Source organism: Aquila chrysaetos, unplaced genomic scaffold (assembly GCF_900496995.4).
Source record: "Aquila chrysaetos chrysaetos unplaced genomic scaffold, bAquChr1.4, whole genome shotgun sequence".
In the NCBI taxonomy this organism is placed as follows: Eukaryota; Metazoa; Chordata; class Aves; order Accipitriformes; family Accipitridae; genus Aquila; species Aquila chrysaetos.
In genome coordinates, this window is record NW_024470392.1 from 1 (window position 1) to 67,034 (window position 67,034).

The window sequence follows — 67,034 nt, forward strand, 5'->3', positions numbered from 1 at the left end:
GTTTGAAGGATGAGGTATTAAGGAGTAGTAATATATGGATAATTCTGGATTGGACTGAAGGACATTGATGATAGGTATGAAGTATCTGAGGAATTGTTGATTAGTTTTTTATGTTAGGATTCCGTCTTATTATTAGATTAGTGATGCAGTCCTTACGCACGCTTTATTGATGATATTCTTATTTATGTCGTGCTTCCTCCGCGTGCCATGCTTGTCTTCCTCTGTATTGTGCGGCGGATTCCGTTATTACGCGTTCCTTCACATGTCTTCGGCTATGTTTCCTTATGGTCTTGGTTGCTACGTCTGCGAGGAGTCTGGCTGACCGGCGCAGGTCTGAGCGGGCTGGCGCGCTGGCGCCGGGCCTCATTGCGGGATTAGGGAGGAGGAGGAAGAGGAGAAGGGATGAAGGGGGGGAGGCGGCGGAGGGAGGAAGAGGAAGGAGGGATGGAGGAAGAGGAGGCCGGCCTGCCGGCAGGTTCACGGTCCGCGGCGGGGCCGACTGCGCCTACCTGGGGGACGCGGACGTGCAGACGGCCAGCTGCGCCTCCGAGAAGCACTGGATCTGCGCCCGCCCGCCCGCCTGAACCCCCTGGGGGGGGGGGGGGGGTCGTGTGTCCCCCCCCACCCATGGGTGCTCCCCCTCCCCCCGCCCCCCCCCAATAAAGGCGCTAGAGCAGGAGGGCGTCGCGGCGGCAGAGCCAGCGCAACTCGGCCCCGCAACTTTCCAACGCCGAGCGACCCCGTCGTAGCACCCCGCAATCCCGGCCCTGGCCCCCGCGCTGCCCGGTCCTGTGGGGGTACCCCCAAAAAATTAGGGGTACGCCCCAAGTTTGGGGACGGGGGGGGGGGGAGTTACCCTAAAATGTGGGGGGGGGGGATGGCTGGAGAGTTGGGGGGGGATGGGGGAGGTTTGAGGGGGGAGAGGGGGTACCCCGATATGGATGGGGAGAGGGGTACCCCGATATGGGTGGGGAGGGGAGGAGGGGGTACCCCAATATGGGTGGGGAGAGGGGGTACCCCAATATGGGTGGGGAGAGGGAGGAGGGGGTACCCCAATATGGGTGGGGAGAGGGGTACCCCAATATGGATGGGGAGGAGGGGGTACCCCAATATGGGTGGGGAGAGGGGTACCCCAATATGGGTGGGGAGAGGGAGGAGGGGGTACCCCAATATGGGTGGGGAGAGGGGTACCCCAATATGGGTGGGGAGAGGGGTACCCCAATATGAATGGGGATGGGGAGGAGGGGGTACCCCAATATGGATGGGGAGGAGGGGGTACCCCAATATGGGTGGGGAGAGGGGTACCCCAATATGAATGGGGATGGGGAGGAGGGGGTACCCCAATATGGGTGGGGAGAGGGGTACCCCAATATGAATGGGGATGGGGAGGAGGGGGTACCCCAATATGGATGGGGAGGAGGGGGTACCCCAATATGAATGGGGAGAGGGGTACCCCAATATGAATGGGGATGGGGAGAGGGGTACCCCGATACGGATGGGGGTGGGATGGAGAGGATGGGGTACCCCAATATGGATGAGGAAGAGGGGGCACCCCGATCTAGATGGGGATGGGGAGGAAGGGGCACCCCAATAGGGATGGGGAGAGGGGTACCCCAATACAGATGGGGGTGGGATGGGGAGGAGGGGGTACCCCGATGTGGATGGGGCTGGGGAGAGGGGTACCCCAATACAGATGGGGATGGGGAGGAGGGGGTACCCCAATAGGGATGGGGAGGAGGGGGTACCCCAGTATGGATGGGGATGGGGAGAGGGACACCCCAATATAGGTGGGGATGGGGAGAGGGGCACCCCGATGCAGATGGGGGTATGGGGGAGAGGGGCACCCCAATATGGGTGGGGATGGGGGGTACCCTAAAGGGCTGGGGATGGGAAGAAGGGCACCCCGGGGTCACACCCTCCCCTGGGACACCCCCCCCCGCCCCAAGGTCCCCCCCAAATCCCAACTCACGGTGGGGGCTGCTGGGAGCCGTCGGGCCAAATCCAGGTGTGGGCACGAAAACGCAGCCCCACCCAAAGGGGGTTCGGTTCCCCCATCACCCCCTCCAGGGAGGCCTGGGGGGGCCAAAGAGGGGGGTGTCAGACTGGGGGCCCCCCCTTGCACCCCCAAACCCACCTGGTAACCAACAACCCAGGGTCCCCCCCCCAGTCACAGATATTTTGAGGGATGCTGCAGCATCAGATGCCCCAATTCCCTCCTCCCCCAAATCTCCCCCTAAATGGGTACTTTTGGGGGTGCTGCTGCCTGGGACACCCCAATCCCCCCCCAAATGGGTATTTTTTGGGGTGCCACAGCCTGGGATACCCCCAAATCTAGCCATAATGGTTTTTTTGGGGGGTGTTGGAGCCTAGGATGCCCCAATTCCTCCCCTAAAATGGATATTTTTGAGGGTTCCGCAGACTGGAATGCTCCAATCCCCCCCCCAAATGGATATTTTTTGGGGTGCTGCTACCTGGGACACCCCAATCCACCCCCAAAACCCCCAATAATGGATATTTTTTGGGGTGCTGCTACCTGGGATGCCCCAATCCCCCCCAATAATGGATATTTTTGGGGGTGCTGCTACCTGGGACACCCCAATCCACCCCCAAAACCCCCAATAATGGATATTTTTTGGGGTGCTGCTACCTGGGGTGCCCCAATCCCCCCCAATAATGGATATTTTTGGGGGTGCTGCTACCTGGGACACCCCAATCCACCCCCAAAACCCCCAATAATGGATATTTTTTGGGGTGTGCTGCTACCTGGGGTGCCCCAATCCCCCCCAATAATGGATATTTTTGGGGGTGCTGCTACCTGGGACACCCCAATCCACCCCCAAAACCCCCAATAATGGATATTTTTTGGGGTGCTGCTACCTGGGATGCCCCAATCCCCCCCAATAATGGATATTTTTTGGGGTGCTGCTACCTGGGACACCCCAATCCACCCCCAAAACCCCCAATAATGGATATTTTTGGGGGTGCTGCTACCTGGGATGCCCCATTTCCTCCCAAAGCCCCCCCCCAAACTGTTGCTTTTTCAGGGTGTCACACTACGAGATGTCCCCAAACCCAACCATAAGGAATATTTTTGGGGGTGCCGCTGCCTGCAATGCCCCAATATCCCCCCAAATCCTTCCCCAAAAGTGATATTTGGGGGGGGGGGTTTTACACAACGTGGGACACCCCAATCTTCCCCCAACACCCCCCCCCCCAGGAAGGTATCTAGGGGAACCAGCATCATTTTGGGGGTGTCTCACCGCAGCCGGGAAGTCGCGGGGGCTGAGCAGTCGGGCAGCGCGGGCGGCGCAATCGCGGGCAGCATCGTCCCAGGTACGGGCGGCTGCCGAAATTCGGTAGCAGGCAGCAGCTCGGGGGGTCCAGCCGGGGGGGGCAGAGGCCACAAGGAGCCTTCGGCCTCCCCCGGGCGCCGTCGTCTTCCTCGCACAGGTCACGGCGAAGGGCAGCCGCCAGCTCGGCCGCGCTCCCGTTACAAGCGGGTGCCGTCGGTATCGGGGTCCCCGTCGGTCGCCCACTCGCTGCACCCAAAACATCTCCTGAAGTCAACCCAAAAAAGTTGGTGGCCTTTCCCCAGCCCACCCGCTGCTCCCCCCTCCCCATTTCTTATGTCATCACCCCTTTTTTGATGCCATCAGCCCCGTTTTTTGATGTCAGCAACCCTTTTTTTATGTCATCACCCCTTTTTTGATGCCATCAGCCCCTTTTTTTTGACGTCAGCACCCCTTTTTTTATGTCAGCACCCCTTTTTTGATGCCATCAGCCCCTTTTTTTGACGTCAGCACCCCTTTTTTTATGTCAGCACCCCTTTTTTGATGCCATCAGCCCCTTTTTTTGACGTCAGCACCCCTTTTTTTATGTCATTGCCCCTTTTTTTGATGTCATGACCCCCTTTTTTGATGCCATCACTCTTTTTGATGTCATCACCTTTTTGCCATCACCCCTTTTTTTGATGTCATCACCCCTTTTTTATGTCATCACCTTTTTTGATGCCATCACCCCTTTTTCGATGTCATCACCTTTTTTGATGCCATCACCCCTTTTTCGATGTCATCACCCCCTTTTTTTGATGCCATCACCTTTTTTGATGCCATCACCCCTTTTTCGATATCATCACCCCCTTTTTTGTCATTACCCCCTTTTTTGATGCCATCGCCCCTTTTTTGATATCATCATCCCCCTTTTTTGATGCCATTACCTTTTTTGATGCCATTACCTTTTTTGATGCCATCACCCCTTTTTTTTGATGCCATCACCCCTTTTTTGATGCCATCGCCCCCTTTTTCGACAGTATCGCCCCCTTTTTCCCCCTCCTCAACCCCTCTCACGATCTTCCCCCCCCCCCTCCCTTTTTGGCACCCACCCCCCACCCCCACCTCGGGGCACCCCTGGGTGGGGGATGGGGGTTCAGCGCAGGCGTCAAACGGCTCCACGGGGGTGAGAGGAAAACCCGCGAAAACGATGATTCAGCCCCAAACGGTTGCGGTGGAGCTGGAGGGGGGGCGGGGGGGTCACCCACAAGCTCCCCCCCTATAGAAGCTGTACCCATATAGGGCCTATTGCCCTATATAGCAGCTCTCCCCTCATATATAAGCTCCCCACCCTATAGGACCCCCCCCCCATAGGACCCCCCCCCACTCACCGAGCACCCCCAGGACGCCGATGGTCACCCCCAGGATCAGGCCCCCGGCCAGGGCCAGGCTGGGGGACAGGGGACACCCCCGGGGACAGCGGCCTGGGGGGGGGGAGAGGGATGGGGACAGTGTGGGGACACCCCGGGGGTGGTCCTGAGTGCACTTCGGCCGCGGTCCTCCCCGTCCCTCCTCCTCCTCCCTCCTTCCCTCTCCCATCCCTCCTCCCATCCTTCCTCATCCTCCCTCCATCCCTTCTCCATCCCTCTTCTCTCCTTCCTCCCTCTTCATCCTCATCCTCCCTCCTCTCATCCTCCCTCCCTCTTCCACCCTTCATCCCTCTTCCATCCTTCTTCCACCTCCTCCTCCACCCGCCATTCCTCTTCCATCCCTCCTCCTCCTCCCTTCCTCATCCTCCCTCCATCCCTCTTCCTCCACTCTCTCCCTCCCTCCTCATCCTCCCTCCAGCCCTTTTCCACCCTTCATCCCTCTTCCATCCCTCCTCCTCCCTCCCTCATCCTTCCTCCTCCCTCCCTCCCTCCTCATCCTCCCTCCCTCCCACCTCGGGTGGGGGTCCCGGCTGTCCCCCCCGGGACCCTCAGGTCAGCATAGACGACCTCCTCAGCCATGTCACCAGCGCTGCCACCGCCGTGTCCCCCCCCCACCGTGTGTCACCCCCGTGTCCCCGTCCCCCCCCCCCCCGCCGTGGGGTGAATCACTGCAGGGGGGGGGGGGGGAAACCACTGCAAAAACATCCGCCCGGGGGGGGGGGGGGGCACCCCAAAACCAGCCCTTCCCCCCACCCCCCCGTGGTGGGGTGGGAGGGGGCAGGGCTTTATTAGTGAGAGCCACAGGGTGTTAATTAACAGCCTTATAGGGCTTAATTGGCAGGCTTATAGAGCTTAATTAACAGGTTTACAGAGATTGATTGGAAGGTTTAGGGCTTAATTGGAAGGTTTACAGAGCTTAATTAATAGGGTAAATAGAGCCTAATTAATAGTGCTAATAGAGCTTAGTTAGCAGGGCTAATAGAGCCTAATTAGCAGGGCTAATAGACCTTATTTTCTAGGGTTATCAAGAAAAATTAATGCATCACAAGCCAGCCCCTTTGTGGCACTGGCCCCTCATTAGTGACCAAGGGCCCTCATTAGTGATCCCAGGGCCTCATTAGCAGCCCTGCACCCCAGTTAGTGACCCACTGACCTCATTAACAATTCCAAGGTCTGGTTAGCAACCCTGGACCCTCATTAGTGACCCATGGACCTCATTAACAATCCCAGGGCCTCCTTAGCAATCCTGGACCCTCATTAGTGATGCTAGGGCCTCGTTAGCAATCCCAGGCCCTAATTAAGGCTCTCAGGCCCTAATTAGTGATCCCTGGGGACACCCTTGTGTGGTGCCTGGGGTGTCCCCAAGGCCACCTGGGCCATGTCCCTGCTGGGGTGGTCCTGGTGTCCCCCCCCCTTGTCACCTCCCCAGTCACCCCATCCCCGAGGTGGCACCGCATTGTCCCCCAACCACAGGACACCCCCAGCCCCTGTCCCCAAGACGGGGACACCTTCTCCTCCAGGTGACATCCCCGGGATTGTCCCCTCCAGAGGTGTCCGGATCTCCCTCGTCCCCCACAGCAGGGACAATGACAAAGCTCTGGATGTGCTGACTCAGCGCCAGCCTGCCCAGGAAAAGACGGAGCCACCCACAGCCATTTTGTCACCCGTTTATTGTCACCCACGTCCCCAAAGGCTGTCCCTCGTTGTCACCCACCTGTGGGAGATCCAAGAGGGGCTGAGTGACACCGAGGGGGATCCCCAAACCCCCCGGTTTTGCCCCAAAAGATGATCCGCGTGTAGGGACGAAGCCCCCGGGGACAGCCACAGCTGGCTGTCCCCACAGCAGGGCTGTCCCTTGTCCTCTGCCTCCAGTTCTTACGTGGGTGGCCACGGGTGACCGCCCACGCCTTTGTGGGAGGGACATAACCCGTGTCCCCATGTCCCCAACGCCCCCAGTGTGTCGTGTCCCCCCCCCGTCCCCCTCAGCTGAAGAGCCAGCACAACCCTATACGAGCCCCGGGAGAATCCCCATGGGATGGGTGCTGGGAACCCAGGCACCCAGGTGCCCCCCCCCCCACCCCCACAGGGGACCCAAGTGTTTTGGGTGTCCCCCTCCCCCCTCCCAGTACCTGTCCCAGCGTCGCTCTGGTCCGGGAACTTCACCCAGAACCTGGAGAGGGGAGGGAAGGAGGTGAGGGGGCCGGTCCCTATAGGGTGAGGCCTATAGGGGATCAGTGGGGTGGGAGGGAGGGTCCCTATAGGGTCTGGTCCCTATAGGGTCTGATCCCTATAGGGTGAGGTTGTCCCTACAGGGTCACATATAGAGAAGGGCTGCTCGCTGTAGGGTCAGGTCTATAGGAGATAAGGAGTGGGGTCCCTACAGGGTCTGGTCCCTATAGAATCAGGTCTATATGGGGTCAAATTGGTTTGGTTGCTATTGGGTCTAGCTATAGGGGGTCTGGGTCCATCTATAGGGTCAGGTCTGTATGGGGGGGGTGGTGGTGGGGTGCGGTCCCTATAGAATCAGGTCTATATGGGGTCAAATTGGTTTGGTCCTTATTGGGTCCATCTATGGGGGGGTCTGGGTCCATCTATAGGGTCAGGTCTGTATGGGGGGGTGGGGGGGGGGGGGTGGTCCCTATAGAATCAGGTCTATATGGGGTCAAATTGGTTTGGTTTCTATTGGGTCCAGCTATAGGGGGTCTGGGTCCATCTATAGGGTCAGGTCCATATGGGGGGGGGTGCAGTCCCTATAGAATCAGGTCTATATGGGGTCAAATTGGTTTGGTCCTTATTGGGTCCCTCTATGGGGGGTCTGGGGGGGTATGTGGTCCGTATAGAATCAGGTCTATATGGGGTCAAATTGGTTTCATCCCTATCGGGTCCAGCTATAGGGGGTCTGGGGGGGTATGTGGTCCATATAGAATCAGGTCTATATGGGGTCAAATTGGTTTGGTCTCTATTGGGTCCAGCTATAGGGGGTCTGGGTCCATCTATAGGGTCAGGTCCATATGGGGGGGTGGGGGTACAGTCCTTATAGAATCAGGTCTATATGGGGTCAAATTGGTTTGGTCCCTATTGGGTCCGTCTATAGGGGGCCTGGCCCCTATAAGGGCTGTAGGGGCTGGCGTATACCGGGGGGCACCAAGGGGTGTCCCCGGCCGTAGGTCACCCCGTTGCTCTGCCCTCGGCCCCGGGGCTGGCACACGGAGCAGTGCCGCCTGGCGGGGGCGGGGAGGGGGCCCTATACGGACTCCTATAGACATCTGCTATAGCCCCCCCACGTCCCCAACAGGCCTATACCCCCTCCACGCACCCCTACGCCCCACCAACACAACCTATACCCCTCGCACGTAGCCCCACATACCTCTACATCCCCCATACCTCCCCCCCCCCCATACTCCTCTATAGGCCCCACATCCCCCTATATCCCCCCCCAATACCCCTATATCCCCCCCCATTCTCATACCCGCCATGTACCACTATACCCCCCCCATACCCCTATATTCCTCCCCATACCCCCCACCCCCCCGTACTCCCCACATACCCTTATGTACCCCATACCACCTATACACTCCCATGCACCCCCAAATCCCCCATACGCCGTCCAGACACCCCCATACCCCTCCAGATACCTTCTATACCCCCCAGACACCTCTATATCCCCCATATGTCCCATATACCCCCATATAACCCCCCAGACGTCCTTATAACCCCCATATGCCCTATATACCCCCCCAGACAACCCCTATCCCCCCCATATGTCCCATATATCCCTCCAAACAACCCCCATACCCCCCCCCCATGCCCCTATATATGCCCCATATACCCATTCAGGCACCCCCATACCCCTATATATCCCTCTAAGCACCCCTACACCCACCCACCCGCCTATATACCCCTCTATCTCCTCCAGATACCCCTATATACCCCCTATATACCCTCCAGCTGCCCCTACAGAACCCCCGCCCGCCTCCCCCTCACCCGCCCCTGCCGGCGCCCATCATGGCCGCCGCCGCGCGGCCTTCTGGGAACGCCCCCTCCTCCCTCTCTGCGCGCAGCCGCCGCCTCCGATTGGCTGCCAGCCGCGCGCGCCCGCGGCGATTGGCGGGAAGCGGCGGTGGGTGGGAGCTGGCAGGAGAGGGAGGGGGCGGGCGCGGGGCTGGTGGGAAGGGGGCGGGGACTGGCGGCGGGGCGGGGCTGAGGGGGGAAGGGGGCGTGGTTTGATAAAGGGGCGGGGCCTGCGCGGCTCCAGAGGGGAGGGGGAGGTAATAAGCGTTAATAACGGGGGGCAGCCCCAAAATTGGGGTAATAACCCCTAATAATGAGGTAAAAATGGCTAATAATGGGGAATAATAGAGAATAATCCCAAATAAAAGAGGAAATAACGCCTAATAATGGGGTAATAATCGCTAATAATGGGGGATAGCCCTAATATTGGGGGGGCATGGGGGAGTAACCCCTAATAATGGGTTAAGAACCGCTAACAAAAGGGAATAATGAGGGAATGACCCCAAATATAGGGGGAAAATCGGGGAGAAACCCCTAATAATAAAGTTATAACTGCTAATAATGGGGAATAGCCCCTAATAAGTGGGGGATTAACCCCTAATAATGGGGTAATAATGGCTAATAATGGGGAATACCTCCAAATAAAGGGGGGAAATGGTGGAATAACTCCTAATAATGAGGTAATAAGAGCTAATAATGGGGAATAGTGGCGGAAAGTTCCAAATAGTGGGGGGAAATGGGGGAATAACCCCTAATAATGGGGTAATAATCGCTAATAATGTGGAAAAATGGGGGAATAGCCCCAAATAATGGGGGGAAAATAGGTGATATTGAAGGAATAACCCCTAATAATGGTGATTAATGGGGAACTAGTCCCCGAAATTTGGAGATAAAGGGGAAATAGATCCTAATAATGTAGAATAATAGGGAATAGTGGGGGAATAGGCACTAATAGAGAAAAATAATGGGAAAATAACCCTTAATAATGAGGAATTGCACCTAATTATGGGGAATAATGGGGAGTAACAGTCAGTGAGAAGGTAATAAGAGGGAAATAATGGGGCAACAACCCCTAATAATGGGTAATACCGGTTAATAATGAGGAATAATGGGGGACTTTCCCCTAATTAAGGGAGGCATCAGGCCTGATAATGAAAAATAACTGCTAATGGTGGGGAACAATGGTGAAAATGGGGAATTAATGGGTAATAATGGGGATGTAATCCTTAATAATGGGGAAATAATGCCTAATAATTGGGAAATATTGGCTAATAATGGGAAATGGTGGCTCATAATGGGATGTAGTGGCCAATAATGGGGAAATAATGGGTAATAATGGCAAATAGTGCCTAATAATGGGGAACTAATGGCTAATAATGGGAAAATAATGGTTAATAATGGAAAGTAGTGGCTAATAATGGGGGAAACTGCTAATAATGGGGAAATAATTGTTAATAATGGGAAATAGCTATTATAATGGGGAAATAGCTGCTAATAATGGGGAAATAACAGCTAATGATTGCAAATAATGGCTAATAATTTTGAAATAATGTCTAATAATTCAGAAATAACTGCTAATACTGGGAAATAGTGGCTAATAATGGGGAAATAACAGCTGATAATCATGAAATAATGGCTACTAATGGGGAAATAGTGGCTAATAATGGGAAAACCCACCACAAATAGTTGGGAAATAAGCTCTCCTTCTGGGAGAATGACTCTTAATGATGGAATTCGGCCCCGGACGCCTGGGTGTCCCCCCCCCTCCCCAGCTGTTCCCCCCCAAACAGCTGCTGCCCCCCCCCATCCCCAGCTGTTGGGGGGCAGCTGGCAGGACCACGTGGGGACCCAGGCGTCTGGGGAAAAGGGGGGGGCAATCCGCCCCAATATTTTTAGACCCTGAGACATGCGGTCACTGCCCAACCACGCGGGGAGGGGGGGGGGGCCAAATATGGCGAGTGGTGGCATGTCTGTCCATCCACACCCCCCCCCCCCACCTTGGGGTGCCCCCCACCCCAGGGTGGTGCCCTGGCACCTACTGCTGGGAGCATCCCCCCCCCCAGGGCACAACCTAGGAGGCCCCGAAAGGGAGTTTCGGGGGGTCCCCCAAGAAGGGGGTTTCAAGGGGGCCCCAAAAGGGAGTTTCCGGGGGGCTCCTCAAAAAAAAGGTGGTTTCAAGGGGCCCCCAAAAGGGAGTTTCGAGGGGGACCCCAAAAAGGAGTTTTCAGGGGACTCCAAAAGGGAGTTTGGGGGGGGTCCTCCAAAAAAAAGGCAGTTTCAAGGGGGCCCCAACAAGGAGTTTTGAGGGGGACCCCAAAAAGGAGTTTCCAGGGGGCCCCAAGATAGGGGGGTTTTTGAGGGGTCCAGAAAAAGGGGGTTTCGAGGGTCCTCCAAAAAGGGGTTTCAAGGGAGCTTCAAAAGGCAGTTTTGGGTGGGGACCCCACAAATGTGGTTTCGAGGGAACCCCAAAAGGGAGTTTTGGGGGGACATCAAAAGGGATTTTCCAGGCAGAGCCCCAAAGGGAGTTTCAGGGGGGGCCCTCAAAAACCCCACAGTTTCAAGGGGTCCCGAAAAGGGCAATTTTCAGGATTCCTTAAAAAAAACAGGTTTGAGGGTCCCCCCAAAAGACTGTTTCAAGCACCCCCCAAAAAAGCAGCTTTGAGGGGCCCCAAAAAGGGAGTTTCGAGCCCCCCGCCCAAAAGGCAGTTTCGAGGAGCCCCAAAAGAGGGTTTTGAGGAGTTCCCCCAAGAAAGGGGGTTTTGAGGGGTCCAGAAAAAGGGAGTTTTGAGGCCCCCCCAAAAAAGGCAGTTTCGAGGGGCCCCAAAAGGGGGTTTTGAGGGGTCCAGAAAAAGGGAGTTTTGAGGCCCCCCCAAAAAAAGGCAGTTTCGAGGGGCCCCAAAAGGGGGTTTTGAGGGGTCCAGAAAAAGGGAGTTTTGAGGCCCCACCCCCGAAAGGGGATTTTGAAGGGTCCTCCCCTCAAAAGGTGGTTTCGAGGGGCCCCAAAAGAGGGTTTCGAGGGGTCCCCAAAAAACCTTTGGGGTCCAAAAAAGACAGTTTTGAGGCTCCCCCCCCCCCAAAATGACGTGTTGTTTTGGGGGGGGAGGCCCTTCTGGGGGGCTTCCAGCCCCCCCCCGTTGTTTTGGGGGGGCATTTGGGGGGGAGCCACCCCCCCCAGGTAACAAAGGGCTTCCTACCCATAGAGGACTGAGGAGTTCAGGGTTTGCCCCCCCCCCCCCCCCCAAGGGAACCCAGGCGTCCGAGCTCCCAAGTCCCCCTGGTGCCCCCCCCCCGTGTCCCCCCCCCCAAAAAGGAGGGGGAGGAGAAGGAGGAGGAGGAGGGGGGGGAAGGGGGAGAGGACCCAGGCGTCCGGGAGGCTGCAGCGAGGAGGAGGCGAGAAGGAACCCGGTGGGCATCGGGGGGGGGGGCAAAAATGGGGGGGCTGGGGGTATTGGGGGGCATTTGGGGGCACTTAGGGGGGGATTGGGGGGATTTGGGGGCACTTGAGGGGTGTTGTGGGTGAATTGGGGGGGTTGGGGGGACTTGGGGGTGTTGGGGGGCATTTGGGGGCACCTAAGGGGGGATTTGAGGGGTGTATGGGGGGGTGGGGGGGATTTGGGGGGTGACTTGGGATATTTGGGGGCACTGGATGGGTGTTGGGTGTGAATTAGGGGGGAGTTGGGGGGCACTTGGGGGGATTGGGGGGCATTTGGGGGCACTTAGGGGGGATTTGGGGGAGTATGGGGGGATTGGGGGGATTTGGGGTATTTGGGGGCACTTGAGGGGTGTCGGGGTGGAGTTGGGGGGGATTGGGGGGCACTTGGGGGTGTTGGGGGGGCATTTGGGGGTCCTTAGGGGGGGGACTTGGGGGGGTATGGAGAAGTTGGGGGGGATTTGGGGGGTGACTTGGGGGATGTGGGGGCACTTTAGGGGTGTTGGAGTGAATTGGGGGGGAGTTGGGGGGCATTTGGGGGCACCTAGGGAGGGATCTGGGGGGGGGGTGGAGAGGATTTAGGGGGTCACTTGGGGGGATTGGGGGGCATTTGGGGGTGTTGGAGGGCATTTAGGGGCACCTGGGGGGGATTTGAGGGGTGTATGGGCGGGGTGGGGGGGATTTGGGGGCATTTGAGGGGTGTTGGGGGCATTGGGGGCATTTAGGAGGTATTTCGGGGGGCACTCGGGGGGAGTTGGGGGGCACTTGGGGGGTATTGGGGCACTTAGGGGGAGCTGGGGGGGGATTGGGGGGGGCCTGGAGCAGCACACGATGCCCACGGAGGCATCAGCCCTATAGGATCTCCCTCCAGCCTCCCCTAGAGCGGCACCTATAGGATCTATAGGTGACCCCTTTACCTGCCCTGTGGCACTAGAGGGACCTATAGGGAGGAGCCCCATATATGGCCCTATAGCCCCATATACCAACCCTCGTAGAACTCCCCGCCACCCTATAGGCTCCTGCTGTATCGCCCCATATAGCACACGATAGACCTATGGGGCACCTATAGGTCTAGGGGCACCTATAGACCTGGAGTGTTAAACCCTGGAGGCTCTCCCCATACATACAGTGTTGAACCCTATGGCCTCTATACACACGGGGCGGTATAGGCAGGGGGCACCTATACAGCACCTTAAATACCCCATAACCCTCCTGCTCTTCATGCCCCTATGGCCCCGTGGATGTACACCCCACCTATACGGTGCCGTCCCATGGGACTGTATACGTTTATGTATGGTATAGGGGAACCCTATATGTCCCTTTATCCACAGCCCTCTCTATACGTGTATATATGTGCCATACGTGGCGCTAGGTAGACTGCATCATATACAATGTATAGAGGTGTATACGTGAAGCTATATGTGCACGCATGCACGTATACAGGCATTCAAAAGGCAGGCGTATAGGAGTATAATGGGTTTCCCGGTATATATGTGCACATATGGACATGGGTATGGCGTGTAGTTCTACATAGTTAGGTGGATGTATGCGTGTATATGGATATAGATGGTAAACACATATGTGCGTGGCTGTATATGTACATATATGCATATATGCACATAAATATATAGGTGCACATATAGTTATGTGTATTATATATAATATATATGCATATATGCATGTAAATATATAGGTGCACATATAGTTATGTGTATTATATATAATATATATGCATATATGCATGTAAATATATAGGTGCACATATAGTTATGTGTATTATATATGTATGTGCACATATATAAGTGTATAGATATACAAACACACATGACTATGCATGTATATGGGCACCTACATCTAACATACATACATATATACACACCTGTGATGTGCACATCCAGTTAATCCACAAACATATACATGCTTACAGCTAATGTATAGTGGACTGCTTAATGCATGTGAGTACATATGTGTCTATATAAGCATGTATATGGGGTGCGTATCTATGTAATCCGGTGGACATATGTGTATATATATATGTATTTACATATATATTCACCTATATACACATGTATATGTGTGTGTAGATGTGTAAATGTATGTGTAGGTGAACATATATGTGTGCTTGTATGTATGTATATGTCAATATATACATATAAGTGCATACTGCATACATGTCTAAGTCCACGGATGCGTATAGGTGACTCTATATGGATGTATGTAAGCGCGCACACATGTGTAACGCTATATGGGTGTGGTGTAGGGGTATATATGCATATACACACTATATATGTTTCTATACATACACGTATGTTCAGATCAGGGTATATATAAGTGTCCACGCACATGTATACACTGCACACACATGCACACAGAGCCAGGCATCTATAGGGCCAAGATCTATAGGTGCTCCCATAGGTGCCACCCACGGGACCCCAGGGAGGAGTCAGGGCCTGAACCCGCCCCAGAGCAGCCCCCAGGTGTGTGTCAGGGCATGTTGAGGCGTGTCATTGCGTGTCCTTGCATGTTGTTGCATGTCTTGGGGTCATATGTTATTGCGTGTTGCGTGTATTGTCTGTTATTGCATTTCATTGCGTGTCATTGCATGTCACTGCATGTTGCATGTTGCATATTGCACGCAATAGCGTGTTGGGATTGTGTGTCATTGCGTTTCGTTACACGTTATTGTGTGTTCTTGTGTGGTGTTGTGTGTCACTGCATGTTGCATGTCATTGCATGTTGTGTGTTATTGCATGTTACATGCTATTGCATGTTATTTCATGTTATTGTGTGTTGTGTGTTATTCCATGTTGTTACATGTTATTGCATGTTACCACATGTTGCGGTGTTATTGTGTGTTGTTATGTGTTATCACATGTTGTTACGTGTTATCGTGTGTTGTTACATTTTATCACATGTTATCTGGTGTTGTTACATGTTATTGTGCGTTAACGTGTTATCGCACGTTATCACGTGTTGTTATGTGTTATTGCGTGTTGTTACATGCTATCGCATGTTGGTGTTATCGCGCGTTGTTACGTGTTACCGCATGCTATCACACGTTATCGCATGTTATCACGTGTTGTTACGTGTTATCGCACATTATCACATGTTGTTACGTGTTACCGTGCGTTGCGTGTCCCGGTCGCGCTCCGTGGCGTGTCCCGTGCTGGGGTGACACCGGGGGGGTCCCCGACGCCTGGGACCCCTCGGGGTTCGGGTTCGGGGGTGGGAACCAGCCCGGGGGGGTCCCAGGGGTCCAGGCCCCGCCCCCCCCAGCTGCTGTTTCCCATCAGGCTGCAGCAGCTGGGGGGGGGGGGCACATTCCAGCAATGCATTGTGGGAGCAGCTGCTGGGATGGGGCCCTCCCAGTCCTCCCAGTCCTCCCAGTCCTCCCAGTTCCCCTCCCAGTGCCCCCAGTCCCTATCCCAGTGCCCCCAGTTCCCCTCCCAGTCCTCCCAGTTCCCTCCAAGTCCCCATCCCAGTCCTCCCAGTGCCCTCAGTCCCTATCCCAGTGCTCCCAGTTCCCCTCCCGGTGCTCCCAATTCCATCCCAGTCCCCATCCCAATCCTCCCAGTGCTCCCAGTCCCTCTCCCAGTGCCTCCCAGTGACCCCAGCTGCCCTCACAGTGCCTCCCAGTGAGTCCCAGTTCCCCTCCCAGTCTTCCCAGTTTCCTCCCAGTCCCCACCCCACTCCTCCCAGTGCTCCCAGTCCCCCTCCCAGTGCCCCCACTCCCCATCCCAGTGCCCCCAGCTCCCCTCCCCACCCTCCCAGTTCCCTCCCCGTCCCCACCCCAGTCCTCCCAGTGCCTCCCAATGACTCCCAGTGTCCCCTCACTGTCCCCAGGTGCGGTGACCGGGGGGGGGCCGGGGCCACCATGGGGGTCCTCCCCCTGCCCCTCCCCCTCCTGCTGCTGGCCGCGGGGACCCAGGCGTCCGGGCTGCAGCTCGATGGGCACCTCGACCTGGGTGAGACCCTATGGGATCCATAGGGGCCACGGGAGCCTCTGGGTCCCCTATGGGGTCTATAGGGCTCCTACGGGGTGGGAGAGCTGTAGGGGGTGGGTAGGGGCCCCGTGGGGCTGTGGGTGCCCTATAGCGGCTCTATGGGGTGGGAGGGCTCTATAGGGGCTGTATAGGGGCTGCGTAGGGGGTCTGCAGGGGAGGAGGCTGGTGCATCCGCCGTGAGCCCCGTGTATCCCTCCTCCATGTCCCCCCCCATGTCCCAATGTCCCCCCGTGTCCCCAATGTCCCTCACATCCCCCCATGTCCCCCAGTGTCCCCCGCATCCCCATTTCTCCCTGTGGTCCCCCACGTCCCCCACATCACCCCATGTCCCTGTGTCCCCCAGTGTCCCCCAGTGTCTCCCAGTGTCCCCAGTGTCCCCAACGTCCCCCATGTCCCCCAGGCAGGTGCCGCTTTGCCCTGGGCATGGAGGACGGCTCCATCCCTGACAGCCGCCTCTCGGCCTCCAGCGCCTGGTCTGACTCCACCGCCGCCCGCCACGGCCGGTGAGCCCAGTACGCACCAGTATACACCAGTACACACCAGTATGGCCCAGTACTCCCCCTTCCCCCCTGCCCAGCATCCCCTCCCAGGAACCCCCAATGTCCCCACCCCAGAGCCACCGCTGTCCGCTGTGGCCAAGGAGTCCCAGTATGGCCCAGTATGGCCCAGTGTGTCCCCCAAAACTGTCCTGTGCCATCCAGCATCCCCTGGGTATCCCCATGTCCCTGGATGTCCCTCTAACCTCAGGTGTCCCCATGCCTGTGGGTGTCCCAAGTCCCTCTGTCCTCCTGGGTGTCCCCATGTCCCTGGGTGTCCCCACAATGTCCTTGTGTTCCTCCAGGTATCCCCGGGATGTCCCCATTTGCTGAGTATCCCCATGTTCCCCAGGTGTCCCCATGTCCCCTGGGTGTCCCCATGATGTCCCCATGTCCTCCAAGACTCCCCATGTCCTCTGAGTGTCCCCATGTCCCCTGGGTGTCCCTAGGATGTCCCCATGTCCCATGGGTGTCCCTATGTTCCCAGGTGTCCCCATATCCCTGAGTGTCCCCATGATGTCCCCATGTCCTTCTAGCATCCCCATGTACCCTGGGTGTCCCTGGGTGTCCCTAGGATGTCCCCACGTCCTCTGGGTGTTCCCAGGTGCCCCCACATCCCCACAACGTCCCCATGTCCCCATCCTGGGCCACAGATGGTCACAGCACCTAGTGCCCCCAGGTGTCCCCACGTCCCCGGTGTCCCCAGGATGTCCCCCTGTCCCCCAGGCTGGGACGCAGCGATGGGGATGGTGCCTGGTGTCCCGCGGGTCCCGTCTTCCCAGAGGAAGAGGAGTTCCTGGAGGTGGACCTAGGTCGGCTGCACGTGGTGACACTGGTGGGGACACAGGGACGTCACGCCGGTGGCCATGGCAGGGAGTTTGCCCGCGCCTACCGGCTGCGCTACAGCCGTGACCGGCACCGCTGGCTGCGCTGGCGCGACCGATGGGGCGCTGAGGTGACCGGGGACCTTGGGGACATCTTGGGGACATTGGGGATGTTGGGGTGCTGAGGTGACCAGGGACCTTGGGGACATCTCGGGAATATTGGGGTGCTGAGATGACCGGGGACCTTGGGGACATCTTGGGGACCTTGGAGATGTTGGGGTGCTGAGATGACCAGGGACCTTGGGGACATCTTGGAGATATTGGGGTGCTGAGATGACCAGGGACCTTGGGGACATCTTGGGGATGTTGGAGATGTTGGGGTGCCAAGGTGCCTAAGGACCTTGAGGACACCTTGGAGGTGTTGGGGTGCCAAGTTGACTGGGAACCTTGGGGACATCTTGGGGATGTTGGGGTGCTGAGGTGACTGGGGACCTTGGGGGGATCTTGGGGACCTTGGACGGTGGTAGGATCCCTGGAGATCCCTAGGGATCCTGGGGCTCATGGGGGGACAGGGATCCCATGGAGTCACGGGGGAGGTCCCCTGCGGTGGGACCTGTGTCCCCGGGGATCCCAGCAGATCCCGGTGACGCAGGTGATCGGGGGTAACGAGGACCCCGAGGGGGTGGTGCTGAAGGACCTGGCACCCCCCCCCCGTGGCGCGGGCGCTGCGGGTCTACCCCCGGGCCCCCCGTGCCATGAGTGTCTGCCTGCGCCTGGAGCTCTACGGCTGTCCATGGGAGGGTGAGTGCCACCTTGTCACCCCCTTGTCACCTCCCTGTCACCCTGTGTCACCTCCATCCCACCCCATCACCCCCGAGCGCCACCCCATTTCAAACCCCAAGGGTGTCCCCGGGGTGGTGGTCCTCCATCCCCATGTCCCCCACTCAACCCCGTGGTGGCCCCATGGTGACGTGTCCCCTGTCCCCAGCCGGGCTCCTGTCCTACACGGCGCCGCGGGGACAGGTGATGGCCCTCGACCCGGCGCCTGTTGTCCTCAACGACTCCACCTACGACGGATACAGCGTTGGCCCGTGAGTACCCAGATGTCTCCGACTGTCACCTGCCCCAACCAGTCCCAAGAGCTCCCAAATTGGCCCCAGGCTGCCCCAAACCATCCCCAAATGTACCCAAACTGTCCCCAGACTGTCCCTGGACCTCCCTAGCTGTCCCCGGTGGTCCTCAAACTGTCCCCAGGTGTCCCCAGCCAGCCTTGGCCATCTCCAAGTGTCCCCAAACCATCCCCAAGTGCCCCCAGACTGTTCCTGAACCTCCCCAGGTGTCCCCAGCTGTCCCCAAGTGTCCCCAAATGGTCCTTGGCCATCCCCCGCTGTCCCAAAGATCTCCAGACAGGCTCCGACTGTCCCCAAATTGTCCCCAATCATCCACCACTGTCCCTAGATGACCCCAAAGTGTCCCCAGATGGTCAACCACTGGCTCAGAACAGCTCCAACTGTTCCCTGCTGTCCCCAACTGTCCCCAACTAGCCCAAACTATCCCCAGATTGTCACCTGTTGGCCCCAAACAGTCACCCACTGTCCCAAAAGAGCCTCAGACTGTTCCCAGATTGTCCCATCTGGCCCCAGTTTTCCCCAATGTCCCCAAAACAGCCTCAGTTGCCCCTAAATTGTGCTCTAGGTCCCATGGGGGGGGGGGGGACCCAAGGGACACAAGCATCTGGGTGTCACCCACAGCCCCAGGCTGCCCCACGGAGGGTTCCCAGGTGGGTGGGATGGGGGGACCAAGGTGTCGGGGTGTCCCCCGTCCCACCCAGGCTGCAGTTTGGGGGGCTGGGCCAGTTGGCGGACGGGGTGCTGGGACTGGATGACTTCGTGCGGAGCCGTGAGCGACGTCTTTGGCCGGGCTACGACTACGTGGGATGGCGTCGGCCCCCCGGCCCCCGACCCCACGTGGAGCTGGAGTTCGAGTTCGAGGGGCTGCGGACCTTCCGCGCCATGCAGGTGCCCCGCGGCATGCTGGGATAGCGGGGAGGGGGTATGAGGCATGGTGGGAGGGTGGAAAAACGAGGGCATTTGTGGGGGGGGGGAGCCGGGGAGCAGGGGATGGTGGGCAATGGGGTGCCCCAGGGGATCATGGGAGTGAGGGTGATGGATGGCCCGGGGCATCATGGAGGTTTGGGCAAGGGGTCTGCCCCGGGAATTGTGGGATTGGTTGGCCGTGGCATGGACCCATGAGGGGCCACCGCGTCAACGCCACCTTAGGGTCTGGAACTTCCCACTGGGGACCCGTTGGCTTAGCCCCTCCCCAGCTGCTCCAGGGCATCATGGGATGGCGGCCAACACCCCTCACCCCCCCAGGTTCATTGCAACAACATGCACACGCGTGGGGTGAGCATCTTCGGGGAGGTGGAGTGCCGCTTCAAGAGGAGCCTGGCCACGGCCTGGGAGCCCACCTCGGCCACCCACAGCCTGGCCGGGGCCGTCAAGGACCCCAGCGCCCGTTCGGTCACGGTGTCCTTGGGCGGGCGCCAGGCCCGCTTCATCCAGTGTCACTTCTTCTTCACCGGGGAGTGGATGCTCTTCAGTGAGATCACCTTCCTCTCGGGTGAGTCTGGCCATGTCAGGCCACATCCAGACCTACCTGGGCCTTGGCATCCTCCCCCAACGGATTGGGTCTAGGGTTGGACAGTTGGGTGATGGGGTGGTTGGTTGGGTGAAGGGGTCATTGTTTGGGTGATGGGGTGGTTAGTTGGGTAATGGGGTAGTTGGTTGGGTGGTAGGGTGGTTAGATGTGTGATGGGGTGGTTGGTTGGATGATGGGGTGGTTGGTTGGATGATGGGGTGGTTGGTTGGGTGATGGGGTGTTTGGTTGGGTGATGGGGTGGTTGGTTGGATGATGGGGTGGTTGGTTGGGTGATGGGGTCATTGGTTAGATGATGGGGTGGTTGGTTGGATGATGGGGTGGTTGGTTGGGTGATGGGGTGGTTGGTTGGGTGATGGGGTCATTGGTTAGATGATGGGGTGGTTGGTTGGGTGATGGGCAGGTTGGTTGGGTAGCAGGGAGGTTGGCTAGTTGGAGGCTGGTTGACCACTCTAAGGGCTGGTTGTGAGACTGGTCAGTTAGCTGGTTGACTACTGAGCTGACTGAGTGGTGGGGTGGTTGGTTGGATGCAGGACTGGATTGTCAGTTGGTTAACCAGTCCAAGGGTGATTGGCTTGTTGCCTGTTGACTAGTTAGTTGGGGGATGGGGTGACACGTTAAATGTTTGAGTCGTCACGTGATTGGTCGGTGAGTTGGAGGACAGGTTGGCTGTCCAGTTGGTTAACTGTTTGGTTGCTTGACTAGTTGCTTGGATTAAGTCAAAGCTGGTTGAGTGATTGGTTGGTTTGGGGTCAACCACCCCATGAGCTGGTTGGTTGGCCTGTTGGCCAATGAGAAAGCAGTTTGTTTGAGCGGGTTGATCAATGGGTTGGAAGCCCTGGCCACTGCCCCGCCCTCGTTAACTAGCTCGTTAAAGCACCGTGGGCCTCTCTCCCCACAGACGCAGTGGAGGAGGCGGTGGGGGCCAGTGGGTGGCCCCCAGCTGCCCCCGCTGACCCCTCGGCAGGGGTCATGGCTGTCCCTGAGGATTCCTGGCATGGGGACATGGCTACCAACCTCACTACCTTGGGTAAGGCGGGGCTTAATGGGGCAGGGCTTAACAGGGTGGGATCTGAGGGGGCGGGGCCATAACAGCACCCTGCCAACCACCCCCCCATGGCAGCCCCCGGGGAACCCAAGCCAGGGCAGCCAGTCGCCAAAGCTGACCACAGCCACACGTCCATCCTGATTGGCTGCCTGGTGGCCATCATCTTGCTCCTATTGGGCGTCATCTTCCTCATCCTCTGGCGGCAGTACTGGAAGAAAATACTGGGGAAGGTGAGCGGGGTAGTGGGGTCAACTGGGAGGAACTGGGCACCTTGATATCTGGGTCCAGTGCCCAAGCTCTGGGAGGGTGGTGGAGTCAACTGGGAGGAACTGGGCACCCAGACATCTGGGTCTAGTGCCCAGGCTCTGGGAGGGTGGTGGGGTCAACTGGGCACCTGGATGCTTGGGTCCATCTGAGGGTCCTGCCCACAGGCCCAGCGCCGGCCCTCAGAGGACGAGCTGCGGGTGCAGCTCTCGGTGCCAGGTGACACCATCGTCATCAACAATGCAACCGGGGTGGCACGGGGACCCCCCCGCTACGAGCGCATCCCCCCGGGCCAAGGCGAGTACCAGGAGCCGACACGGCCGCGGCCATCGCTGCCTCCGGCCCCCCCTGGACCCGGTGAGTGGAGAAGGGAGGAAGGGATGGAAGGATGGAGGGAAGAAGGGATGGTGGGAGACCATAGAGGAGTGATGGATGGGTGGAGGAAGGGCTGGGTGGAGGGATGGAGAGATGGATGGATCAAGAGATGGATGGATGGATCAAGAGATGGATGGATGGATGGATGGATGGAGACCACATGTGGATGGGTGGAGGGAAGGAGGGATGGAGGGAGGGAGGGATGGAAGAAGGGATGGTGGGAGATCATAGAGGAGTGATGGATGGAGAAATGGATGGATCAAGAGATGGATTGATGGATGGATGGAGACCACATGGAGATGGGTGGATGAGTGGATGGAAGAAGGGATGGTGGGAGACTGTAGAGGAGTGATGGATGGGTGGAGGAAGGGCTGGGCAGAGGGATGGAGAGATGGATGGATCAAGAGGTGGATGGATGGATGGATGGATGGAGACCATGTGGAGGTGGATGGAGACCACGTAGAGGTAGATGGAGACAACTTGGATGGCTGGATGGACAGAGGGATGGATGGATGCAAATTACATATGCATGAGTGGATGAATGGAGAGATGTATGGATGAAGACCGTGTGGGGAGGGATGGATGGAGAGAGACCTGGATGGATGGAGACAACGTGGGGAAGTGGGGAGGGAGGGAATGGAGACCATCACGGGGTGGAGGGAGGGAGGAGCGGGTGGATGGACACCACGTGGAGGTTGATGAGGACCACGTGGATGGATGGATGGACAGATGGATGGATTCAAGGATGGACGGATGGATGGATGGACGGATGGATGAATGGAGACCACATGGCCACCGTGGATGCCAGGGTCCATCCAACCCCCCGTCCTCCTGCACTGGGAACCCCCCCCGGGCCTGGAGGCGGGAGCAGAACCTCCTGGCCCCACCCCCTCAACTAATCCCACCTCCCCCGCAGCAGCACCTCTTGCCAACCCGGCCTATCGGCTCCTGCTGGCCACCTACGCCCAGCCAATGGGAGGGCTCGCTTGGGCCCCGCCTGATGGGGCTAAGCCAATCAATACAGATGGTAAGGGCAGGGGGGTGGAGGGGGAGATGGGGAGCCCCGCCTCCAAGCCCCCTTGGCCCCACCCTCAGACATGACTGGCCCTGCCCCCTATGGGGAAGCCCCACCCCCTTTGGGTGAAGCCCCGCCTCCTGCTGGTATAAACTCCCCCTTGCTGAAGACCCACCCCTTTTCTGAAGCCCCACCTCTTCTTGCCATAGCCCCTCCTCTTTTGGCCTAGCCCTGCCGTAGCCCCACCCCCTCCTGGGTTGACTCCTCCCCTCCTGGTTTTAGCTCCTCCCCCTTGTTATAGCCCCTCCTCCTCTTGCCACAGCCCTGCCCCCTCTTGCTGTAACCCCACCCCTTCCAGTGCCCACCCCTTTTGCTATAGCCCCTCCCCTTTTGGTGAAGCCCCACCCCTTGGAGAAGCCCCACCCGGGTTTCTCTGTGCCCCTCCCACTCTAGCCCCGCCCCCACTGACGCCCCTCCCCCACAGGTGTGGCAGAGCCCGAGGGCGGAGCGGGGGCCTATGCAGAGGCTGACGTCACTGGAGGTTCCGCCTATGCTGTGGCTGGCCCCTCCCCTGGCCCCGCCCCCAGCCCCGCCCTCCCCGCCTTCCCTCGCCGGCGCCTCCGCTTCCGCGAGAAGCTGGGGGAGGGGCAGTTTGGAGAGGTAAGTCCCGCCCCCTCTGTGCAAGCCCCACCCCTTGAGTGTTGGCCCTGCCTCCTTGCAGCCAGCCCCACCCCCTGGAGTGAATGGCCACGCCCCCACTGCGCACTGCCACGCCTCCCTCACGCCCTGCCCTGTGCGTACAAGCTCCACCCATTTGCCTCTGCCCCGCCCCCTCAAGACAGGCCCCACCCTCACATTCCTAACCCCGCCCCTTTTCCTACTGCCCCCACCCCCGGCTACAAGCCCCGCCCCCTCATATAAGCCCCACCCCCAACCCCGTTACCCCCACCCGGGAAGGTGAAGCCACGCCCCCCCACTCACGAAGCCCCGCCCCAGAGCCAAGCCCTGCCCAGGGAAACCCAAGCCCGCCCCCGGCGATCTTAGCCCCGCCCATCGCCGAGGCCCCGCCCCCGTCCCCTCCCCTAGGTGCTGCTGTGTGAGGTGGAGGACCCCCAGGCCCTGCCCCCCCTCTCGCGCCCCCCCGACCTGCCCCGAGGGCGCCCCCTACTGGTCGCCGTCAAGGTCTTGCGCCCCGACGCTACCAAGAACGCCAGGTACGGGGGGGGGGGGGGGGAGCGGAATGTCCCATGGGAGGTGGACGGGTGGGGGGGGCAGGTAGGGTGTGTGCCCCCCCCCCCGCAGCCCCAGGGAGGGGCACAGGCGGCTGACAGGGCGGGGCGGGGGCGTAGGCGGGACTTCCTGCAGGAGGCGCGGACCCTGGGGCGCCTGCGGGACCCCAACATCGTGCGGTTGCTGGGGGTGTGTGCGGGGGCCGGCCCCCTCTGCATCATCACCGAGTACATGGAGCACGGCGACCTCCATCAGTTCCTGGGGGGGCCTCGCGGCCCCGCCCTCAGGTAGGCCACGCCCCCCTTGGGCCACGCCCCTTCGAGCCACACCTCTTCAACCCACACCCCTTCCAGCCCCCCCTTTACCCTCCTTGGGGCCCTGCCCCTTTAAGCCCACCCTGCCGCCCTTTGGCCCCGCCCATTGCCCCAGAAGCTCCTCCCCACCCGCCGGCTCCGCCCTGCCCGCAAATCACGCCCCCTCCTGCTTTGCCCAGCCCCTCACCTATGAGTCCCACCCCTTTCTTGCAAGCCACACCTCTCCCCTTCAGCCACACCCCTTCTCTCAGCAGCTCCGCCCCATGTGTCTAAGCCCCGCCCCTTCTCCTGTAGCACCACCCCTTGGCTGTAAGCCACACCCCTTGGCATTAGTCCCGCCCCTTGCCCCTTCTTTACCCCCTCCCTTTAGCCCCGCCCCTTCACTTTAGCCCTGCCACTTCCTTCTTGAGCCACGCCCCTTCCTCCTCACCCCCACCCTTTCCTCTTTTGCCCCGCCCCTTCACTTTGATGACTCCCATTCACTTTAGCTCCACCCCTTCCCATTTAACACCGCCCCTTCCCTTTAGCCACGCCCCTTCTTCATCCCCACCACTTCCCCTTGAGCCCCGCCCTGTCCTCTTCAGCCCCGCCCCTTCCTCTTCCACCCAAGGCCACCAGTGCTCCTCTCCTTCCCCAGCCCCTCCCCAACCACACCCTCCCACACCCCACCCCCTGAAGCTCCGCCCCTTCAGCCCCTCTTTGACCCCACCCCTTGCTCTGAAGCCCCTCCCCTCCCCCTTTGACCCCACCCCTCCACTTTAGCCCCGCCCCTTCCTCTCCCACCCCAGGCCACCAGACCTCCTCTCTTTCCTCAGCCCCCTCCCCAACCGCGCCCTCCCACGCCCCACCCCCTGAAGCCCCACCCCCCTTCTGACGCCCCGCCCCCCCTCCCTCCCAGCCTGGCCACCCTACTGCACGTGGGGGCTCAGATCGCCTCGGGGATGCGGTTCCTGGCCGGTTTGAATTTCGTTCACCGCGACCTGGCCACCCGTAACTGCCTGGTGGGCGAGGGCTTCACCGTCAAGGTGGCCGATTTCGGCATGAGCCGGCACCTCTACGCCGCCGATTATTACCGCGTACGGGGGCGGGCCCTGCTGCCCATCCGGTGGATGGCCTGGGAGTGCATCCTTATGGTGAGCCGGGGAGGGGAGGGGCTAAAAAAGGGGGTGGGGCTAAAGGGGAGGGCGGGGCGGAAGGGCAGGGTAGCGAGGGGCAGAGTTAAGGGGATTTGGGGTGGGGAAGGGGATTGGGGTAGAATGGGGCGGAGGTAAGGGGGAGTTGGGGGGGATTTGGGCAGAGTTAAGGGGATTTGGGGGTGTTTGAGGGGGATTGGGGCAGAGTTAAGGGGTTTTGGGGACGTTTGAGGGAATTTGGGTAGAGTTAAGGGGATTTTGGGGGGCTGAGGGGGATTGGGGCAGAGTTAAGGGGATTTGGGGGGCGTTTGGGGGATTTGGGCAGAGTTAAGGGGATTTTGGGGGTGTTTGAGGGGGATTGGAGCAGAAGTGGGTGGAGTTAAGGGGATTTGGGGGAATTTGGGCAGAGTTAAAAGGATTTGGGGCGTTTGAGGGGGATTTGGGCAGTTAAGGGGATTTGGGGGCGTTTGAGGGGGATTGGGGCAGAGTTAAGGGGATTTGGGGGGGATTTGGGCAGAGTTGGACAGAGTTAAGTGGTCTGGGGACATTTGGGGGGAATTTGGGCAGAGTTAAGGGGATTTGGGAGGGATTTGGGGAGTTAAGGGGATTTGGGGGCTTTTGAGGGGGATTTGGGCAGAGTTAAGGGGATTTGCGGGCATTTGAGGGGAATTTGTGCAGAGTTGGGTGAAGTTAAGTGGTTTGGGGACACTTGGGGGGAATTTGGACAGAGTTAAGGGGATTTGGGGGCATTTGAGGGGGATTGGGGCAGAGTTGGGTGGAATTAAGGGGATTTGGGAGTGTTTGAAGGGGATTGGGGCAGAGTTAAGGGGATTTGGGGGGCATTTGAGGGGGAATTGGGCAGAGTTGGGTGGAGTTAAGTAGTTTGGGGACATTTGGAGGAATTTGGGCAGAGTTGAGGGGATTTGGGGGATGTTTGAGGGGAATTTGGGCACAGTTAAGGTGATTTGGGGGCATTTGAGGAGGATTGGGCCGAGTTAAGGGGATTTGGGCTGCAGCACAGGGATAGGTTGGCTGGGGGTAGGCGGGGCCTGCATGGGTGTGTCCATAGGGGTCGTGTCCATGCTAGTCCCCGCCCCCACGCAGGGGACCTTCACACCAGCCAGCGATGCCTGGGCTTTTGGGGTGACGCTGTGGGAGGTGCTGACACGGTGCCGCGAGCAGCCCTACGGGCGCCTGAGCGACGAGCAGGTCATCGCCAACGCCGGGCACCACTTCCGTGCCCAGGGCCGCCAGGTGGGCACTGGGAGGCACTGGGAGGGGACTGGGGCCATGCTGGGGTTGCTGGGAGGCACCAGGGAGCACTGGGAGGGAACTGGGAGGCACTGGGAGGGGCCTGGGAGGCACTGGGAGGGACTGAGAGGCAGTGGGAGGGCACTGGGAGGGCGCTGGGGAGGTACTGGGAGGCACTGGGAGAGGACTGGGGGCATGCTGGAGTTGCTGGGAGGCACCAGGGAGCACTGGGAGGGAACTGGGAGGCACTGGGAGGGGCCTGGGGGGATGCTGGGGTCACTAGGAGGCACTTGGAGGACACTGAGGAGGACTTGGGGGGACTGGGAGGACATTGAGAGGGGACTGGGGGCATGCTGGGGTTGCTGGGAGGCACTGGAGAGCACCTGGAGGGACTGGGAAGACACTGAGGGGGACTTGGGGTTACTGGGAGGGGACTGGAAGTATACTGGGAGGGGACTGGGATGTACTGGGAGGGACTGTGAGGACCCTGGGTGTCCCCAGGAGAACCTGCTGTGCCCCTTTATGTCCCCCCACAGTACTCCCAGTTACACCCAGTACTCCCAGTTACACCCAGTGCTCCCAGTTACTCCCAGTGCTCCCAGTTGCCCCCAGTACTCCCAGTTCCCCTGTGACCCCTGTGACCCCCCCAGGAGTACCTGCCGTGCCCCCCGGGCTGCCCGGCAGCGCTGCACGGGGTGATGCTGCGCTGCTGGTCCCGCGACGCCGCCGACCGCCCGTCCTTCGGCCTCCTGCACCGGCTGCTGCGCGACCACACTGTCCTCGCCTGAGCCTCCTCCTCACCATCCTCTTCCTCACCATCAGCATCCTTCATCCCTCCTTCGGCCTCCCTCTTCATCCTCCTCCTTCTCATTGGCATCATCCTTCATCCCTCCTCCTTCATCTCTCCTTCATCTTCCTTCACCTGCTTTATCGTCCTCATCATCATCCTCCTCCTCCTTCATCCCTCCTCATCCTTCTCCTTCATCCTTCCTTCATCCTCCTCCTCCTCTGTCATCCGCCTCCTCCTTCATCCTCCTTCTTGTGCTTCATCCACCTTATAGCCCTCCTTCTCCCTCCTTCAGCCTTCATCTTCCTCCTTCCACCTCCTTCTCCCTCCTTCAGCCTTCATCTTCCTCCTTCCACCTCCTTCTCCCTCCTTCAGCCTTCATCTTCCTCCTTCCACCTCCTTCTCCCTCCTTCAGCCTTCATCTTCCTCCTCCTCTTCCACCTCCTCCTTTGTCTTCCTCATCCTCATTCTTCCTCCTCCTTCATCTTCCTCCTCCTTCTCTTCCACCTCCTCCTTCATCTTCTTCATCATCATCCTCCTTCATCTTCCTCCTCACCCAACACTGGAAGCACCCAACACTACTGACACGGGACCCCCCCCGACCCCTGGGACCCCCCCTGACCCCTGGGACCCCCCCCCCAGATCTCTGGGTGCCCCTCGGATACCTGGGACCACCCCGGATACCTGTTCCCCACCCCCCCCCCAGACCCATTTCCACTCAACACCCTCATTCCTCATTAGTGGGGGGCTAATTAGCCACGGTGGCGGCGGGGGAGGGGCAGGGGCCGCGGCGGGGGAGGGGCTGTAAATATTTGGTGCCGAAACGGAGATTTTTACACTAATATATAGAAGTTTTTGGGGTTGTTTGTGTCTGTCTCAGCTGTGTGAGGGTGTCCGGACCCCTGGGTCCCCTCCTTGGGTGCCCAGACACCTGGATCCCCTCGTGGGGTGCCTGGACACCTGGATCCCCCCCTTGGGTGCCCAGATGCCTGGATCCCCTTGTGGGGTGCCCAGACGCCTGGATCCCCCCCCTTGGGTGCCCAGACACCTGGATCCCCTCGTGGGGTGCCCGGACACCTGGATCCCCCCCTTGGGTGCCCAGATGCCTGGATCCCCTGGTGGGGTGCCCAGACACCTGGATCCCCCCCTTGGGTGCCTGGACACCTGGATCCCCTCGTGGGATGCCCAGACGCCTGGATCCCCCCCTTGGGTGCCCGGACACCTGGGTCCCCCCCTTGGGTGCCCAGATACCTGGATCCCCCCCTTGGGTGCCCGGACACCTGGATCCCCTCCTTGGGTGCCCGGACACCTGGATCCCCCCCCCTTGGGTGCCCAGACACCTGGATCCCCTCGTGGGGTGCCCAGATACCTGGATCCCCTGGTGGGGTGCCCAGATACCTGGATCCCCCCCCTTGGGTCCCCAGATGCCTGGATCCCCTCGTGGGGTGCCCGGACACCTGGATCCCCTGGTGGGGTGCCCAGACGCCTGGATCCCCTCGTGGGGTGCCCGGATGCCTGGGTCCCCCCCCTTGGGTGCCCAGATGCCTGGATCCCCTGGTGGGGTGCCCGGACGCCTGGGTCCCCCCCTTGGGTGGCATCAGGGTGACCTGTGGGTTGGCACATGGATGTGCAGTGAACCCAGGCGTCCGGGGCTGCCCCCACCCACGTTCTCTGACGCACAAAATGTCCCCCCCAGGGTCTGGAACGGACCCGGGCGTCCGGAAAGGGACCCGGGCGTCCGGGCCGTAGGGATTTTCCCGGTTCAGTGGAGCGGGTGATTTCTGGAAAGGTTGCGAGCCGGTGACACCCGGTGTCACCCTGCGCCCTGGGTCCCCCCAGAGGGTTGCCCAGATGCCTGGGTCCCTTGGGGGGGGTTGTCCCTTTTTTTGGGTGGGTGAGGGGTGTCCCTTTTTGGGGGGGGGGGGGTCTGGCCTACAGTGGGGTCCCCACATGCCTGGGTCCTCTCTGCCCATCCCCCTTTTGGGGTGTGGAAAAGGGGAGAATGACGCAAACACCCCCCCCCCCCCCCCCCCATGACTCAGGGTTTAGGAACCCAGGCGTCCCAGTAGCTACCCAGCCCCCACCCTGCACTAATTAGGGGACCCAGGCACCCCCAAGGGGGGACCCAGATATCTGGGTGTCTCATCCTATAGCCCCCCCCCCCCCCCAGGGGACCCAGATGTCTGGGTCTCCCACCCAATAGACACCCCCCCCCCCAAAATGGGACCCAGGCATCCGGGTGCTCCTGCACGAGTCCGCTCCTGATTGTGCAACATGGGAAAAACCTGTTGCGTGACATACGTGTATGGGGGGGGGGACGCGACACACGACAGGAAGCTATAAGGGCTATAGGGGAAGGGGAGCTATGGGGGGGCTACGGGGGTTGTTGGGGGGGTAGGTAGGAGGTCAATGTGCAGTGAACTTCTATGCCTTCCCATCCCTATACACCCCCTAAAGAGCCCCTATATGCCCCTATATACCCATATATGTCCCTATATACCCCTATATGCCCCTATACACCCATATATGTCCCTATATGCCCCTATACACCCCTATGCACTGCCATAACCCCTTATATATCCCGTACACTGCCATAAACCCCCATACACCCCTATAAAGCCCTTTACATTCCGGTATTTCCCTGTACACTCCTATATCCCTCTCCATGCACCCCTTTCATTCATTTACACACCCTCACAGACCACTACACTTCCCATATAACCCCATATCCCTCTATAGACTCCCATACAGCCCTGTGCATCCCCATACAGCCCTATAGACCCCCCTGAACCACCTCTACAGCCTCTGTACACCTCTGCGGGCTCCTCTAGACCCCCATACACCCCCTACATGGCCCCCAAACAAGCCCTAAAGACACTATAGACCTCCATACACCCTCTATGGCCCACTATAGCCACCTGTACACCCCCATAGTCCTATCTAACCCCCTATGGCCCCTCATACACCCTTTGTAGCCCTCTACAGCTCCCCATCACCCCATACACCCCCCTATAGCCCTCTAAACCCCTCCATGCAACCCCCCGGAGCCCCCAATACACCCCCTACACCCCTCCATGCAACCACCATAGCCCCAATAGACCCCTTATAGCCCCCTATACTCCTCCATGCAGCCCCCATAGCCCCCAATACACCCCCTATACCCCTCCATGGAACTGCTGTAGCCCCCAATAGACCCCTTATAACCCCCATACCCCTCCATGCAACCCCCAAAGCCCCCAATACACCCCCTATAGCCCCCAATACACCCCCTATAGCCCCCAATACCCCTCCATGCGACCCCCATAGCCCCCAATACACCCCCTATAGCTCCTTATACCCCTCCATGCAGCCCCCATAGCCCCCAATACACCCCCTATAGCTCCTTATACCCCTCCATGCAGCCCCCATAGCCCCCAATACACCCCCTATAGCTCCTTATACCCCTCCATGCAGCCCCCATAGCCCCCAATACACCCCCTATAGCCCCCTATACCCCTCCATGCAGCCCCCTTGCCCCCTATACCCCCCCTGTTGCCCCTATACGGCTCCCTAGCCCTCTACACACCCCCCATGGCCCCCTATAGCCCAGTATATACCCCTAGGCCTCCCATACACCACTGTATCCCCTACGGACCACTATAGCGCTCCATATACCCCCCATAGCCCCCCCCGCATACCACCCTAGGGCACCCCCGGGCGGGAGGGGCATCCCACCGAGGCCACGCCTCCGATAGGGAGCAGCCAATAGAAGCCGCCGAGGGGCGTAACCCCCCGCCCGCGAGGGGGCGGAGCGCCGCCGCCGCCATAAGAGCGCCACCGTCAGCCCTCCGCCGCCATTTTGCGAGATGACGATGACCATGGCGGCGGCGGCGGCAGCGACAACGACGTGCCCGGGCCGGGGTTGGGGACAACCTGAGGGGATCCCCGGTGGGGTCACCCCTTCCCCACCCCGGCATTTCACCTTTGAGCCTCCGGTAGGGCCCAGCGGCCCCCCTAGGCCCCGCCGCCGGCACCGCCGCGTTCTCTACCCGCCCGCTGTGAGTACCAGGCGCCTGGGTTCCACAGGCGGGTTGGGGGCGGGCGGGGGGGGGGGCCTCCCCGGATTCCTGGGTCCCCTCCCCGGATTCCTGGGTCCCTTCCCCGCACGCCTGGGTCCTTTGGGGCGCGCAGGATGAGGCCCATTTCCCGGAGGTGAGGGGGGGTGAGTCACTTCCCGCTCCCCCACGCGTGACTCACCCCTACCTGGTGCCCGGGGGCGGGTGGAGGGGGAACCCAGGCATCTGGGGAAGGAGTATTTCCCCCCCCCCCGGGGGTGGTTATTTGCCCCAAGAGGGGGTAATTACCCCAGTTACCGTTTTGGAAGCTAAGCAGGGTCGGAGGGGGATTGTGTTTGGATGGGTTCCCCCAGCCTGATCGGGGGGTGGGGGGGGAATATTTGCCCTCGGGGTGGGTATTTGTCCCAGGTAGATCAGTTCTTACCCTATTTTGTTGTTCTCCCATCTCTCAGGTGCGGCGGCCGCCCCCCACGGAAGAACCGAGCGCGGCAAAGCGGCTCCTGGTGCTGCTGTTGGCTGTGGTGAGTGCCCAGGTGTACAGCGCGCCCGGGGATGTGACACCCGAAGTAGCCGCGACGGCCGCGGTGACACCCGAGACACCCGTGGTGACCCTTGAGACACCCATGACACCTGCTGTGACATCCCCACCCGGGGACGGAGCGCTGCTCAGGACTGCTGTGACACCCACGGAGACAAACTGGACACCCAATGGGACACTGGTGGGGACACCAGCAGCACCCATGGGGATACCCATGGGTGCCTCCTGCCCTCGGCTGCTGCTGTCACCTGCCCTGCGGCCCCACAGCTGCAGAGCCGGACACACGGCCAGCTGAGCGGCACCCAGGACCTTCACCCTGGTTTCAGGGTGGCACCCAAGACTGTCACCTCGGCCTCGGGGTGGCACCCAGCACCTCGCTGTGCCCATTGCTGTGGCCTCAGGGCTGTGCCCAACACACTGGACTGGTAGCTGTGCCTATTGTAGTGGCCACAGGGTGGCACCACGCACCCATGGGTGCCCCTGACCTCGGCCTTGTGGTTGCACCCAGTGCCCCAGGGACACATTGGGGCCCATCACCCTGGCCTTAGGGCTGTGACAGCACCCAGCACCTATGGGTGCCCCTCACCATGCACTCGAAGAGGCATTCAGCACCCATGGGGACCCCTACCTCACCTTCGGGGCTGCCCCTAGAACCCATGGGTGCCCCTCATCCAACCTCGGGGCTGCTCACCTCATCCCCTTCCCCTGCACGGTATTTATTTATTGTATTTGTATTTATTTCGCGGTTATTTAATTGAGGGTTATTTAACTATTTAATTGGGGGTTATTAAATGTGATTTGGGGGTATTTAATAACTGATGTTATTTAACATGAGTTGCTGCTGGGTCTTCTTTGAGGCGTCACATGGTTGTGGCCCTGGGGGGAGCCCTTAACCCCCCCCCAGACCCCCGCTGCCTGCAACCCCCGCTGCCTGCAACCCCCGCTGCCTGCAACCCCCGCTGCCTGCAACCCCCGCTGCCTGCAACCCCCGCTGCCTGCAACCCCCGCTGCCTGCAACCCCCGCTGCCTGCAACCCCCGCTGCCTGCAACCCCCGCTGCCTGCAACCCCCGCTGCCTGCAACCCCCGCTGCCTGCAACCCCCGCTGCCTGCAACCCCCGCTGCCTGCAACCCCCGCTGCCTGCAACCCCCGCTGCCTGCAACCCCCGCTGCCTGCAACCCCCGCTGCCTGCAACCCCCGCTGCCTGCAACCCCCGCTGTGATGGGGGCTCTTGCCCTCAGAAGAAACAGGGAGGAAGTGCTTCCTCCTTGACATGTGAGAAAATAGGATTTTCCATGTTTTCTGCCCTGTTTTCTAGGCTGGGGTGGGGGGATGCTACATTCACCATTTGGGGGGTGTCTGTGGTGCTGGGAATTAAGGAAAACCCCATTTCAGGCAGAAAAACATCACTTTTCATCATGAGCCGGCTGCAGGACGCATGTAGGCGCCCAGCTCTTGTTTATTGAACCGACTTGTAGGCGACGCGGGAATACAAAGTCACAAAAGTAACAAAACAAAAAAAATTATTATTTTTTTTTTAAAAAAGCTGAAAACAGCTTGATTTTGCTCCCGTTTCAGGGGGACACACTGGGGGGATTGGGCAAACCCCACAGTTGACTCTGCTCCATCCATGATGATAAAGTCTTTCCTCTGAAACACATGCTTGGCAGTGCTGGTGACCCAAATCCATGTTTTTTCCCCCCATAATGGCACTTGGGGAGCATCATCGCTGCCCAGCTGTGCCAAAAAACCACGAACAACACACGACAGCAGTAAAAAAAACAGAAAGAGCAATTTTGCCCATCGATCCCAGATGGGGCTCTTCCCCTGCCCACCCCCCAAAATAACTGCCCCAAAAAGTAAAACCCAGCAGAAAAAGGGAAAAAACACCAAAACCCCTTTTTCTGCTTCAGTTTTTACCAGCTCCCACCTAGGACAAATTTGGTAAATTTTGGGTTGCACTTGGTGGTGCTTTAAAACACAGCAGGAGACAGAAAGGGTGGGAAAACATCATTAAAAATCACCCTAATTAGGTGGGGAATTGATTTTATTCACTTCCCTCTACCCCAGAATCCAAGGGGCAGTGGTGGGCACTGTCCCCCCTCTGCCATGGGGACATTGACTTGGGAAAAGTGTGCATTTGTCTGCTGTGAAAAGGTAGTAATTTGGTTAAAAGGATTAAAAAGTTAAGGGGGGAGTCCCCCATCCCCTAATTAGATCATTAATTAGCCACCAAGGCTGAATGGCTCTGGGCAGGAACAAGCCCAGCACACCGCCCCCCCAACTGTGGGTCTTTGAGGTCAACCAAGGATGGCTGTTGGCTGAGCAGCTGGGGAGGGTGGGAGAATGATGGAGCCATGGCATAAAGGGGACTTCCCCATCCCCTAATTAGTGAGATCATTAATTAGCCACCAAGGCTGAACACCTCCGGGCAAGAACAAGCTCTCCAACGACGGGTCTTGGAGGCCAACTCTGGCTGGGTGTTGGGCGATCGACTGGGGAGGTAGGGAGGAGGATGGAGCTGGGGCTGTGGTCAGGGTTGGAGGAGCTGCCTCATCCCCTAATTAGAGAGGTCATTAATTACCCACGAAGGCGGAACGGCTCTGGGCAGGAACAAGCCCTCCAACAATGGGTCTTTAAGGCCAACACCGGTTGGGTGTTGGGCGAGTGTCTGGGGAGGTTGGGAGGAGGATGGAGCTGCGGCCAGGGCCGGGCACCACTCAGTTGATGAGGGAGGAGGTCTGGGCCCCCGAGGCGGGGGCCGAGGGGAAGGAGGGGTGGGGGAAGGCGCGGGCAGGGAAGGAGAGGGCCCACGGCAGGTCCAGGGCAGGGCTGGAGAGGGAAGGGATGGGCAGGGGCGAGGGGGAGGCAGGGAAGGAGGGCAGCGAGGGGATGGGGGCCGCCGAACCCCCCAACGGCGGGGAGAAGGCGGTGCTGGAGAAGGCGCCGGAGGGGTTGGCGGCGGCGGCAGCGGTGGCTTTGGGCTTGTCCCCGGTGTGGGTGCGTTGGTGGCGGTTGAGGTGGGAGCTACGGCTGAAGCACTTGCCGCACTCGGGACACTTGTAGGGCTTCTCGCCGGTGTGGACGCGCTGGTGGATGGTGAGCTCGGACCGTTGGATGAAGCTCTTGCCACATTCGGGGCATTGGTAGGGCTTCTCGCCGAGGTGGGTACGTTGATGGGTGATGAGGTTGGAGGAGACGCTGAAGCATTTACCGCACTCGCCGCAACGGTAAGGTTTCTCCCCGGTGTGCATCCGGCGATGGATGGTCAGGTCCGACTTCTGGATGAAACCCTTCCCGCAATCCCCGCAGGCATAGGGTTTCTCTCCGGTATGGATACGCCGGTGTTTAACCAGCGCCGAACGTTGCCCAAAACCCTTTCCACATTCCCCGCACTTATAGGGTTTCTCCGGCGGTACTGCCGGTGCCGTTTCACCGTCAGCGGTATCCGATTCCCTCCCGCAATCCATACATTGCTGACTGCGGGGACGTAACCCTACTGTGCCACCCCGGTTCTTCCCGCAATCCGGGCACTTGGGGGGCTGCCCCACAGTTCCTCCGGCACTGTGGGCACGTTGATGCTTGAGCAAGGCAGCGCCTTGACTGAAACATCGCCCGCATTGGGCGCATTGGAAGAGGCGACCATGACGATGAGCAGCCAAGAAGCCAGCTAGATGTTCAGGGCAACGGTAGGATGCCTGTTCGGCTGCGTGGATCTTCTGGTGCCGGTCGAGGTGGGAGCTGACGCTGAAGCTCTTACCGCATTCAGCACAGGTATAGGGTCGTTCGCCGGTGTGTACCCGTTGATGCCGTTCCAGGTCGGAGCGTTGGATGAAACCTTTGCCGCAATCGCCGCAAGCAAATGGCCGTTCACCAGTATGGATGCGCCGGTGTTGGGTAAGGTTGGAGCCTCGGCTGAAGCTCTTACCACAATCGCCGCAGCGGTGAGGTCGTTCGCCACTGTGGGTCTTACGGTGTTTGGCCAAAGCAGAGCGTTGGGCGAAGATCTTACCGCATTCAGGGCAGCGGTGAGGAGCCAGTGACCCCTCCGGCGGAGGCGGTCGAGGACGGGTGCGGGGTTGGGCAGGTGGACCGGGTCCGCCGGTATGGGTACGGCGATGCCGGTCAAGGTGGGAGCTGACGCTGAACCGTTTGCCACAGTCGCCGCAAGGATATGGCCGTTCACCGGTGTGAACCCGCCGGTGCCGCTCCAGGTCGGAGCGTTGGATGAAGCCTTTGCCACAATCACCGCAACGGTGAGGCCGTTCACCAGTGTGGATACGCCGGTGCTGGGCAAGGTTGGACCCTCGGCTGAAGCCTTTGCCGCAGTCACCACACCGGTGTGGCTTCTCGCCACCGCGCTCCGGCTGCCGGGCTGATTGCCGACACCGCCGCCCGCACTCAGTGCACCGCCGCGGCTTTACCGGACTCTGTGACCGGTTCCGCATCCCACATTCGGCACAACCACCCCGGGATGCGGGCGATGCCGCGCTGCCCTTCTTGCCCCCATTCCCTTTACCGGCGGCAGGGGCTTCACCCGCCTGTCCCCCGCTTTGGTGCTGATCGGCATCCTCCAGCGCCGTCTCCTCGCCGTCCCGCAGTGCTGAATCCTCCTCCGTCCCGCTCCCGGCGCCGGTGCCTGCACCACAGTGAGAAATGGTGAGCATGGTGAGAAACCATGAGTCCCTCCAGCGCAACACCCCCAAAATTAATTTCAAGCCCCCCAACATGGAAAACATGTCATCTATCTGGAGTTCTGTAAGACCTTTGACATGATCCCCCACAACATCCTTCTCTCTAAGTTGGAGAGAGATGGAGTTGAGGGATGGACCATTTGACGGAACAGGAATTGGGTGGATGGTGGCATCCAAAGAGTCGTGGTCAACGGCTCCATTGTCCAGATGGAGACCAGTGACAAGTGACGTCCCTCAGGGGTCCTTACTGGGACCAGTACTGTCCCCTATCATCTTCAATGACATGTGCCACCATCGTCCCTTTGACGTGGTCCTCCACAACGTCCTCCTCTCCCAGTTGGATGGAGTTGAGGGATGGTGGAGCAGGAATTGCGTGGATGGTGGCATCCAAAGAGTCGTGGTCAATGGCTCCATGTCCAGATGGAGACCAGTAACGAGCGGCGTCCCTCAGGGGTCCTTACTGGGACCAGCACTGTCCCCATATCTTCATCAATGACATAGAGGTGACCCCAGGCTGAGTGGGGTGGTTGCTACTCCAGAGGGATGGGATCCATCCAGAGGGACCTGGACAGGCCGGAGGTTCAACCAGGCCAAGGGCAAGGTCCTGCCCCTGGGTTGGGGCAACCCCAAACGTGGACGCAGGCTGGGGATGAAGGGATGGAGAGCGGAGAAGGACTCGGGGGATGAAGGGATGGAGAGCGGAGAAGGACTCGGGGGATGAAGGGATGGAGAGCGGAGAAGGACTCGGGGGATGAAGGGATGGAGAGCGGAGAAGGACTCGGGGGATGAAGGGATGGAGAGCAGAGAAGGACTCAAGGGATGAAGGGATGGAGAGCGGAGAAGGACTCGGGGGATGAAGGGATGGAGAGCGGAGGAGGACTCGGGGGGATGAAGGGATGGAGAGCGGAGAAGGACTCGGGGGATGAAGGATGGAGAGCGGAGAAGGACTCGGGGATGAAGGGATGGAGAGCGGAGAAGGACTCGGGGGATGAAGGGATGGAGAGCAGAGAAGGACTCGGGGGATGAAGGGATGGAGAGCGGAGAAGGACTCGGGGGATGAAGGGATGGAGAGCGGAGAAGGACTCGGGGGATGAAGGGATGGAGAGCGGAGAAGGACTCGGGGGATGAAGAAGCGGACGCTCGCAGCCCAGAAAGCCAACCGTCTCCCGGGCCGCATCGGAAGCAGCGTGGCCAGCAGGTCGAGGGAGGGGATTCTGCCCCTCTGCTCCGGTGAGAGCCCACCCGGAGCACTGCACCCGGGGGTCCTCGGGACGAGAAGGACACGGACCTGTTGGAGCGGGTCCGGAGGAGGCCCCGGAGATGATCCGAGGGCTGGGACACCTCTGCTGTGAGGCCGGGCTGAGAGAGTTGGAGAAGAGAAGGCTCCGGGTAGACCTCGTGGTGGCCTTTCGGTCCTTCTGGGGACAGGGCTTTTAGTAAGGGCTGTTGCGATAGGACGAGCGGGGATGGGTTTTTAGCTAAAAGAAGGTAGATTCAGACTAGATCTACGGAAGAAATTCTGGGTGGTGAGGGTGGTGAGACGCTGGCAGAGGTTGCCCAAAGCGGTTGGAGATGCCCCATCCCTGGAGACATTCAAGGCTGGGTTGGCCGTGGCTCTGAGCACCCTGATCTGTTTGGAGATGTCCCTGCTGGTGGAGGAGGTCACCTCCCAAGGTCCCTTCCCACCCAAATCATTCCATGATTCTATGAAAAACCAGCCCCCAAAGCACCGATACCCCCAAACCTGCCCCCACCCCAGTTCCCAAGGGGTGGTCCCCAAAAATGGGAGGGTCTTGTGGGGTTCCCCCCCAAATTTACCTCCATCCTTGGGTGTTTTCTTGCGGCTCCGGCGCTTCCCCCCCTGCCCCTGCTCCCGCACCAGCTCCCGCAGCATCTTCTCCACCTGGCTCCTGCCGGCCGTTTGCAGGATCAGGCCCAACTGGCGACGTAAATCGGGGTTCACCCCCCCATCGCTGGAACCGGCCCCCGTCGAGGGTTGGATCTGGGTGGGCTCCGGTTGACCCTGCTCGCCCTCTGCTTCCACGCCTGGAAAAATGACTGTTAGACCCCAAAAACCTGAGGAATTCACCCAAATTTAGGGTGTCCCCAAAACCTAAGGGATTCACTCAAATTTGGGTGTCCCCCAAAACATAAGGGATTCATTCAAATTTGGGGAATCCCCAAAACCTAGGGAATACACCCAATTTTGGGGGTCCCCATAAACTTAAGGAATTCACCCCAATATGAGGAGTCCCCCAAAACCTAAGGAGTTCACCCAAATTTGGAGAGTTCCCAAAACCTAAGGAATTCACTCAAATTTGGGGGGGGGGTGTCCCAAAAAAAACCCTAAGGAATTCACCCAATTTTGGGGATCCCTCAAAACCCAAGGGATTCACCCAATTTTTGTGGGTCCCCAAAACCCTCAGGGATTCACCCAAATTTGGGGGCAGTCTCCAAAAACCTAAGGAATTCACTGAACTTTGGAGGTCCCTAAAAACTCAAGGAATTCACCCAAAATTTGGGGGGGTCCCCCCTGAACCCCAAGACTTACCCGACACCAGCCCCCGCCTCCGGTGGGATTCGGCGAAGGCGGTGATGCGCGGCCAACTGATGGCGATCTCCTCCGCTGCCGGGAAGAAGGTTGGTCTCCTCAGGCGCCCAGACGCCCCGGTGATGGGCTCCATCCCCCCCCTCATCCCCCCCCCCCCCAGCAAGAAGCCCTCTATTTTGGGGTGAAATGCTCCACATTTGGGCAAAATGTGCTTCCACCAGCTGCAGTTCACCACGGCGAGGGAAACTGAGGCAGCATGGGGTACCCGGCCCCCTGAAAACCCACCCTGAGTCCATGGGATGCTCGTGGCCCCCCCCACATCATGGCAGTGTGCCGGGGCAGGGGAGACCCCAACCTACACATGGGGTGACAATGGTGCTGGGGACCCCCAAAATGACCCCCCCACCCCCAAAAGTGGGACATCCCAGGGTCCCTCCATGCCCCTTACCCAAGGAAATCACGTTCTCGTAGTTCTCCTGCATGGTGGCCCCGAAAAATGGGGGGACGGGGGGTCCCGGGGGGGACAGGGGGGTGTCCCAGGTGGGTGGCGTCACCCCACAACCAAAAGTCCGGTCCCTGCAACAGCAAGAGACACCCCCCCCTCCTTGTTAGCACCCCAATACCCCCCAACCCCCTTTTCTGTATGGGGGGGGCTGGGGGGAAGGAGGGGGGGAGGCTATGTGTGTCTCCCCCTTTGCTCCCCAAATTTTCCAGGGCTGTGCACCCCGATCCCCAGGGTATCCGGAGCTTCGTGCCCTGTGCTAAAGTGTGCCCACTTTTTTGGGGTACCCCGGGGGGGGGCTTCCCTGTTCTTTGGGGTCTTCAGCAGCTGTTCAACCACTTTTTGAGGTGCCCAGGGGATGATACCTGCTCTTTGGGGTCCCCAGGGTCTTCACCCCCACTTTTTGGGGTGCCCAGAGGATGTACCTGCTTTTGGGGTCCCCAGGGTCTGCACCCCCACTTTTTGGGGTGCCCAGAGGATGTACCTGCTTTTGGGGTCCCCAGGGTCTGCACCCCCACTTTTCGGGGTGCCCAGGGGATGATACCTGCTCTTTGGGGTGCCCAGGGGCTGCACCCCCACTTTTTGGGGTGCCCATGGCCACCCACCGCTGCACCCCCCATCTCCCCCCCCCCCCCCCCCCCAGGACACAAGCCCCCCCCCCCCCCCCCCACCCCTGCAGAATTTGGGGCACCCAGCGCGGGGGGGGGGGGGGGGGTATGGGGGGGACCCCCGGTTACCTGCGGCGGGGCGGGGGGGGGGGGGGGGGGGGGGTTGCGGGGGGGGGCACAGCCCGGGTTCCCGGGGTTCCCCCCCCCCGGGCTCCGGGGACTCTCCTCGCCGAGCACCGGTCCCGGTGGAGGCGGCTCCCCGTGTGACCCGGATACAGTGAAGCCGTGGCCGCCCTCCTCCTCCTCCTCCTCCTCCTCCTCCTCCTCCTCCTCCTCCTCCTCCTCCTCCAGCACCAGCCAGGGCCCTCTAGCGGCCCCCGCCTCCGGTTCACCCCCCCCCCCCAAGCCCCGAGTCTTCCCCGGAGCCTGGTTTCTCCATCCCCAGCCCCCCCCCCCCCCCCCCGCCGCCACCGAAGTGTGTGTGTCCCCCCCGCCATGTGAGCTCAACCCCTATATTAGACATTGGGGAATCCCCACCGAAGGATGCTGTTAGATGGGGGGGGGGGGGCTCGCCTCGCTGCCCCCTGCACCCCTACTCTGTCCCATCTCGCTGTGGATGCCTCTAGGGACCCTCTAGGGGGGGGGGGGGGTGTCAAACATGGGGGTCCGGAGCCTCAAATCCATCAGCCTTCAGAGGTGGGGGCAGATAGACCCTTGGGGGCTAATGCTGTGGCCCCCTTGCCAAGGAGATGCCCCCAAAGATGCCCAGTTGTTACCCAAGAAGATGCCCAAGGAGTTGCCCAAGGAGATGCCAAAGGAGTTGCTCAAGGAGTTGTCCGAAGAAATACCCAAGGAGATACCCAAGTTGTTTGTTGCCCAAGGAGTTGCCCAAGGAGTTGCCCAAGGAGATGCCCAAATTGTTTGTGGCCCAAGGAGATGCCAAAGGAGTTGGCCAAGGAGATGCTCAAGGAGTTGCCCAAGGAGATACCCAAGGAGTTGCCCAAGGAGATACCCAAGTTGTTTTCTGCCCAAGGAGATACCCAAGAAGATGCTCAAGGAGTTGCCCAAGGAGATGCCCAAGTTGTTTGTTGCCCAAGGAGATACCCAAGTTGTTTTCTGCCCAAGGAGATACCCAAGAAGATGCTCAAGGAGTTGCCCAAGGAGATGCCCAAGTTGTTTGTTGCCCAAGGAGATGCCAAAGGAGATGCCCACATCCCAAGGAAACCGGGAGATGGACTCTCCTTTGAAGCTCAACCACAGTGGTAGATGCTGGAGACTCCAGACCAGGAAACTCCACACCAGCAGGCAGGATATGGCAGCACTGGAGGGCAGGGTGCCCCTCTGTCCTGGCCACACGGGCAGAGGAGGCAGCTGCTTGCCCGGGGACCCCTAAAAGCTTGAGCGTGCGTGGGGAGATGCCCTCAGGGCAGATCCTCTCTGGACCCAGTGAAGGCAGATCTTCCTCCTTGGAGAACCTCCCTGGTCCCAATGAAGGCAGAAGATCTCCCTCCTTGGAGATCAACCCGGTACCCAATGAGGGAAGAGAATCTCCCTCCTTGGAGATCCTCTCTTGACCAAATGAAGGTCTCTAGACCCAATGAATGCAGACGGTCTTCCTCCTTGGAGATCCTCCTGGACCCAATGAAGGCAGAAGGGTTTGGGGTTGGGTGTATTTGGGACAACCCAGCCAGCATTGGCATGGGACATTCCTGGGAAGGGGCAACCTTCAAAAGAGTGGGGCATTCTGGGAGGGACACCACAGGTTGGGGACACACATAGCCCCAGCTTTCACCTCCTGGCAGGCGACTCATCATCACCACCATTCAACCACAGACCATGAACCAATGCAGGCTGCCAGGCTGGTTGAGTTTCCGCAGGATGGGGGCGTTATTTTTGGACACCCAACCCAAGATGACCCCCAAACCTCTGGTCTTCCGCACGGAAAGAGCTGGGATTCGCAGCTCCTCCAAGGAGAAGCAGAAGCCACCTGCCGGGTTTTGCACTAGTCTATTTTTATTCACAATACAAACACAGCTCCTGCTCATCTTGGGAAGAGACAGACCAGGCAGCCGGCACGACCGCGACCTCAAAAATGCCAGGAAATCCCTGGATTTGTGTCCTGATCCCATCCCTGAGGTTCACCCCAAGGGTTCAGCTCTTTTCAGCTGGGAAATACCTGCAGGTAATGCTCCCCGTGATCTCCTGGGGGTTTCTTTCCAGCCACGGGTGGTGCTACCTCCTCCCCATTACTGATGGGTTCCCACCATGAGCTCCCTTTGCATGGTGGTGGATTGATCAACCCAAGAACAGCCACGAGCATTCCCACGCTGGCTTGGGGACAAACCCTCCCTTGTCCCAGCTCCTGTCCCCAACAGCCTCCAGCTCACCCCAACACGTTGGGTTCCTCCAACCGCAGGTGGGCTCCCGCTGAATAAATACAATAAATACATTAAATAAACCACTCAACGCTGGGTCCGCAACGAAGCATCGCCGGCGGCCAAACCGCGGCGCGTGGCTGGGAGCTGCTGGGGACGGACACCCAGGCTTGTTTCTCAACAACAAAGCCACAAAATGGGGATATTTTGCCCCAAATGGTGTCATTTGGTAGATGGCATCATCATGCCCCAAGTGCAGCTGGGAGGGCTCAGGCTTTGGGTGTTGGTCAAGGCTGGCAGCATGGGGAAGGTGGGATGGTCAAGGGATGAAGCCACCCCAGATATTTTGGGGTCTCTCTGAGTTTGGCAAGGAGCCAGTGGGATCTCCAGCACCCCTAACCCCATCCCCTTCCCCTCCACACCTCCCCAGCCGCTCGGCACCATCTCCCCATCATCCATGGAGGCGGTTTCTCCTGGACTACGCATGGAGGAGCACAGTTGGGATGTCCTGATGTCTGTTGGCAGGATTAGGTCTGATTTTCTGGAGGCCCCCCCCCCCAATTCCCACTCAGCCCCCAGCCCCATCTCCATCGTCCCCTATCTACCCTACCTTCCTACTCTACCCTACAAAAACTACGTCCTCGGGGCCAGGGTTGGTGCCACCGGGGGACATCACCGGCTTGGAAGCACCCATCACGCATGGGGGCTACCCGAGGCACCCCACGGCAGTGGTGGGGGGAGAGGAGCCACCCAGGGGGTCAACCCTCTGTCCCCCCCTCCCTGTCCCCCGCTTAACAGGGCGTGAGCTCATCCGGCGGCTCCTCCGGCGGCTCTTCCTCGCCATGGCTACGGAGATGACGGTGAAGATGGGAACTGACGCCGAAACGCCGTCCACACTGCGGGCAAGGGAAAGGCTTCTCACCGGCATGTGCCCGTCGGTGCTTAGCCAACGCCGAACCATCAGCAAACGCCTTGCCGCAATCGGGACAGGCGTGCCGGGGACCGGCGTGAGCCCGTTGGTGCTTATGGAAGTGTAGGGTGCTGTTGAAGCTCTTCCCACAATCGGCACAGATGTGGGGTTGCCCACCAGCGTGGGTACGTTGATGCCGGTAGAGATGGGAGGTCCGGCCGAAACGTTTGCCACAGTCCCCGCATTGGTAGGGTCGTTCTCCGGTATGGATACGTTGATGTCGTTCCCAGTGCGAGCTCCAGGAAAAACTCTTCCCGCAATCACCGCAACGGTACGGTTTCTCACCGCCACCGTGGAGGCTACGCCGATGCCGGGCATATTGGGCGCGGGCGCCAAAGGCTTTACCGCACTCTTCGCAACGGAAAGGACCATCACCCAGATGAAGGCGTTGGTGTTTGACCAACGCCGGCCCATCACCAAAACTCTTCCGGCATAGGGTGCACTTGTAGGGTCGTTGGCCGGTGTGGGTACGTTGGTGCCGGTCAAAATGGAGGGTGCTACCAAAACTACGCCCGCAATAAGTGCAGATGTAAGAGCGACCGCCGGCATGGGTGCGTTGGTGCCGGTAGAGGTGGGAGCTACGGCTAAAACGCTTACCGCATTCAGGGCACTGGTAGGGCTTCTCACCAGTATGGACACGTTGGTGACGGTCAAAATGGGAGCTCCAACTGAAGCTCTTACCGCAGTGACTGCATTGGAAGGGCAAGCGACCGGTGTGCAACCGTTGGTGGGTCACCAGCTCCTTGTTACGGCGAAAACTCTTCCCGCACTCCTCGCATTTATACGGCAACCCACGGGGACGCGCCGGCGGAGCCGGTGGACCTGGCCGTTCGGCAGCATGAGCCCGTTGATGCCGGTAGAGGTTGGAGCTGACGTTGAAGCTCTTACCGCAATGGAGGCAGAGGAAGGGTTTCTCACCAGTGTGGGTCCGCCGGTGTTTGCTGAAGTGGGAGCTGCAGCTGAAGCTCTTGCCGCATTCCCCGCACTCATAACTCTTCTGCAACACAATGATGCTCTTGAAGTTGGAGAAGGTGCCAGCTCCTGCTCCGGTTTTACCGCCGCGCCGACCTCCTGCCGCACCGGGAGAGTCGATCTGCTGGACCACGGTCCAACGCAGGGTTTCCCGTGCCGGGCTCCGTTCGCCCGGTGAACCCTCTTCGGGGTGACCCAACAAGGCGGCCGTATCCATCTCTACGATCTCGGGATCGCCTGCTGTCTGGGGGTCCGTCTCGGGGTCGCTCGGTGTCCCTGGGACAGCGGAAGGGGGGCAGAGGGGGGTCAATCCCAGTGGTGGGGGGGGCTAACGGGGATGGAGACCCCCTTCCCATGGGACAATCAAGGGGGCTGGGCTGGTGCACCCCGTAACTTTGAGCTTCTTGGCACGTCCTTGGTACAGAGAACGAGGACACGGATTCCGTTTGGGGGACACACCACGGGATCCGGGTGCCCGTAGGGGGGGGTCTCCATCCCCTTCCCAAAGCTGAAGCGCAATGAGGACACCCCCCACACCCCACCCCATCCTCGACACTTACTCTGCATCACCGGGGGGTTGTAGGCGTCCTCCTCCCCGTCACCCCCAAAAAGCACCGTCTGCTCCGGCTCCACAGCCCCCCAGGTATCCATCGCCCGTTCCCGCACCTTGGCCGGTGACACGGGGATCCTGGAAAGCCGAGAGCACCCCGTCACCATCCCGCAGCCCCCCCCCCCCCCCGCAAAAGCATCGCCAGGGGCTCGGTGAAGTTTGGGGTTCAGCAGGATGGTGGGTGCACCCCTCGTGCATGGGGGGTCCTGGTGCCTGGCACGGGGAAGCGTTTCGGGGTCCTGGTTTGTGGCGTGTCCCTGTGCCCCATGGGTGACACCGGCAGAGGGGGGGGACACCAGATGCCAGCAGTGGGTGGCAGCTCCTGGCACTTGGTGGGTGACACTGGGTGCCGGTGTAGGACCACGTTGGGCACCCCAGGACCAGTGTGAGATGGAAGAGACCCCCCCCGGCCCCCCAGCCCCTCTGCCCCCTGGGTCTATATGGGATGGAGGGACCCCCCCCCGGTCTCCCAATCCCCACTGGGTCTATATGGGATGGACAGGACCCCCCCAGCCCCACTCCCTCCCGGGTCTATATGGGATGGATGGGACCCCCCCGGCCCCCAGCCCCACTCCCCCTCGGGTCTATATGGGATGGAGGGGACCCCCCCCAGTCCCCCAATCCCCACTGGGTCTATATGGGATGGAGGGGGCCCCCCCGGCCCCCCAGCCCCACTGCCCCTCGGGTCTATATGGGATGGAGGGGACCCCCCCGGCCCCCCATCCCCTCTCCCCCCCGGGGATGGAGGGGACCCCCCCATCCCCTCTCCCCCGACCGGGGACAAAGCCGGGCGGCGCCAGCAGCGTCCCCCATCCCCGGGGGGGGGGTGTGTGTGTGCTGGTGGTGTTGGTGGTGAAGGGGGGGGGGGGGGGGGCTCTTCTTTACCTGCCACCCGGGGAGAAGGGGCGAGGGGGGGGACACCCACGGCGACAACGCGACCCCCCGACAACCACAAAGGCGACTCCGGTGACTCCGTTCTTTTCGGTCCCGGCGGCTTCAGCTCGTGGCCGTGTGTGTGTGCCCCCCCCCCCACTCCTCCTCCTCCTCCTCCTCCCCGTGTCCCCCCCCCCTTCCTGTCTGCCCCCCCCCTCCCCGGTCCCGGTTGCTCCATCCCCTTCCTGTGTGTCCGGACTCACCGAGCCGGCGTGCAACAGCCCCGGCGCCGCCCCCCCCCCAAACCTCGGTTCTTCCCCCCCCCCCCCCTCCCCTTTCCCCAATTCCCCCCCCCCTCCCATACCCCACGTTGCTTCATCGCCTCCGCATCCCTCCGGTCCCGGTACCAGGTAACGGGGGAGACCCCCGGGGATTTTGGGGGGACACACACACACGACCCCACCCGGCCGCCCCCCCCCCAACCGTGGGGAGATGGGGGGGGGTCGTTCCCCATCACCCCCTCGCCCCCCCCCCCCTTCTATTTTACCACCCCCCCCGCCTTCACCCCGTTCGGCTTTTCACCCCCCCCCTTCCCCTCGCATCCAACCGCGTCGTGTTTTCAGCCCCCCCCCCTCCTTGCACCCGCCTCCGTTATATTTTCATTTAACAACCCCCCCCGCACCCACCTCCGCTGTATCCCCCCCGCCTCCCCCATTTCTCCCCTCTTTGCATTCAATCGCGATTTTCATTTTCCCTCCAGCCCTGTTGCATTTTAAACCCCCCACCATTATATTTCTGCACCCCCCCCCTTTAATTTCCACCCCTTTGCCTTCACCTCGGTTGCATTTAACCCCCCCATCCCCATCTCCGCTCCCTGGGGTCACCCCAACCCTTATTTAAGTGCCCCCCAACCTTCCGGGGGGGCATCTGGGGGGGGGGTCCCTTCCCACAGGGTAGGTACTTTGGGGTGAAGCACCCTAAAACACCCGGGGGGGGTTGTCATAGCCCAGCACCCATCGCCACCCGGCCATGACACCCCCAGGGTGATGCAGGGACCCCTTGTATAGTCCCTACATCCAGCCAGACATGGGGGGGTGCTCAGTTTGGGGGGGGGGTCCCCAGCACCGTGGACCCCAATACCTGAACCGGAGCCATTTGCATTGCAGGGACCGGTGACACCCCCCCCCCGAAACGTGCCAGCACCGGGACGAGCCTGGACCACTGGGACAAGATGCAGGAGAGCTACGAGAGCGTCATCTCCCTGGGTGAGGCTCTTAATTTCCCCTAATTTCTCCCTAATTTATTATTATTCAAGAAGACTAAAATTAAATTAATTGGCCTTCATTAGTGGCTGAATTCATAACGGTGTAAAACCACCAAAATCGCCAGGATTGAGCTTAAATAGAGCCTGGGGGGGTTTCAACCGGCGCCACATTTCTAGCCGCGGCTTTATGGCTCTGGTGTCCTTGGCCATCCCCATCCTGGCGTTACAATTTTTGGGGTGGGAAAGAGCTATAACCGGTATCCAACTGTCTCCCCTAGCTGAGGAAATCGCCATCAGTTGGCCACGGATCACCGCCTTCGCCGAATCACACCGAAGGAGGGGGTTGGTGTCCGGTAAGTCACCAATCATGCTGCCGGTTGGCGCTGGTGATGACCAGGAGCATGTTTTGGAAGCCCCAAAACCATGGGTTGATGGGTGCAGGAGATGGGAAAGCAATCGGATACGGCTGCCGCGATCCCGGGAGGGATGTGGGCAGCCAACCAGTGGGTTTTCAGCGGCGGGGCCAGATCCTCACCTCCTTTTTTCCCTGTAGACGATGGGTTGTTGAGCGAGAACGAAGAGGAAGACCCACCACCGGGTGAGCTGGAGAAGGTGGACGCCGAGGGGACGCCAGCAGGAAAGCCCAAGGGGACCAGCCCCACCAGTGCGGAGGGGACAAAACCCAGTGATGGTCCCCAAAAACCAGAGAACCAGCCCAGAAAGACATCAGGCAAGCGACAGGGTAAATCAGGCCACCGAGGCTTCAAGAAATTCCCCTCCCGGAGTTTGCTCAGCCACAGCCGCTGCCACGACTGCGGCAAAGCTTTGGCTTTCGGTTCAGCCTTCAACAAACGCCGACGAGGGACCGAACGACCCCATAAATGCCCCGAATGCGGGAAGTGTTTTCGGCTCAGCTCAACCCTCATCACCCATCAACGCCGGCACGCCGGCGATAAACCCTACAAGTGCCCCGACTGCGGCAAGACCTTCAGCGTTGGCTCGGCGTTCATCCAACATCAACGGGTGCATGCCAGCGCCGGTGCTGGCACAGCACCTTGCCAATGCGGTGTCTGCGGGAAGAGTTTCCCGGCCAGCGCCAGTTTGGTGAAGCACCAAAAATTACACCTGGAGGAAAAACCCTACAAATGTGGGGATTGTGGGAAGGGTTTCAACTGGAATTCACATCTGGAGCGGCATCGCCGGATCCACACTGGCGAAAAGCCCTACGCCTGCCCCGAATGTGGTAAAAGCTTCAGCTGGAGCTCCCACCTCGACCGGCATCGCCGTACCCACGCTGTCACCGGCGAACCCGCTTGCCGTTGTGCCGATTGCGGTCGCTGTCCACCTCCTCGCAGCACTGAAGGCTCCAAAACCCCCGAGAAGCCCTTGCAGTGCGGTGAATGCGGGAAGGGCTTCACCAAGAGCGCGGCGTTGGCCAAGCACCGGCGCGCTCATGCCGGCGAGAAGCCCTACAAGTGCGGGGAGTGTGGGAAGGGTTTTGGCTTGAACGCCGCATTGCTGCAGCATCAACGGAGCCATGCCGCTGGCAAACCCTACCAATGCGGTGATTGCGGTAAGAGCTTTGCCTGGAGCTCCCATCTTGACCGGCATCGGCGTATCCACATGGGTGAGAAACCCTACCGTTGCGGGGATTGCGGGAAGAGTTTCTCCCAGAGTTCCCACTTGGAGAGGCACCAACGCGTCCACGCCAGCGCTGAGCAACCCTGCCAGTGCACTGATTGCGGTAAGAGCTTCTTGGCCTCCAACAAGCGCCGGCGGCTGTTGACCGGCACCGGTGAACGACCCTGTAAGTGCACCGACTGTGGCAAGAGCTTTCTTTGGGGTGCCCGTGCCCGACCGGCACCGGAGAGGACCCATAAGTGCAGCGAGTGTGGGAAGAGCTTCACTTACCGGGCAGAGAACGTCAAGCACCAAGGGACACAGACAGGGGAGAAACCCTATACTTGCCCTGAATGCGGGAAGAGCTTCGGGCAAAATTCGGCATTGGTGAAACATCGCCGGATGCATACAGGAGAAAAGCCCTACAAGTGCGGGGATTGCGGGAAAAGCTTCAGCGTCCGCTCCAACCTCATCAAACATCAACGGACCCACCTTGGCGAGAAGCCCTACAAGTGTCCCGATTGCGGGAAGGGTTTCATCCAGAAGTCGGACCTCACCAAGCACCGCCGGATGCATACCGGGGAGAAACCCTACAAGTGCAACGTCTGCGGTAAATGCTTCAGCGTCTCCTCCAACCTTATCAAGCACCCAACGCATCCACCTCGGCGAGAAGCCCTACCAATGCTCCGAGTGTGGCAAGAGCTTCATCCAACGGTCCGAGCTCACCATCCACCAGCGCGTCCACACTGGCGAGAAGCCCTACAAGTGTCCCGAGTGCGGCAAGTGCTTCAGCCGTAGCTCCCACCTCAACCGTCATCAACGCACCCACGCCGGGGACAAGCCCAAAGCCACCGCTGCCGCCGCCACCGCCACCGCTGGCAGCCCCCTGCCACCCTCCGGCGCCTTCTCCAGCACCGCCTTCTCCCCGCCGTTGGGGGGTTCGGCGGCCCCCATCCCCTCGCTGCCCTCCTTCCCTGCCTCCCCCTCGCCCCTGCCCATCCCTTCCCTCTCCAGCCCTGCCCTGGACCTGCCGTGGGCCCTCTCCTTCCCTGCCCGCGCCTTCCCCCACCCCTCCTTCCCCTCGGCCCCCGCCTCGGGGGCCCAGACCTCCTCCCTCATCAACTGAGTGGTGCCCGGCCCTGGCCGCAGCTCCATCCTCCTCCCAACCTCCCCAGACACTCGCCCAACACCCAACCGGTGTTGGCCTTAAAGACCCATTGTTGGAGGGCTTGTTCCTGCCCAGAGCCATTCAGCCTTCGTGGGTAATTAATGACCTCTCTAATTAGGGGATGAGGCAGCTCCTCCAACCCTGACCACAGCCCCAGCTCCATCCTCCTCCCTACCTCCCCAGATACTCGCCCAACGGGTGTTGGCCTCAAAGACCCATCATTGGCGGGCTTGTTCCCACCTGGAGCTGTTCAGTTTTGGTGGCTGATTAATGACCTCTCTAATTAGGGGATGAGGCAGCTCCTCCAACCCTGACCACAGTCCCAGCTCCATCCTCCTCCCTACCTCCCCAGCCGCTTGCCCAACACGCATTCTTGGTTGGCCTCAAAGCCCCAGTGTTGGGGGGCTTATTCCCACCCAGAGCCGTTCAGTCTTGGTGGCTAATTAATGATCTCACTAATTAGGGGATGGGGAAGTCCCCCTCATGCCGTGGCTCCATCCTCTTCCCACCCTCCCCAGCTGCTCACCCAACACCCATCCTGGGCTGACCTCAAAGCCCTGGTGCTGGGGGACTTATTCCCACCCAGAGCTGTTCAACCTTCATGGCTAATTAATGATCTCGCTGCCGGCATTGGCTGCTCCCCGCTGGGGTCCCCCCCCAGCTCCACACTGGGACCCCAACCTCCACCCCAGCCCCCCACTCCCCACCCCACCACTCATCCCAGCATCTCCCGTTGGTGTCCCCCAGAGCATCTTCCCACCTTGCCCCTCTGCTTCCCATTGGATGAAGGTCCACGTCATCACCCCCATCCAGGTACCACCCTCTGCTCCCACCTTGGAACATTTTGGGAGAAAAACCAGCAGAAACGGGGGTTTTCCCATGCCACTGCATCACCCTCTGCCCGCCAGGGAGCTGCCATGAGGGACTTGGGGATATTTCCACATCCCCGTCTCCTGCAGCGTCTCCCTGAGCTCGTCTTATCCCACGTCATTCCTCAGAAATGGAGCCGGTCGGGGTTTTCGTCTTCTATTTTTTATTATTTTTTTCCTTTTGGAAAGAAAATACTTTTGGGCAAAACCATGCAATTTTGTGACGTCATTTTTCAGGCACTTACTGGAATATTTTGGGGGGTTTTGTTGGTTTTCTTCTTTTTCCACACGGACTTTGCAAAATCTTTCATGTGTTTGTGGTTGGGTTTTTTTATTATTATTACTGATTTTCCTGAATTTTTATGTTTGCTTTTGCTCCGTCCCTCAGAGCGGGATTCGGCGCATTTCGGTACTATCGGGAAAAGGCAGCAGCAGTGCTTTTGTTGCTGCCTGAAATCCTGATTTCTCCCATTTCCCAATTTCTCCCCATTACCAGGAGAGCGAGGGCTTCTCGGGGGAAAATAAATGAAGAAAATTTTAAAAATTTAAAGAAAAAAACCACTAAAAGAAACAGAAAGGGTTACATGCAAAATATAAAAGCATCAAAAGAAATATAGAAGAAAAATAATTAAGGCTGAGAATGACTTTTTTTCCCTGAAAGAGGATAAAAAGCTGAAATAAGACTTTTGGAAAAGTAGGGAATTGCTGAAATCTCTGGAATTGGGAAGGTTTCAACTGAAAACAGAACAATTCAAGAAGTGTGGAGGTGCTATGGGAAGGACTCGTGTTTATTGAAAAAAATGAATGAGTTTAAAATACTGGCAAGAGGAACAGGTAGTAATGTAGGTGCAAAAAAAAAAAGAGGAAAAATATCAAAATATGGAAAAAAAATTATAGAAAATGAAAAAGAAGAGGAGGAAAAGAAAGCAAAGGACATATGGAATAGAAAAAAATTGGTGATAAAAATAGAGAAAGGGATAAAAACAACCATCCTAAAGAAGTACCAGAGCCTGCGTCAGGCAGCGATTGCAGGCAGCGCCGCAGGAAGCGGGAGCCGAGCCGGCGTCGGATGTGGCAGCACCGGGAATTGCTGCCAGACCATTGGATGCAGAAAAAAATAAGAATTTAAAAAAAAATAAAATGCCCGGAGTGGAAGGAATAGGCTCCGGGTATTTGCTCGAGGGTTGTGAAGCTCAGAGGTGCGATGGACGGAGGAACAGGAGCCACAGCGGGATGCGGGATGCGGCCGTGGGATGCGGAGCTGCACCATCCCCTTGCCCGATTAAACAGCCCCTGAGGATTGTCCCCAGCTCCGTGCGACGTGTTTTGGGGACCTGCCTGGCTCCGCGGCCAACCCCGCTGCAAAACCGGGGTGTCACCAATGGCACAACCATGATGCCACTGATGGTAGAACCAGGACATCACAGCTGGCACAACCAGGATGTCACCGCTGGCACAACCATGATGTCACCAAGGATGTTAATTCTGTCTTTGCGTCGCAGGGGGACCCTCCGGATACCCCCACTGGGTTTGGATCCCCAATCCCCTCCAAGGGGCTGCCCTGAAGGCAGCACCAGCTCCACTTTGGGGGAAGAAACTTGTTTGAAGGAGCCCCAAAATCTCATGTTCTTGCCTCAGTTTTGGCCGGCGGTCAACGGGAGCTGCTGTTGGGGGATGGCTTTTGACACCCACCTCCAAATCACCCCAGCGATGCACTAATGAGTGCGCTAATTACGTGCTCCCATGCAGACGCTGCCCTGCCTTGGGGCTCTCTGGCCAATTTGGGCCAAATTAGCCCAAAATCAAGGGCACGGTGAGATGATGTGGCTTGGTGGCTTGGTCACCTCTCCAATGCTGGGCTCTGTGGATGGGGTCACCAAGGGGGGGGGACGACAAGGTAACCCCCTCCCCATCACCCCACAGAGCCCAGGACCTTGCAAATGGAAAGCAGGGAAGGGGGAGGAAGAGGAGGGATGGGGATGAAGTCAAGAACTTCCCCCGGGGTTCAAATAATTGAATTATTTTAGGAGGACATGGTGACCATGCCATTGGGTGCAGGGTCCCAAATGGAGCCACAAGGGACAAAAGTCACCCCAAAAAGAGCATGGAGGGCTTCAGAGAGGATATTTTGGGGGAAAAAACCCACACTGAACTGCGATTTAAGTGAAATTTATATATTTTCTGGTGTTGTCCGTGCTTCCGAAACCGGCGTGGACGTGTCGCTGTGCTGCTTGTCAACGGTCCCCTCCGTGTCCGCTTTCGGGGACCGTCTCGCCTCGTCACCGCAGCTCGCGTCTTTTTTTTTTTTTTTTTTTTTTTTTTTTTTTTTTTTTGGAGTCGCTTTCTTTCCATGAGTAGTAATAAATTAGAGCCTAGCTACCCTGGTGGTGCTGCGGTCCTTTCCCTTGGTGTGCTGAAAAGTGGTTGGTCCTCTTCCATTTGCTTTGGAGGGCTTCAAACCACGTCCAGATCCAATTTTCCAAGGATTTTTTTTTTCCCCTTTTTCCCTTTGGTTGACTTTCCAGTTGGGTTGCCCCATTTGAGGCACAGTTGCAACTCATCCTGCAGTTAAAAATGTGCATTTTTCCAGTGCAAGATTCCCATGAATCCAGTAAAAATGTGTCAGGATGGAGTGAAGTGTTGAGCCTTCACCAGCTGAATCCTTCGGTCGTGGACAGCCAAGAGCACGGTGGCACCAAAACCACCTTTTTAACCTCAAAAGGCCACTCCACTTGGACCATGGGGGAGGGTTGGGTCCCAGCATGTCCCTAGGGCTGCTCCAAACATCTGCCGTTGAACCCCAAGGCGAAGAAATTAAATTAAACTCTTCAAAGGCTCCAAGGGTCACCACCAGTCGTGGCCACATCTCACCCACCCAAGCGAGGAGCAAGCCCATGGGGCAGATCAGCAGGATCCACAGCCATGCGTGGATGCTACTCCAAGAAGTCCTGCAGAAGGACCAAAATTCCCAGGGCTGGGCTTAAACAGAGCCCCTGCACCGTGGGCAGGGGGTGGGGGGTTCCCAAGTGGGGATGATCGGGGTTGTTAATGACCATTAGTACCCTCAGCCTCCAAAATGTTTTTTAGGGTGGCTCTGCAGCACATCTCCAAGGGGTTCAGGATGTCTCCAATGGAGTTCAGCATGTCTTGAAGAAGCTCAGCATGTCTTGAAAGGGTTAGGCACATCTCCAAGGGGTTCAGCTCATCTTGAAAGGGGTTCAGGACACTTCCAAAGGAGTTCAGCTCATCTTGAAGGGGTTCAGGATGTCTCCAATGGGGTTCAGCATGTCTTGAAGGGATTCAGCATATTTCCAAAGGGGTTCAGGATGTTTTCAAAGGGGTCCAGCACATCTCAAAGGAGCTTGGCATGTCCTGAAGGGGTTCAGCATGCCTTGAAGGGGTTCAGCACAAGCTCAGCATGTCTCTAAAGGGTTCAGCACACCTTGAAGGGGTGCAGCACATCTCAAAGGGGTTCAGAACATCTCCAAAGGGATTCAGCACATTTCCAAGGGATTCAGCACACCTTGAAGAAGTTCACCACATCTCCAAGGGTCTTGGCCACTTCCCGGGGAGATGCAGGCAGCACCAGCACCTTGGGGGACTTAATCGGGGAGGAAGACCAGACCCCCTCCCACCCCATGGATTGGGGGAAGGCAGAGCACCCCGAGTCAAGTGTCAGCCCCCCAACTCTGGGGCACGCTGCTTCCTCGGCCACTGTCCCCATGCCCACCCCAGGGACAAGGAGCCAGTGCCAGCCCTGTCACCACCCCACAGCTCTGCCATGGGGCAGAGACACCCCCCCCCCGGGCACAACCCTATTTTGGGGTCCAACGCAGGGACCTCCCCCAAGCCCTCCTGGACTTGGCTCTGCTGGAGCAGAAGGTTCTGAGGAAACATCTGCAGGGGGCACGGTGCCAGGAGGGGAACAGGGTGGGGTCTTTATTTTTAGATGGATATTAAATTTCTGTTGTCTTAATTAAATTGCTGCCAGGGTTGGGGAGGGGAAGGGGCCTGCATAGAATATGTATATATTCCTACTTCTATTTGGGAAAGGTTTTAATGAATAACTGTCTTAATAAATGCATAAAAAGAAGATGTAGGAATTTTTTTTTAATGCTGGAACCACAGTTACAAGGTAATTGTGGTGGCCGTGCTACGGGATAGTTATAAAAATGGAAAAAAACTGAATAAATCTGAAGTCTTAATCTGGGAAAAAAGAAGATGAAGAGGAGTATGGGGGAGCAACATTAAACCAGAAGAGGCTTCCTGTATAGCAGAGCATGAAAGCAGGTCTTTGGTGAGCAAAAGGCAGTGCTTCTTCTTTGAATGAATAGTCAATATATGGAAAAAAAACCTTATTTTTTTCAATAAGACAAAAAAAGATCTGAAAAATCTGATGGGTATAAGCAGACAAGTGTAAAAACCTGGCAAGAAAATGGCCATAGAGAATAGTAAAATGGTAAAGTGGCTGTGTCCTGTGTCCTCCCCGGGAGCGAGAGCCGCAAAGGCATTTCTGGCATGCCAGAGATTTGCCTGCAACGTCCTCCCGAACCCAAAGGTTTCACATGGTTTGCTCCCTGAAGGGCAAACGCAACCGCTCCACCGAATGCCTAAAATAGCCAGCGAGGTGAAGCCATGCCGGGGGGGGGGGGAGACTCTTTCCCAGGAGCAGCTGCGGACGTTGCTCCTGTCTTGGGTTTCTCCACGTGACACCAGGACGAGCCGGTCCCTTTGTTCCTTACAGCTCCAGAAAGTCAGATACAACTACGGACTCTCCAAACAACCCAACATCCGTATGAACATGAACAGGACATCCACGCTGCTCCTGAAGCATCTCCTCCATCCCTGCCTCATCTGGCATCATGGAGAAGAGTTTGGCTCTGTCAAGGTGTTGGCTCCATCACAGTTTCAGCTCCATCAAGGTTTTGGTTCCACCAAACCCTCCCTGCAAGGAACTTTGACATGATTCCCCCTGCCTTGGGACCTTCTGTGTCCCAACTCATCTCATGGATAGAGACCACCAGTCCTTACAACACATGGGCCACCCCATACAGCTGAGATGCACCCTCTCATGAAGGCTGTGGAGACCCTCTTGCCAAGGGAATTACCATCCCCTTCCCCAGGAGAAGACGTAGAGCTCTAGCACACGTCATGCTGGTCCTTCATGCATGTGGGGTGGTCCCTTGCACCCCTGGGGTCTGCAACCAGGTCCTCCCAACAGCTCCAAAACTGGGGGATCTTGCCCCATGTGCCTGCCAACACCACCCAGGACTTGGGGACACCTCACCTTGATGGTCATCGCTCAGGACTTTGAGGACTTGATGGCCCCAAAGGCTGAGAGCGCCTGGAAGACCCACCTGGACTTTATTTCTCCCACCTATCCTGGTGGGTCTCCAGGCTTTTTCGGTGGAAACACCATAAGGAATAAATCAGACTTCCCCCCACACACATCTTGGGGTTGAGCACCAGCCCAAAAACCCCACTGAGCTCCTTCTCCCTGCCCAATTTCGGGGTGATCTGTGGGGTGCTGCTGCCTGACACCCACCACCATCAAGCCAGGAAAGGTGTCACTTGCTTTCCCCATCCTTGGTGGGAAAGCTGGAGCTCCTCTTCCCACCCCAAAACAGGCTTATGTATGGACCCGCTGGTGACGGATGAGGGACGAGCTCTCACTGAAGCTCTTCCCGCAGCTCAGGCAGGTGAAGGGCTTCTCCCCTGTGTGGGTCCTCTGGTGCCGGTGGAGATGCGAGAGGCGTCCAAAACCCTTCTCACACTCGGGGCATCTGTAGGGCTTCTCCCCGGTGTGGATACGTTGGTGGGTTATCAGGTTGGAACTATCGTTGAAGCTCTTCCCGCACTCGGGGCAAGCGTAGGGCTTCTCACCCTTGTGGGTCCTCTGATGGGAGAGGAGGTGGGAATGGAGGCTGAAGGTCTTCCCACACTCGGCACAACTGTAGGGTCTCTCTCCAGTGTGGATCCGGCGGTGCTTGGTCAGGTCCGAGCTCTGGCTGAAGATCTTCCTGCAGTCGGTGCAGGTGTAAGGCTTGTCCCCGGTGTGGGTCTTCTGGTGGATCAGGAGGACAGACCTATAGCTGAAGCTCTTCCCACACTCAGGACATCCATAGGGTCTCTCCCCAGTGTGGACCCGCTGGTGGATGAGGAGGTTGGACCTCTGGTTGAAGCTCTTCCCGCAGTCGGGACAACTGTAGGGTCGCTCGTGGGTGTGGGTACGTTGGTGGGCGATGAGGTGGGAGCTGCGCCCAAAGCTCTTCCCACACTCAGGACACTTATAGGGCTTCTCACCAGTGTGGACTTGCCCGTGGGTGGCCAGGGATGGTCCACAGGGAAAACTTCTCCTACCCTCCCCGCAGACGTCATCTCCAGCAACGGGACCAACTGGCCACATTCGGTCCCCCATCCCACCACCCCTCATCCCCTTCTCCACCCATTTCCCAGCCCCACGTTGTCCCATCCTGGCTTCTCTTTGGCATGTCTCCATCTTCTCACCATCTCTGTCCTCCTCACCATCCATGGTCCCGTCACCTGCAAGGACAGGCGTGCTGATGTGGGATCCCAGTGTCCCACCAAGCCCCTGCATGTCCCCAGTGGATGAAGGTTTGGAGCCAAGACCCGGAGATGATCCACTCCAACCATCTAGCTCAAGCGAGGTCTTCTAGACCCACGTCCATGTCCTTGAGTATCTCCAAGGATGGACCCGCTCCAGGAAGCCTCTTCCAACCTTCTTCCATCATGGAATATCTCAAGTTGGAAGGGACCCATAAGGATCATCGTGTCCAACTCCTTGCAGGAGGACAGCGCCCCAAAAATAAGCTTTTTTTTTTTTTTTTTATGGTTTAAGCAAAATTTCTTTTTTTTTTTTCTGATTTGTGCCCAGATTTCAAAGGAAAAGAGGGGGAAAAATTAAAAGGAGCTTCGTAATTTCCCACCTTTTTCTGCCATCGGGACTTGGTGAAGCTCAAGGGTTTCTTCTTGTGGGGGGGTGTCCCCCCAAACTTTGGGGACCACCTTCACCCCCAGACTTTGGGGATCACCCCCCTGCTCGCCCCTCCCGCCCCGTTTTTATCCTTTTTTTAACGATGGTACAAAATAATCTGCCCTGATTCCCGTAGGAAATTGGGTATTTCCATAGAAAAATAGGGAGACACCCCCCAACACCGCCCTCCAAAAAAAAAAAAACCCACACGGCTTCCCGGTCCAGCGCCCCGGGGATGCTCGGGGGAGGCAGCCGGATGCCTGGATCTCCCCCCCCCGCGGTTCCCGGTGCCTGTTGCAGGCCGGGTCGGTGTGGAAGGACACAGGAAAGGGCTGCCCCAGCTCGGAGGAAGAGGAGGAGGAAGGTCGGGGCCGGCAGGTACCGGGGGAAGAACGGGGGCGGCTCCGGGGATGCTCCGCCTGGTCCCGGGGGGATGCCCCGGGGGGATCCGGGGATGCTCGGCTCGGTCCTGGGGATGCTTTTCCCGGTCCCAGGGATGTTCTGCCCGGTCCCGGGGATAGTTTTCCCGGTTCCAGGGATGTTCTGCCCGGTCCTGGGGATCCTCTTCCCGGTCCCAGGGATGTTCTGCCCGGTCCCGGGGATAGTTTTCCCGGTTCCAGGGATGTTCTGCCCGGTCCTGGGGATGCTTTTCCCGGTCCCGGGGATGTTCTCTCCGGTCCCGGGGATGCTTTTCCCAGTCCCGGGGATGTTCTACCCGATCCTGGGGATGCTTTTCCCAGTCCTGGGAATGTTCTCCCCGATCCTGGGGATGCTTTTCCCAGTCCTGGGAATGTTCTCCCCAGTCCCGGGGATGCTTTTCCCAGTCCCAGGGATGTTCTACCCGATCCTGGGGGTGCTTTTCCCAGTCCCAGGGATGTTCTGCCCGATCCTGGGGATGCTTTTCCTGGTCCCAGGGATGTTCCACCCCATGCTGGTAGATCCCAGTCTCGGCATTTCCCTCCTGTTCCTCTCCCGGATTGCTTTAGGAACCGGTGAAAGGGTTCCCAAGCTCTTCCAGGAGGATGCTTTGCTTTTTTAACCATCACACCCAGCTAACACGCATTTATCCCTCCAGGATCTGAACAGGGACCCCCCCCAAGGGACCTCGTATCCTCCTGCTCATCCGTGGATCCCTCCGGGTCGGTGGTTTTTGGGAATCCCAGGGACCAACGGAGGTGTTTACTGTTTCGGGGGCTGGAAGAGGACGGGGTTTCACCGGCCATGCAGGAGAACCACGACGCATCGGCCTCGCCAGGTGAGCGGGTCCATGTCCCGTCCCCCGCTCCATCCCGCAAAACCTATTCAATTCCCCCTTCCCACGGTGCCCCACTCAAGCATTGGGGATCCCTTGCTGCCCCCCCCCAAATCTCCCCATCCCTCACCATCTCCCCAAAATCCCTCCATCCCTCCCTGCTCTCATCCCAAATCCCCCCATCCCTCTGCCTTCCCACGTCCCCCATCCCTCCCTGCCCTCATCCCAAATTTCCCTGCAGGCGAGGGACCAGCCAGCGCTGGGATGAGCACAACCACACCGAACGGTCAGGAAAATCCCCCGGGAACGGATTCAGCTCATCCCCTTCTCCCTGGAAAGGGGTTCGACACCCTGGAGGACCCAATCCCGAGGGATAAGAGGAGATTTTTATGCACTGAATGCGGGAAGAGTTTCAACCACAGCGCCTACCTCCTCCGCCACCAACGCATCCACTCCGGAGAACGTCCTTATCCCTGTCTGAAATGCGGGAAAACTTTTACCTGGAATTCCCACCTGAATTCCCATCAAAAAACCCATACGGGGGAAAAACCCCATCGTTGTCCCGAATGCCAGAAATGCTTCAGCCGTCGATCCAACCTCCTCCGTCATCAACGCCTGCACGGCGTGGAAATTCCTTATGGGAAAAGCTTGAAGGCTGATCGTATCCTGCATTCCCAGAGCCGCCCAGATGATATTCCCTATATTTGTTCTGAATGTGGGAAATGTTTCAGTGCTCGCTCCAATCTTTTCCGACATCAACGTATCCATACCGGAGAAAAACCCTATAAATGTCCCGAATGCGGGAAAAGTTTCGGGCAAAGTTCAGATCTCATCCAGCATCATCGAACCCACACCGGAGAAAAACCCTTTTCCTGCTCATTTTGTGGGAAATCCTTTAATGAACGATCCCATCTTATCCGACATCAAGGTCGGCATACGGGAGAAAAACCCTATAAATGTCCGGAATGTGGGAAAAGCTTCGTACAAAGCTCGGATCTCCTTATCCATAGGCGATCCCATGCAGGCGAGACCCCCTATATGTGCGCCGAGTGCGGGAAACGATTTCGGGTCAGTTCCAGCTTGGTACGACATCAAGGATTACATACGGGAGAAAAACCTTATAAATGCGGGGAATGTGGGAAAGGATTCAGCGCTCGCTCCGTCCTTGTTATCCATCAACGGCTCCACACGGGAGAACGACCCTATGAGTGTCCGGCTTGCGGGAAACGTTTCGTTCAAAGCTCTAATCTCAGTCGGCATCGACGGATCCATACGGGAGAGAAACCGTATCCCTGTCCGGCTTGCGGGAAGAGGTTCAGCGTCCGTTCGAGCTTGGTCAAGCATCAGCGGCTCCATGAGCCACCCTGTAACCCCCCCAGGGAGGAGAAGGATTTAGGATGGAGCTCGCTTTATGGCGAAAAACAAGCACAGGAGGAGGAATTGCCCCATAGATGCTCTTGAGCATCACTCCCCCGCAAAAAAGGGAGCTGACCCCAAAAATGTACGTGGATGGACAGAGAAAATATATTTGTAACTTCAGGATGTGGTCGGCTTGGTGGTGTCATCCCAGATGCCCCCCCTCCACGCTGGGTGTGTTGGGGTAGGGGGGCAGCCATGGGATTCCCACATCCCTTGGGGTGATGAGCACCCTACCCCACTGTTTTGGGGGGGGGGGGCCAGCAATGGGACCCCCACATCCCATAGGATGTCAGCGATGGGATCCCTAAATCCCTTGGGGTGCTGCAAGCTGGCACCCACAGCCACCCCACCATGTTTTGGAGTGGGGGGCACAGGGATGGGATCCCCATATCCATTGGGGTGATGAGCACCCTACCCCACTGTGGGTTTTTTTTTGGGGGGGGGGGCAGCAATGGGACCCCCCCATCCCTTGGGGTGCCACCAGCTTCCTCCCTTCCCAGCCACAAACCACAGGGAACCCCAAATTTAGGGGGTCCCAGTCCCTTGGCCCCCCCAGCAAAATCCAGGTGTTGAAACCCCCCCCCCCGCAAAATTTTCCCCTATTTCCCCAAAATTTCCTATCTTCCCTCCAATCCTTCAAGCCGGCTCTGAAATGCCAGGTAAAACCCAAGGGGAAGAGCAGCAGTACTTCATACCCCCCAAAATAGCCTGATGTTACCCCAAAACAGCCTTATGTTACCCCAAAATGCAACCCCCAGTCCAAAGGAAATCCATATTCTTTAAAAATCAAGTAAATGGGCAAATTAAACTGATTCAGATCAACCCCTTGGGGAATGAGAAGGGAATTAAGATACTTAAAGAACAGGTGTAATTTCTTCAGTTGTTAATATGGAAAATTTAGGGCATGAATATTAATATAATTACTAACAATAGTGATTTTTATTTATGTTTATAATATTTGGGGCTATTGGCTTGGTTTTTCAAGCTTCAGGGATTTGACCCCATCCCCGTAGTGGATTTTTAAAACCTCGGGAAGCAAAATCACCACCGTAGGGCTGCAACGATCCCGTTCCCAAAGCCGTTATCCCCCCTCAAGGCTTCGAGCTGTTCCCCAGATGCTGGAATATCATCGCGGGGGGTGTTTTTTTTAGGGTACCTGGGGTGCGACCGAGTGAATAAAACCACATGGAGGGAGGAGAGGGATAAATTTTACTTGCCGGAAAATACACTCCAACCGACCCCCGGGGCTGCCTCGAACTGGTGCAGTTCTCATCACAGCCCTGGCACGGCCACAGCCCCCCCCCTCCACAGTACCCCGAAACAGCTGTGGGGCCCCCCCGTCTTGTTAGTGCAATTTGGCTTCTGCCTCACCTTTTGCTGGAAAATGGGGAAAATAACCCCAAATAAGAGTCTGAAATTTGGGGGGGGGGGGGGGGGGGCGGAGCTGGGGTGAAAGGAGGAGGGACAGGTAAGGCGATGTTGTGTGTCCCACCCGCCCCAATCCCAGTGGGCAGGGTTCCCGGTACGGCACCCCCCCCAAGTGTTTTAGGGGTGCAGCTCCTGCATCGAGGAGGGGCCGCAACTGAGCAGCTTTGTTAGCAGCTTCGTTAGCAGCCTTGCCCACCCAGCTGCTCGCTGTCAACACCCAACAGGCAGCTTAACTCAGTATCCCAATGCCGGCCACACACAGCCCCATGGGACATGGCTCCCGCCGCCCCGCCCACACTTCATCCACCAAATTCAGAGGGGTGAACACCAACAACCCCCCAGATTTTGGCCCCCGACGGCGTCACCTTTGTCAACAAGGGGCTTCCAAGCGTCACCCCATCAGCTCCGTCCTCCCCCCTGCAGCCTCTGCGGGAGATAACGGCGGCACGCACCGACCCCGCTCCGTCTTTTTGGGGTTCCCCAGGGAGGGGAGAAGCCACGGGAGGGGGCAGGCTCGGGGTGGCGGAGGCTAAAGGCTGATGCTTCGGTGATGTTTGAAGTGACCCTGCCCGCCCCGGCGTTGCTCTCGTTCCTCCAGCTCGTCGCTGTTGAGGCTGGTAGCGTCCGACAAGCCCAATAAATGTTCGACCGAGTCGAACTTCTGCAGGTCGGAGGCGATGGTTTGAAGGCTGAGCACCGAAAGCGTGTCGGCTGGGGGGCACTCGGCCCCCAAATGTGTCCCTTCTGTCACCCCCACCTCGGTACCGGCGTGTTGAGGACTGGCTTCGGCTCCCACCGGCGAAGCTCGACGAACGATGAGGCGTTGGAGACGTCGAGCGTGGATCTGTTCGCTGATCTGTTCCAGGTTACGCAGGGCCACCGAATAACGCGTCTTGGCTTGCGACACCAACCGCTCCAGCGCCGTCACCTTGGCCTTGTGCTCCTGTGGGAGATGGCATTGGCCACCACGGCCATCTCAGCATCCCAATGGCCCTTCCCAAAATGAGGGGCAGACCCCACCAGCCTCCTTTTCTTCCCCCTCTCCACCTCATCCTGAAAACTGGCAAAAAGCAGCAGGATCCTCCCCAAAATGGGATCCCCGTGCCCCTCACCAGCCTGATGTGCCCCACCGCAAGCGGGAAAGCAACGCGTCCCCCGCCCAGTACCTCGAGGATCTGGTTGAACTGGGCTTTCAGCTCAAAATAAGGCTTGCTCTTAACAATGACGCGCTTGAGGGACTTCTGGAGGGCTTGGACCTTGGCCTCGGCTTGCTGACACAGCTGGGTCACGCGCTGGTGCTCCCGCTCGCTCCGCAGCCGCTCTTCCTCCGCCTCATTGACCTGGGGACACCCCAAAACCCCTTCAGAAGCGGGGTCTCCCCTGTCCCCATCATCCCCAACTTCCAGCCACCTCCTTCAGGCCCCACGCCAACCCTCCCTGAAGATGAAGACCCCCCCCTCGCCCGTACTTTGCACGTAGCATGGTTGAGCATCTCCTGCCAGGTGGGATCCAAACGGTTCTTGTCGGCCATGACCCCCTGCTCTGCCACGAAAACCATCTCGCGAGCGGCGTTGTGCATGCTGACGGCTCGCTCGTACCGCAACGCCGCTTTCTGCGTCTCCTGCTGAGCCTGCGCGGCGAGTGGGGAGGGGGTTACGACACTGGGGAGAGGGGGAAAAAAAAAAAAGACACCCCCCCCCCCCCCATCCTTCTGCACCCCTGGGGGAGAGCGGTACCTCCTTGGCAAGGCGCCGGGCTTCATAGTAAGGTCGAGCTTTCTCGATGCAGTTGCCCAACTGGGAACCTTGGGCGTTGAGCTTCCTCGCCGATTCGGAGAGGATCCGGCGATAGGCGGTGCGGGCTTCCTGGAGGCAAGGAGCAGGGAACGTCTCATCCCCGTGTCCCCTCATCCTCCATCGCACCACCCAGGGAGACCCCCTCAGCAGCAGGTTTTTCCTTCCCAACCACCCCACCAAGCCCAAAACCCGGTAGGGACCAGCATGAAGGTGACCAGTTAAGGACCAGGGAGACCAGTTAAGGACCAGGGAGACCAGTTAAGGACCAGGGAGACCAGTTAAGGACCAGGGAGACCAGTTAAGGGCTGGGAACAAGGGTTGGGGGACTGGTTAAGGGCTGGGGGACAAGACTGGGGACCAGTGAAGGGCTGGAGGACAAATGAAGGGCTAGGGGATAAAGACTGAGGACCCAGTTAAGGGCTGGAGGGACCAGTTACGGGCTGGGGAACATGGGCTGGGGGACTGGTTAAGGGCTGGGGGATTGGTTAAGGACCAGGGAACAAAGACTGGGGGACCAGTTAGGGACTGGGGGAAAAGCTCACATCCAGCTGGAGCTCCACCCGGTTGATCTCCTCATTAGCCTGGTTGAGATGCTCCAGCTCCTCCTGGGGAAGGGAGAAGCCAAACAAGGGGTGAGGGAAGAGAAACGCAACCCCCAAATCCGTCGTGCCCCCAACCCCCCCAAAAAAACAGGGGGAACCAGGAAAAAGACCTTTCCTGCACCCACTCCTCACCTGTATCCTGGGGTCCAGCTCTTCCTCCTCCTCCTCCTCCTCTCCTACCACTTTTGGGGGTGTCCTGGGCTCCTCGCCCTCACACGCTCCTCCCGAAACAGCCGCCCCTGCCTCATCCTCGTCCCCCCCTGGGGAGACTCCCAGCTGCCCGGGAGGCGTCTGACGTCCGTCCCCTCTGTTTGTCCCCCAAACCAGCCTCTCTTCCGCGTCCCCCATGGCGGGATCCCCCCCAATCCAGGCGACGTCAGAGTCCGCTTCGCTTCAGGGGGGGGGCCAGCATCTTAGCAGGGGGGCCATTCAGCGCCAACCCACCCCGCGTGGAGCAAGGGGCCCTATTTCATTTTGGGGGTGAGCCAGATGGGGGGGTGGAGGGAGCAGGGGGAAGCCCCCAATGTCGGCAGAGACAGCTCCCCCCCCCGAGAGACGATGATTTGGGATCTGGATCGGCCGAGACAGGATGGGGGGGGGGGGGGGGGGGGGCTGGAAAACAACCGGGAAAAGGTCAGCTCCCTCCTGCACCCCACAAGGTGCCCCCCCCAATTCCCTCTCCCTAGACCCCTCCAGTGCCCCCCCAATGCACTGCCCCCCCATATCACCCCAATGCCCACCCCACATGTCCCTCACCCCTCTAATGCCCCCCCACCCCTCCAATGACCCCTATTATCTGTCCAATGCCCCCCTAAATGCCCCCCCACCACTGCACTGCCCCCCATATCCCTCCAATGCCCCCCCACCCCTCTAATGCCCCCTATATCCCCCTAATGCCCCAACCCCTCCAACAGCCCCCCCAAAATGCCCCCACCACTGCACTACCCCCCATATCCCCCCAAATACCCCCCCACCCCTCCAATGCCTCCTATATCCCCCCAATGCCCCCCCAGCCCTCCAATGGCCCCATATCCCCCCAATGCCCCCCATCCTTCCAGTGGTACCCCCGAATGCCCCCCAATACCCCCTATATTCCCCCAATGCCCTCTGTATCCCCCCCACCCCTCCAATGCCCTCCATATCCCCCCAGTGCCCCCCCACCCCTCCAATACCCCCCATATCCCCACAATGGCCCCCCAAATGCCCCCCACCCCAATCCCCCCTATATCTCCCCCATCCCTCCAATTCCTCCCAAATGCCCCTCCACCCCTCCAATGCCCCCCATATTGCCCCAATGCGCCCCCATCCCTCCAATGCCCCCCCAAAATGCCCCCCACCACTTGCACTGCTCTCATATCCCCCCAATGCCCCCTATATCCCCCCAATCCCTCCAATGCCCCCCCAAATGCCCCCCCACCCCTCCAATACCCCCCATATCCCCCAATGCCTCCCCCAAACGCCCCCCCACCACTTGCACTGCCCTCATATCCCCCCCAACGCCCCCAACCCTCTAATACCCCCCCCACAACCCCCCCCACATCCCCCCTAACCATCCCCAACACGCTCCCCACCCCTCCACTAACACCTCTCTCCCCGCAACAACCCCCCCCATACCCCCCCATATCTCCCTTCCCCACGCCCTCCCCCGCTCCAACACCCCCTCACAACCCCCAAAAGCCCCCCCAAAAACCTCCCCCCCCCCCCCCCCAAGGCGGGGCCGCGGCCTGTGTTTACCTCCCGCTCCGCCACAGCGGCTCCACGTCCCCGCCCCCCCGCCACCGGAAGCGGAAGCGGCCTCCTCACTCTCCCCTCTCCTCCTCCTCCTGCCGTACGCCATAACGGCCCCCAGCGTTTCGCCGCCTTCCGCAGCCTCCACGGATCGCCCGGTCTACCGGTGACCTTAAGCTGGGTGCGGAGGTGAGTACCGCTGAGGAATAAGCCGCCGCGCTCCGCCTGGCCCCGCTCTTTCTCGTGATGGGTCGGGGAATGGGCAGCGGTAGAGGTTCGAGTGGGTGCCGCCATCTTGTTTTACGGTGGCGCCGCCGCGCCTCAAGATGGCGGCTGCCTCCTTTAAACCCCCCTTCAACCCATTCGACCACGTTTATAAAGTTCCTTCCCTCTACCCCCCCCCGCCCCCACCCCCACCGCGGAAATGTCGGTCTCTGGTGGGGTGTGCGGGGAAGGGGGGCGGTGAGGCTGAGGGAGGCCAAAATGGGGCCTATAGACACATATAATACCTCTATTATTATGGCCCGCCCCGCCCCCCCCCCCCCCAGCGCTGCAGGTACCGGGAGGT

The 67,034-nt window shown here is 58.9% G+C and overlaps 7 protein-coding genes and 2 long non-coding RNA genes across 17 annotated transcripts in view; 5 read left to right on the top strand and 4 right to left on the bottom strand.

The window, feature by feature from the left end:
• Nucleotides 1-509: 509 nt before the first annotated feature.
• Nucleotides 510-5,306, bottom strand: LOC115338213 (the record flags this gene model as incomplete). The annotated part of the gene is made up of 6 exons (XM_030006701.1): nt 5,212-5,306; nt 4,661-4,753; nt 3,261-3,557; nt 1,970-2,073; nt 709-789; nt 510-580 (listed from the first exon to the last, which is right to left on the bottom strand). Coding segments are annotated over exons 1-6 (713 nt in total), but the record flags the coding sequence as incomplete, so codon positions are not given.
• Nucleotides 5,307-6,354: 1,048 nt separating this feature from the next.
• On the bottom strand, nt 6,355-7,369 carry LOC115338215. The gene is made up of 2 exons (XR_003922350.2): nt 6,829-7,369; nt 6,355-6,413 (listed from the first exon to the last, which is right to left on the bottom strand). It is a non-coding gene; the product is annotated as an uncharacterized LOC115338215 (long non-coding RNA).
• LOC115338216 lies at nt 7,029-7,726 on the top strand. 2 transcript variants are annotated; one of them, XR_003922351.1, is made up of 3 exons: nt 7,029-7,083; nt 7,297-7,461; nt 7,630-7,726. It is a non-coding gene; the product is annotated as an uncharacterized LOC115338216 (long non-coding RNA). The 2 variants fall into 2 exon arrangements; XR_005931918.1 differs by having other exon boundaries at nt 7,546-7,649.
• A 6,538-nt stretch (nt 7,727-14,264) lies between these two features.
• On the top strand, nt 14,265-28,365 carry LOC115338214 (epithelial discoidin domain-containing receptor 1-like). Its single transcript, XM_030006702.2, is given in 19 exon segments — nt 14,265-14,617; nt 15,984-16,105; nt 16,545-16,647; nt 17,407-17,635; nt 18,157-18,207; nt 18,209-18,305; nt 18,493-18,595; nt 19,336-19,522; nt 19,880-20,126; nt 21,064-21,192; nt 21,286-21,440; nt 21,642-21,831; nt 22,766-22,876; nt 23,349-23,524; nt 23,951-24,078; nt 24,214-24,381; nt 25,307-25,541; nt 26,646-26,795; nt 27,443-28,365. Coding segments are annotated over 18 exon segments (2,688 nt in total). The 5' UTR covers nt 14,265-14,617; nt 15,984-16,014; the 3' UTR covers nt 27,581-28,365.
• A 3,045-nt stretch (nt 28,366-31,410) lies between these two features.
• IER3 (immediate early response 3) lies at nt 31,411-33,001 on the top strand. Its single transcript, XM_030006672.2, has 2 exons — nt 31,411-31,616; nt 32,087-33,001. Exons 1-2 carry the CDS (start codon nt 31,425-31,427, stop codon nt 32,465-32,467), a joined length of 573 nt encoding a protein of 190 aa, XP_029862532.1. The 5' UTR covers nt 31,411-31,424; the 3' UTR covers nt 32,468-33,001.
• Nucleotides 33,002-33,581: 580 nt separating this feature from the next.
• Nucleotides 33,582-57,879, bottom strand: LOC115338189. The gene is made up of 9 exons (XM_041121896.1): nt 56,880-57,879; nt 46,339-46,511; nt 45,404-45,531; nt 43,698-45,119; nt 40,656-40,791; nt 39,865-39,992; nt 39,417-39,491; nt 38,684-38,923; nt 33,582-36,810 (listed from the first exon to the last, which is right to left on the bottom strand). The coding sequence occupies exons 1-9, from the start codon at nt 57,843-57,845 to the stop codon at nt 34,892-34,894; spliced, it is 5,187 nt and encodes a 1,728-aa protein (XP_040977830.1). The 5' UTR covers nt 57,846-57,879; the 3' UTR covers nt 33,582-34,891.
• On the top strand, nt 47,193-53,626 carry LOC115338192 (zinc finger protein 345-like). The gene is given in 5 exon segments (XM_030006651.1): nt 47,193-47,279; nt 47,493-47,591; nt 47,869-47,943; nt 48,144-49,858; nt 49,860-53,626. Coding segments are annotated over 4 exon segments (2,301 nt in total). The 5' UTR covers nt 47,193-47,279; nt 47,493-47,557; the 3' UTR covers nt 50,337-53,626.
• Nucleotides 57,880-58,324: 445 nt separating the features above from the next.
• The window catches only part of LOC115338194 (zinc finger protein 239-like), an 11,056-nt gene continuing 2,346 nt past the window's right edge, over nt 58,325-67,034 (top strand). For 2 of the 7 annotated variants that reach the window (XM_030006659.1, XM_030006660.1), the window contains exons 1-3: nt 58,629-59,175; nt 59,317-59,496; nt 66,490-66,655. In XM_030006659.1, the coding sequence (XP_029862519.1) occupies nt 59,463-59,496; nt 66,490-66,655 (200 nt within the window). In that variant the 5' untranslated portion in view covers nt 58,629-59,175; nt 59,317-59,462. The other 5 variants (XM_041121899.1, XM_041121898.1, XM_030006661.2 and 2 more) reach the window with 5 other exon arrangements.
• SH3BP5L (SH3 binding domain protein 5 like) lies at nt 62,105-65,299 on the bottom strand. Of its 2 annotated transcripts, XM_030006670.2 has the most exons (7): nt 64,871-65,299; nt 64,679-64,741; nt 64,077-64,205; nt 63,809-63,970; nt 63,507-63,680; nt 63,098-63,283; nt 62,105-63,001 (listed from the first exon to the last, which is right to left on the bottom strand). In XM_030006670.2, the coding sequence occupies exons 1-7, from the start codon at nt 65,084-65,086 to the stop codon at nt 62,870-62,872; spliced, it is 1,062 nt and encodes a 353-aa protein (XP_029862530.1). In that variant the 5' UTR covers nt 65,087-65,299; the 3' UTR covers nt 62,105-62,869. The 2 variants fall into 2 exon arrangements, with proteins under 2 accessions (XP_029862530.1, XP_029862529.1); XM_030006669.2 differs by having other exon boundaries at nt 62,105-63,283; nt 64,871-65,298.

Coding starts and splice junctions, on each gene's coding strand:
- SH3BP5L (XM_030006669.2), bottom strand. CDS start 65,086: ATGGGGGACGCGGAAGAGAGGCTGGTTTGGGGGACAAACAGAGGGGAC. Junction 64,742..64,870: donor AGCTGGACCCCAGGATACAG/GTGAGGAGTGGG, acceptor TCCCTTCCCCAG/GAGGAGCTGGAGCATCTCAA. Junction 63,971..64,076: donor CCCGGCGCCTTGCCAAGGAG/GTACCGCTCTCC, acceptor CTCGCCGCGCAG/GCTCAGCAGGAGACGCAGAA.
- LOC115338189 (XM_041121896.1), bottom strand. CDS start 57,845: ATGCAGGGGCTTGGTGGGACACTGGGATCCCACATCAGCACGCCTGTC. Junction 45,120..45,403: donor CAACCCCCCGGTGATGCAGA/GTAAGTGTCGAG, acceptor CCGCTGTCCCAG/GGACACCGAGCGACCCCGAG. Junction 40,792..43,697: donor GCCGGATGAGCTCACGCCCT/GTTAAGCGGGGG, acceptor TGTATCCGGGTC/ACACGGGGAGCCGCCTCCAC.
- IER3 (XM_030006672.2), top strand. CDS start 31,425: ATGACGATGACCATGGCGGCGGCGGCGGCAGCGACAACGACGTGCCCG. Junction 31,617..32,086: donor GCGTTCTCTACCCGCCCGCT/GTGAGTACCAGG, acceptor CCCATCTCTCAG/GTGCGGCGGCCGCCCCCCAC.